Genomic DNA, 72089 nt, shown 5'->3' on the forward strand with positions numbered 1-72089 from the left:
GGCGAAGCTCTCAATTTACCAGTCGATCTACGTTCCTACCCTCACCTATGGTCATGAGCTGTGGGTAATGACCGAAAGAACAAGATCTAGTATACAGGTGGCTGAAATGAGTTTCCTCTGCAGGGTGGCCTCTAAGGCTCTCCCTAAGAGATAGGGTGAGGAGCTCGGTCATCCGGGAGGGGCTCAGAGTAGAGCCGCTGCTCCTCCGCATCGAGAGGAACCAGTTGAGGTGGTTTGGGAATCTGGTCAGGATGCCTCCTGGACTCCTCCCTGGTGAGGTGTTCCAGGCACGTCCCTCTGGGAGGAGACCCCGGGGAAGACCCAGGACACGCTGGAGGGATTATATCTCTCGGCTGGCCTGGGAACGCCTCGGGATCCCCCCCGCAGAGTTGGCAAATGTAGCTGGGGAGAGGGAAGTCTGGGCTTCCCTGCTTAGGCTGCTGCCCCCGCGACCCGACCCCGGATAAGCGGCAGAAGATGGATGGATGGATGGCAACAAAAATAACAAGAATTGCTGATTCTTCAGACAGTATTCTCCTAAGACAAGAGGCAGAACTGGATAAAGAAGGTATTAAAATATTCAGGTCCTCTTTGAGATTGACATGAATGGATAGGATGAGGAAGAATCGTATCAGAGCAGCAGCACAAATTAGATCATGGGTGCCAAAGTCTGGTCCTCGAGATCTACCATCCTGCCACTTTTAGGTTCCACCCGTATCCAACACACCTGAATCACAGAGCTGATTCTTTCTTCTGCATGTCATCCAGCTCTGCAGAGGCCTGGTAACAAGACATTCACTTCATTCAAGTGTGTTGGACAAGTGCTGTATCAAAGAGTTGCAGGATAGTAGAGCTCAAGGCGCCCTAGATGTTTCTTGAAATTCAGGAAGGCCAGACTAAAGACATTTAGGGTTTGTACGGTAGACAGATGCAGAGACAGGAATTACCAGGCAGGAGGCCCAGAGGAAGATCGGAGATGAAATTTTGAGGATGTAGTAAAAAAGGACATGAAGTTGGCCAGATGGAAGCTGGAAATTCACCAAGGTGACCCTTGAAGGCAACAACCAAAGATAAGACAGATTCTTTCAAGCAGAATTGCTCATTTAAATAAAAATATCAGAAATGAAAAGAACCTCTGGTAAAATAACGAGCAATTCATGACTTGCGTTGAGTCCTTGTTTAACTTCAGCAACTCGGTCTACTTTTAAAGATCTATGGCCACCTGCTGGACGCCAGTAATACAGAAGTTGCACAAAATGGTCCTCCAGCTACAGTCAACCATTAGGAAATACAGGTAAACAATGCCTTTACTTTGTAATGTCAAAAATCCTCAAATAAGGTGAATAAAACTTTTGGATTAGGAGCAGGATGTGTGGCACAAAAAACTCAAAGCTCGGACGAACTGAATAGTAGCAAAAACAAACTTGAAACAGCTTTAAATCTACATCATGTTACCTGCTTCACATCATAAACATCTGACAATGAAAGGAGGTTCTTATTCAGAGCAATGCAAAGGGCACAAGTGCACTACATGTAACTTCTAAACTCTAACTTTAAGGACCAAAGCACTTTACAGTGGTCTTCATACAGACGACAGGACGATTAGTATTTGATTTGTGACGGTGTCACAGATTTTATTACTGTAGTATCAAACATTTCACTCCCATTTCATCCACAACTGGTCAACTCGTTACACCTCAACTTATCAGAAAACTAGGACATGTTTTCACCCCCCAGTGAACAAACCCATTCATCTGCCCCATTCAATATACTGCTCCTAACTAATTACATTAAACAGGACTCATGTGCTCATTTATGAGCACATCTAAAATGCATGTGATGTGCTCATAAAGTAGTTCTGTTCACTCATCTCACACAGTAATAACACTTCTGCCATAAATATACGCCATCAACCCTGTCGCTAAATGCAGCTGTAGTAAAGTATGCAATCAGAACAGTTTTACAGCACAGCTGGGTTGTAAAATTTTATTTGGAGAAATCTGTACATGGAGGTTTTGGCCTTCAGTGTGTTCACATATATAAGCTTTATGGGGAAACAGACAGGTAGCTCACTGAAGATCATGACAAGTGCAATCCATTACTCAAAGCTGGACAGGAAGTTCAGTACGATTTGCTTCAATTTAGCATCTGATGCTTCGGAGATTTTACCGTCAGCCCTGAAACAGAAAGCAGAGCAAATCAAAACATGTTTATCAAAACAAAATACTTAACTAAAAAGTGCAAGGTGAAGAGGATTCTCCTCACTTGATTGCTGCCAGCAGGTCCTGTTGCTGGCTCAGAATGTGTTGCAGGAAAGCCTTCTCGAACTTTGTGATCTTGCTGGGCTCCATCTTGTCCAGGTGACCTCTAACACCAGCATAAATAACTGCTACCTGTTCCTCAATGGCCATGGGAGCTGGGAGAGAAAAGCAAAAACTTAGCAAATAAAAACTTAGAATTAACCAAAGAAATCTTTTGAATGATACTCACAGTACTGTCCCTGCTTCAGCAATTCAGTAAGCCTGACACCTCTGTTCAGGAGCTGCTGGGTGGCAGCATCCAGATCAGAACCGAACTGAGCGAAGGCAGCCACCTCACGATACTGAGCCAGCTCCAGCTTCATGGTACCAGCCACCTATGATGTTGAAAAGCAGAGCTATTAGAGTGACTGTAGCAACATTTCTGAATCTAGTTTTTGTACTGGAATGGAGATTAACAAGCATCAAAGCCAGCCATTACCTGCTTCATGGCTCTGGTCTGGGCAGCAGAACCCACTCTGCTCACAGACAGACCTACATTGATGGCTGGGCGAATACCTTTGTAGAACAGCTCAGTCTCCAAGAAGATCTACAGCAGGCAGAATGAGACAGTGAAACACTGTAACTACAATGTGTTATTGAACATGTCCCTACCAGCGACTGAAAGTCACACCTGTCCGTCTGTGATGGAGATGACGTTGGTGGGGATGTAGGCAGACACGTCGCCGGCCTGAGTCTCGATGACAGGCAGGGCAGTGAGGGAGCCGCCGCCAAAGTTGTCATTCATCTTGGCAGCTCTCTCCAGCAGACGGGAGTGCAGGTAGAACACATCACCTGGGTAAGCCTCACGACCGGGAGGACGACGCAGCAGCAGGGACATCTGACGGTAGGCAACAGCCTGGCAAGAGACAAAAAGTATTTCAAGAGTTTGAGAATAATCCTTTAGTTTCTTTAAGTCTACGCAGTGAAGCAGTTTTGGATTTCTATGGTAACCTAAAGGCCTTACCTGCTTGGACAGATCATCATAGATGATCAGGGCATGTTTGCCGTTGTCTCTGAAGTACTCTCCCATGGAGCAGCCAGAGTAAGGGGCCAGGTACTGCAGAGGAGCAGCATCAGAGGCGGTGGCAGAGACCACGATGGTGTACTTCATGGCATCAGCGTCAGTCAGCCTCTTCACCAGCTGAGCCACAGTGGATCTCTTCTGTCCGATGGCGACATAGATACAGTACAGCTTCTTCTTCTCGTCGGTTCCATCATTGAAACGCTTCTGGTTGATGATTGTGTCGATGGCAATGGCAGTTTTGCTGCAGGGAAATTTTTAAAGTATTTCAATGAGTTTTAGAAGCTTACTATAAAGTACAGTTCGACTCAAACTGACAACATTTAATTACCCAGTCTGCCTGTCACCAATGATAAGCTCACGCTGGCCTCGGCCAATGGGCACCAGACTGTCCACAGCCTTGATTCCAGTCTGCATGGGCTCCCTCACAGAAATACGTGGGATGATACCAGGGGCCTTCAGACCCACACGCCTGCGAGTCTTGGAACCCAGAGGACCCTGAAGAAGAAAACCAAGAAAAAAATTAAGTGATTTTTTTTTTGTTTTGTTTTAAGCTGTTCTACAAAAATTTACCTCAATACAGTATCTGACCTTGATTAGATATTACAGTAACAAATTATCTAATAGAAAAATTCAGCAGTAAAAATATATATGTATGTATTACAGACCATTAACATCCACTTTTATCTCAATTGCATAAACTTGACACTGTTTGAATTTAGCAAAACATTGGAAATAGACATGAACACAATTCCTCAACTTTATGTATAAAAGCCCCAAAAAAACCAAAACAAAAAAAAACACAGCTGAAACAAATACTCTACATAATTAGACAAATCACAGAAAAATAAATCAAAAGGGAAATAAATATCAAACTAAAATTGTTTATCGATTTTAATTTTTTTTTTTAAATGATCAAGATTTAACAGATAAGATTAAAAACAAATAAAACCAAAAAATAATACAAACCACAGAACACTAAAGAAAATAGTCTCATGTAGAGCTGAAAGCCAAGCAATTAAAATTGGTTTTAAGATGAGTTTTAAAAACGGACAATAAGGATGCTTGTCTAATTTGGAGTGGTAGTTTATTCCCAATTAAAGATTTTTAGCGTATGTTTGGAGCCACGTAAGTCCAGGAGCAGCAGGTCAGATGACCCGAGCTGAAGCCTCGGGGCGAGGAGTTCAGAGAGGAGAGGAGAGGCCAGACCGTTTAAACCACACACTTTTGCATTCCAAAGTCTCCAAAACAATACTGCCCTTAACAGCTCCCAGTCAGATTTCATATTTCAGAAGGTAAACAGTTAAGTATTTTCATTGAACTTAATGTTTTACAACCATCACTTCAAATTACCTTTCCATCAATGGCATTTCCCAGGGCATCCACCACACGGCCCAGCAGCTCCTCACCAACAGGAACATCCACAATGGCCCCAGTTCTCTTTACAATGTCACCCTCCTTGATCAGCTTGTCATTACCAAACACCACAACACCAACGTTGTCAGGCTCCAAGTTCAGAGACATGCCCTGAAGGATAAAATATCAAATTATTAGTTTTTTTTTTTTTTTTTTAAGGATAAACTCAAATATCAAGAGTGTATCAGAAAGTAACTTTGATGCAATGTTTAAACTATTAAGTTTGCATTTACTTTCAGACCAGAAGAGAACTCCACCATCTCTTCAGCCTGGACATTCCTCAGCCCGTACACTCTGGCAATACCGTCACCAATGGACAGCACACGTCCGGTCTCCTCCAGGTCAGCAGAGGTGTCAGCTCCCAAGATCTTTTCCTCCAGGATTGAAGAGACCTCAGCTGTGCCTGTAGAAGATATGTGGATTAAAAAACTATTTCAGTCTCAGAATAATTTAACAATAGATAAAAAAAAATTAAAAAAAAAAAAAAAAAAATTACTGTAATCCTCATCACCCACTTTTGGACAAAGCATAGCAAAAAAATATTTTCAAAAACATTTTGTGTATATATATATATTTTAAAAAAAAAAAAAAAAAGAAAGAATTATCATGAACCACATGAGACCAAAACTGGTTCATATACAGTCAAAGATTAATATTAGAAAAATTCATTTTCACAGAAAGGCTTAACATATTGGTGAATTATTCTGTCAAAGCTTTATTTTGGCACACAAGATCTGGTTAACCTTTAGAAACATGCAGAGAACTGATTAGAAATCTTTTATATGAAAACCGGTGTACATTGTGAAGGACAAAGTTAGTGTCATGTTGTGTTTGGCTCTTTCACCTGTCTTCTGCAGCCATGGTCTGTGAGTGTGGAGGTGGTTGACCCCAACACAGGCAGCTGGGATGGTCTTGGAAACCTAAGTTCAATGGCAGGCAGATATGATTAAACAATGTTTGCAAAATAAAACAAAAACATATTGCAGGTGCAGTCATGATTATGCACTTTGCATGTTGCATGGGTGTAAAACTGTGCAGCGGAATAGACATGCACTGTCGGGCTTTCTGACCTTCAAGCGTGGCTGAATGAGCCGCTAGCTCGCGGCTAGCATTAGCTTGTGTGCTAACTATAGACGCTACAGGACGAAGAACGCGGATTCACAAGGGCAACGTCGAAAATCATGTTTAACTCGATTATTTCCAAATGATCAAGTCGAATTATTACAATGGACAGATTGCTATAATTTTAAGCCGCGTTCATCTGCCGGTGATAATTTAGCAAGCGGCCTGTAGGGTTATCATTACCCTTCACACAAGGTTCGCAACTATCTAAATTAAACATCCTGGATCATGTGCATTAACTTCTAAATGCTTAATTTAAATACTTACAAATCCAGCCCTCCTGGGCAGGCTTCTGGCCAAAGCTGCTGCAACTCTCACGGATAACATTTTTCTCGGGTTGCTAATGACCTGTCCTCCACCAAGCTGCTCCGACCTGACTGCGAGTGAATGTAATGGCAGAAGGATTTCTTCTTCTGGTGTTAAGTTTCCTGCGTCAAAACTCACCTGCGCCCCCTACCGCCATACATTTACAATGACATGGTATACTGCAATTTTTCAAATTACATATTACGTGTTATACGTATTACACTTCCCTGGATGAATGTACACTACTCATGAAATATTAAACAAATATCCACTTTTAAGTGAAATGTACAGAGAACATAAAAGTTCATGTTACATTGATATGATACCATGAAAGTGAAATAGTAGTATTTAAGTGGAATTGTGGAATTGACTCCATTATCCCATGTAGTTTACTATAACAAAGCCAAAAACAATATTGGGTATATTACAATATTTCAATATCTTAATAAGTTGTCATGTGTTAGGCAAGTTTTAGTCTTTCTTATGATAGCACACTGTGAACAGTGTGATGAAGAGGGCTGTTTGAATACAAGCTGAAGATTTTTATTAATAGTTCAGACACTTTAAATTTTTTTAAAAATCAGCTTGTCAGAGAACATCACATCATGCAATAATTACTTAAACAATACGAATTGTACATGTTCATTAAAATATTTAACGATAATAAAATTAAGTTGATTTGTTAAGGTTACAGCTCATTTTAAGTAGTCTGACATCATACAGCAGAATATTCCTAAAATTTTGCAAGTGGAGTATGCAAACAAACATACAAAATATGGAAGGTGACTTTGAATATTCTGCTGTCTGGGAAAATACAGAAAGAATCCACTAAATAAAACAGAAAATCACTTACCTCCATACAAACAGAATTTAAGGCAGAGTTACTGTGTTGGAGAGCATTTTATTAGGGAATAACCCTTGTCTAATTTTTCCTTGTGGATTAATTTGTTGTAGTTGTCAGGTCTCCCAATAAATATTTCCCAGTCAATTATTTTCTGAATAACATTGCCTTTAATGTTACATGTAAATAATAATTTGTGAACAATATACTCTACTAAAAAAAGGGAACACTGAGGTAACACATTGTAGATCTGAATGAATGAAATATTTTTATTAAAAACTTTGTTCTTTCTATAGTTGAATGTGCAATGTGCAATCAATGAAAATTCAATGTATCAACCCATGGAGGTCTGGATTTGGAGTTATACTCAAAATTAAAGGAAAACACACTACAGGCTGATCTAACTTTGATGTATTCTCCTCAAAACAAGTCTAAATGAGGCTCAGAAGTGTGTGTGGCCTCCGCGTGGCTGTATGACCTCTCTACAATGCCTGAGCATGCTCCTGATGAGGCGGTGGATGTTCTCCTGAGGGATCTCCTCCCAGACCTGGACTAAAGCATCTGCCAACTCCTGGACAGTCTGTGGTGCAACCATAGACTGTAACTTGGTGTTGGTGGATGGATGGACATGATGTCCCAGATGTGATCAATTGGATTGGATCTTTTCCCTTTTATTTTGAGTATGATTATGAATCCAGATCTCCATGCATCAGTAACTAAAAGAACTGCTATTAAGAAGTTTAATGGTTTTCAATAATTAATCTAAATGAAGCAAAGGATGGCCCCAAAGACTAGCATTTTGTCTTATCAACATTTTGTCTTATCAAACTTCAAGTATCACTCTCTTACTCCTCCATCTTCTCTCCTCTATCTTGCTGGAACATACAGGACTGTTACAGCTGTTGTCTTTCAGCGAGCTGCTTTATCTGCACATTGTAAGGACATCTATAAAGAGATTACCTGTCTGTTGCAGTACGTATAACCTATAACAATTTTGAAAGGCAAAGAAGGTCACATATAACAGCAAACCCCCCTGATAATCATCAGCAGTGGTTTGGACAATAAAAAACTCAGAATCTGGATTTAGGTCACACCACTGGAAGACAGATTTCTGCAGAGGATAACTATGTGCTTCCTTTCTGAACTCCTTCAAAAGCCTATTATTTGGTTTTTCATCAAATATGTGTGACACTGATTTATGAAGTGACCATCTAAAAAGATGGTAAGCAAAAATTATTTTTGGTTGTCGCAGGAGATCTGAAGCAAATGCATTTACAGTAGCTCAGGACTAGAAAGCAAAATCTGCAATTTTCAGTATCTTGGTGCTACATGACCCAGTTAAGAATGATGTATACTTCTCTTCTGTAGAAAGACATGAGGTGAAATATGTCAATGACACATTGTTTTACGGATTCAAGATGAGAAAATTAAAAAATTTTGTGATTACAGTAAAAGTTGCCTTTTAACAAATGTGACTGAGAAAAAAATTTGAATAACAGATCTGAATAACATATTTATCATATTTTCAATGCTGGAACATAGAAAAATAATATGTCAATTGTTCCGGTCAACATACAGAAATAGTATGTGGAGTACGTGGGTTGCAATATATATTTATATACATATACATATACATATATATATATATATATATATATATATATATATATATATATATATATATATATATATATATAAAAATATATATACATACATATACATACACACACACACACACATGTATATACATATATACATATATTTAAAATGACAATCACTGGTGGATTCACGTCACTACTTTCTTTTTTCCTTTTAACACACAGGCTTTACATTACAAGTCTGTTTCTAACGCAAAACCATTAAAATCATAATGAATTGTCAGAGCAGGACAGCTTAACCTTGAGACACCTCTAGTTGTAGCGTGTAGCGCCGCAACATCGCCCTCTTTTGCTCCGGACAACGAACGACATGTCTGCTGCTCTCAGCGACAACCAGGCGAGTCAGACAGTCGCTTGGTTTGCATGTAGTGTTAGCCAGCAACAAGCAGCCGCCTGAATGTAGATCCGCATGGGCTTCAACTACTCCATCTCTCTAAATAACCCAGCGGAATCAGAAGGATCCCAGGATGGTGTTAGTGCATGTCGGATATCTGGTTCTTCCCGTATTCGGCTCAGTAAGAAACAGAGGTATAGTATAAAAATCCATACCAATCCTAAACATGTGCCCTGTTTATCTTAATATTCACTGCAGCTGTTGTCTAGCTAGCGCGAGCTTAGCCATCAGGGTTAGCTCCTGTTAGCTAGCATAAAATTAACGATCAATTTATTCGCGAAATCACTCAAACCAAGCTCATATTTTAACTTGCGTTGTATCAGATAAAGAAAACTCGCCAAATGTTGTAGTTTGCTTCTCGCAAATGTGCGAAATAAAAACAACAAATTCCGCTTGTATATACTAGCTAATTGGCTCGGTGGTCCCGGCTATGTCTTGGAACAGAAACATTTGTCACAAAGGATTTCACATGCTTAAAGCGCTCAAGTCTTAATGCCTCATGTCATAAACACATTCATGCATAAGCGATTGTGCTAGATGATAGTATTTAACAGTGCGTTGTAGTTAAACATTTTCCTTTAAATTACGTTTTTACAATTTGCATTTTTGTTTATATCTAAACTATCGTATTTGCACTGTTAAAATACCGCAAAATAGACGTAGCCTCGTCAGCCAGTCATCTTATCTGTGCCTGGATGATGTCATTTGAAGATCATCCGCCAGCGTTTCCACACTGCGATTTCACTCATCACTTTTAATGCCAATTGGTCATGTTACTAATCGATACGTGACCAACTGGTTTTAGCACGTGAATATCTAATCCATCAATCTGTGTCCTGTTTGTTTTATTTGCTATCTATCCAGCAGCTGTTTTGTGGTTAGCTGCAGAAACTGCAAAAATGCCGGAATATGCGGTCACAGTAAAATATTGATAAAGCTACAGTGTAACATTAATTTTATAACAGTGGCATCAGTGATTTCATTGTGCTTTTATTTCTGTTCTTATTTCCCTGTTTCATAGTATGGAGGCTGGCTCTACATTCTGCATTTATCAGATCTTTGTCGTCCCCCATTGTGTAGCTAATGATCATCTGCTGCTGTGTGGTGTGGCGTGGCCTCTGCCTGTTCTCTGCATTTAGCTGTATTGTGAATCCCTTCTTCATTTCCTCTTTCCATCAGAAGACGACATTGGTATTAAAAAGCACCCCCTACCCGAGATGTATTCAGCCATAGACTTTTCATGTTAAGCAGACTAAAACTATAGCTAACACCTTAGAACAGAGCACCTTTTTGTCTTTTTTTCTGTCAAATTGCTGTAGCACTGAGTAAACATTTTAGCTCCTTTCTAGATATCAGTTGAATGTCATTGTGTACCTCCCATCCAGTCTTGATAGACAACATGCTGTAAATTCCTGTAAAGTGGATACATTTTGCATGATCTCAGATACGGCACTGCATTGTTGAACACCAGAATTCGGCTCATCTTCCTTCTCTTCACACAAGGTGCAATGTACATTATCAAAGTAATAATTGAAAGCAAACAAGCATGCAAATTGGAACCACATGCATGCCATTTTACTGTAAAACTCAACATTTCAGCAAATGCTGTCTTATGACTAATTGAAATGACTTGAGGTACACTGCACCTGCACACAACAACCTGCCATAACTGTCTCCATTTTTGTGTAATCCTTTTGTTCCCTTTGCAAAATTCAAGCTTTGAATCACACTGAATTGTCAGGGCAAATTAAACTCTAAAAAAATGTAAAGCAGGAAAACATGCTCACTGGTGGTTCATCACTTCCCAATTTACCCCACTAACATAAGACCAAAATGCTATCCATTTCACAGGGATGCCTATTTTCCTGCACTGCTAAAGAGATCCTTTATTAGTAATAACGTCTTCATTGTTTGGTTGTGGTCTCTCTTTACCTTTTGTTCTGGTAATAGTACTTTCAGTGCATGGTCACATTTATGATTCATATTTTTTTGTTTATGTTTTTTCTACATTGACCAGTGAAAATCCAATGTAATCTTTCTGTAGTAAAGATGTACCCTTGCTGTACTGAAATCATGTGCTGTAGCCAACACGTCTGCTCATTGGATGCCGCTTTTGTTCTTTTTAACCCTATATGGAGCATGGTGGGCCTTGCCTTCAGTCTATGTTGTTTATTTTTATTGCATGGATTTATACTATTTATTACAAACAAGAAAAAAAACACAAATTCCACATATACTAATATTTTTCAATAAAGAATATAGTGTTTTTCCTAACCTTCAGTGTGCTTCTTGCTGATTTCCATTTATTGTCCTCCCTCTCCCTTGTCCCTACCTGCCCCCCACCCCACCCCACCCCACCCTCCCCTCCCCTCCACCCCCCCCACCCACCTCTCCTGCTGTGACAAAGATAGACGATTTCCACGCTTCCTCCATCACAGGGCCTGAATGAGTCTATCTGCTGTCATTCACGGTGATCGTTTTCACTGAGACGCTTGAAAACGCAGTCTGCTACTTGCAGTCCAGACCTGAGCCTTTAAATATGGCAGCGAGTTCACTTCTTGTCTGCCCGGTTACACTGACAAACTGTAAAGCTGGAAAACATGTCTGAAAGGCTATACTGCTCATACTGGATGTTCGGGGGGGGGAAAATGTTTTTTTTAAGCATACTTCTAGTAAATGCAATGTAGATTTAGCCTAAATCATCATGTTAAAAGTAAAAAAGAATCGCTGTCAAAGGAAAATACATGGTATATTTTTTAAGAACGACACATAAATGGTAAGACCTGGAAATAGCAGGTGACAATATGTCACATCCTGTTACCCAGTAAACCTACCCTGTCTTCATTTGGTAGATTTTTCTCAAATATTTCCAATTGCAACTAAGGTTATTGCAACATGCAAAAACACTGCAAAAAAACAAAACACCAACCCATTATATTAAAGCCATATTGATGCCAAAGCAAAAGTTAGCTCTCTTTTTTTTTTTTCCCCTTTTTTTTTCTTTTTCCTCTCTTCAGTCTCAACAGCAGTCTGTTCACTACTCTTGCCAAATAGCTGTGGTTGTTGAGAGTCCAAAAAAGTATTCAAGCTATTTCCTCTTAACTCCTGAATGTTCATATGAGTGAAGAACAGTGGAGCCAGACTGGATCAGAAAGACAAAAAGATCATAGATTTTAGTGAAGAACACATCTATTATTTAAATAGCTTCTATGGTTTAATGTTTTGGAGAAGGAATTTTATTTATTGAATACTTTAGTGATAGATTTATCACAAACAGTTTAATGTATTTCACAAATGGGTAATAATGGTTTATATCAGTTAATGTGCTGACCTGCTGTCAAATGCAGAATTTGTGAGAAGTGGGCTGCATTGAAGTTCTTGCCTCATACACTGGTAGAGCTCATCTGTTCTGTCCCTCTGTCTGAAGACCAGGAAACGATCCAGGTGTCGGAAACATTTAAAGCTCACGATATGCGTGCAGCAGCAAAAATGGTTGTCATTTTCATGGTACTTGTGGTAACCATCATTTTCCCACCCCCCCACAGAAGTATTTGTCACCATAGGTAAGAGGTAGGGCTTCATTAACATGCTATATCACATGCACAGTTACACCACATTTCAGCCACTATTAATTCCAGCTATTTTCTCCCCTCAGATTCCTGACAAGTTCTCCTTATCTTCTCACAGGATCCCATTTCAACCGGCAACAACAACAACAGCAGCAGCAGCACAGCCATGCTACCTCTTGCCGGCACTTCCAGTTAGGTCCTCAGGCCCCGCTGCCCATGGACTTCCCCATGCCCCATCCAGGGCAGCCACAGTCAGGCATTAACCCCCACCTGGCCCCTCCTGGCCACCAGCATGGCCCTCCACTCCACCCGCCCCTCAACCCCCTACCTGCTCCCCAGTTCCAGGATATCCCTGCCCCTCCCTTCCTACCTCAGGCATTACACCAGCAATACCTCCTCCAGCAGCAGATCCTTGAGGCCCAGCACCGACACATCCTGCCACCCTCCAGGTAACTACACAGACTTAAAGTTCAGAATGATGAAAGACAAATATATCTTAGGATTAATTATGGTGGCAATCTGAGGAGCTTTTGGCTAAATGATTGACAAACTCTTTATTTTCAGATTTTTTTCAAATGTTTGTCTTAGTAGACGCACCCCAGAAAGGGTTCCTCACCAGCCCCACAGACTGCGGCCCAACTATGAGTTTGCTCCTCCTCTTCATGTCCCCCCTCAGCCTGTGGTGCAGCAACCTCGCTACCTGGCTGAGGGCACAGACTGGTAAGCAGTACAACATGAAACTGTTGAAGAAGCCAAGACTTTTTTTTTTACCTTTTGGGAAGGTAAATTGTTAGAACTTTAATTACTTCAGAGGATCAATTAATTTACTCAGAATAATTAAATACCTGTCCCTTTTTTTGCCGTGTCATTCCACACCAAATAAATTTTAGGGCTGTTCATATGTAAGACCAGAGGAAATGGTTTCAAGTTACAGAGTTTAGGAGTTAGGCCTAAACTTTTAGTCGAGTCTATAAACTTTCCATGCACCTCCAAGGAAGGGAACCAGTTTCCTGTGACTTTCCAGTAACCTGCAAAATTCTGTCTTGTGTCGTGTTGGCTGATCTTGTATTTCACTCTCTTCTCAGGGATTTAAGCGTTGATGCTGGGCTGCCCCCTCACCAGTATCACATCCACCCGCTGCCGCAGCACTATCAGCACTACTTGACCTCCCCTAGGATGCACCACTTCCCTAGAAACAATGCCTCAACACAAGTGGTGAGCTCCCTCTGCCTCTGTACAATCAATCATGTTTGCCTCCATAAACTCCTGGAGATTCTCTTTTTGGTGTCTGAGATTAGTCCAGCCAGCAAAAAGGAGATGACCCCCATGATCCCGTTGGTGTGTCTTGATTTCTGCTGCATAGCTGACGTCAGCCTCTTTTATCTGTCATCTCCTAGGTTGTCCATGAGATCAGAAACTACCCATATCCCCAGTTGCACTTGTTGGCTCTGCAGAGTCTCAACCCCTCCCGCCACGCATCCGCCGTGAGAGAAAGCTACGAGGTCTGTTACCTCTTTTCAGCACACGCACACACACACACACACCAATCTTCACTAATTTATCATTGTTTTCTCCATGAGCGGCACTCAGTTTAGGCTGTGTGTGTGTACCGTAATTGATTCCTTTCTCATTTCCAATTATTCTGGGTTCCAGATGCTTCAGATGGTCCAGCTGCCTTTAATCTACTGACATTTGTTTCTGTTTGATCAGGATGCATTTGTTTTCTAAGATGCTCTTTTACGTTACTTGAATCACCACTTTAGTTTCATTGTATATTTTAACTATGTATCTTTGTTTTGTTTATATCTGTGGGGAGAAAAAATACAACGTTCTCTTGAAAAATGTAATTAAATAACATAAATATATGCTTTCTGCGTAGGAGCTTCTGCAACTTGAGGACAGACTGGGCAGTGTCAGCCGTGGAGCAGTCCAAACCACCATCGAGAGATTCACTTTCCCCCACAAGTACAAAAAGGTAGGACTGGAGGTTCTTTATATGCTCGCTGGGTTAAAAAATCATTTGGTACAGACGAACCAAATAAATAGACGGGGCTGGAAAAATGGGCAGTCCTGCTGGGTCAGGAGGATCAAAGAGTGAAGATGAGAGTGGAGGAAAAAAGTCATGACTCTTTCTGCAGTTCAAAGGTCAAACTCATTTCTGTTAGCGGATTAATGAGAGGAGGCTGTGGTGTTCACAGCTGAAGCCGGGGGATGACTCATCCTGCTGTCTGCAGATATGAGTGTGGAATGAATTTAAAGAAATGTCTACGCTGAATATGACCCAAATTCACTAGGAAGAGTGTCGGGATATTTGATGCATTTTTCTCTGGGAAGTATGATTAGGTGACTTTTTTTTTTTTTAATATCCAGTCTGAGCTGACTCAGAAACACCTGCGGCGTAAACACAGCATCCTTTGAAAATATAAGTCTGTTTGCTGTTTATTTCTACAGAGAATACCCCAGGACCTGAAGATATGTCTGGATGACGAGGAGCTGGACACCGATGAAAAGTGCACCATTTGTCTGTCAATGCTTGAAGATGGAGAGGATGTCAGGTACAGTTATTTACTTTTCCTCCTTTCCTTAATAAGAAATGAAAGGGCCGCTGTGCTGATTTAAGTGAAGGCTGCAGATTGTCACCCTCTTAAAATAATAGCTTAAGTCAATTTTTAAAAATTTTTTTTTTTTTTTGCAAACACAAAAAACTCAATTAGATGTCAACTTGGAAATTGGAAATATGGCTTAGGCCCTCATCTTAAGAAGCTGAGTTTCTCAGACACTAGTGTTTCCTCAAGAAATGTACCAGCAACTGTTGGATGCATTACTGGGAAATTAATCTCCCCCACAGAATAAACTGTCACAACTTTCCACTTCTCCTTTTACGTAGCTCCGTCAAGTCCAACGATGTTTTCTTAACTGTGGTTTGTGACTAAAAACCCACCAAGCTAAATATATTTCCATCTGGCTTAGTTGTTCTTTGTGATACTCTTGAAGAAACATTCTACCTGCTTCACATCAGCATGTTTTGATGCAGGCGTCTTTATCTTTCTTCCCTGGTGAGGTTTTAATTTAGCTTTATAAATATTGGAGCATGTCTCATTTGTCCAAAATAATTATTCTTCAACTAAGCAGTGGAGGAACCTCAGAGAAACAGCGTCACATTTCCCTAATACATATTTATTCACATCAGGAGTTTTTCTGAGCAGTTTTTAACCACTAATTCGTTCTACCACCCTAGCTAAAAGTGGCTCTGTAATTTCTTCCAGCACCCTGTCTTGAAAATACTGCCTGAATGCATCATCAGCATTTCATTCCATCTTTTGTTTCCAATGTGTGTCAAGTAGTGTGTTGTGATCAGTCCGTGTGGCAAAGCGATGGTTATTCAGCTCTTTTAAAGACAAAAAGTCCAATATCATCAGTAGATAATATCTGTCTGTTGATATACCTTGATAATTTTTAAACTGAGTAGATAAAAATTCTCTATTTATTGCTTATGCATTGCTCTATGGCTGGAATTCATCATTCACTGCAATGTGGGCATGGTTTCAGTGTCTATATTCATCTAATAAAAACAACTGTTGACAGAACATGCCTTTAGTCCTGTTCAGGCAAAAACACAGATTGGATTATTTGATAGAAGTGGACAGCTTTTATTTGATTTAATTCGCGTAAGACACGCAAATTCTTCATATGATGCACAGATGTGCATTTTTTTTTTTTTTTTACCAGGAGTCAGTTTCTTTTTTGGTGAGATCAGATAAGTTGTGAAACGAAATTTGATCCCAAGAGATCACTTGAGATGCATTCTGGTGTCAAGTGTGAGCCTCAGCCTGACAACTGGAGAAGAGGTCTGAATACGGGCTATGACATGACCCATAAATCACATGCACGATGAATGTCTGTTGTCCGGATGTAACTAAACCAGGCAGCAAAATTAGTTTCTTTCAGCTGTTTTAAAAGCTCTTGGGTCAGTATACAAATGTAATTTGTTGGCCTTTGTCAGAGATAAAATGCCAGTCTGCTAAACTTTATTAAGACAAAAATGGAAGGGGAAAAAAAAAAGACACATTCAGATTGTTTGTTCTGGTTGGACTTGACTCATTATACGAGACGACTTGGCATTGCCAGAGCTGCAACATCCTCTCCTTTTTGATTTTTAACAATTATAAATGGATGCAAATCACAGTGCTTTGACTTCTAACCAATCAGAGTAACAAAATGCGTGACATCATGCTAACCAACATGCTTCAGTGGCAAACAAAATGTGATGTAAGCATATTAGGCAGAGGACATATGTTTGGACAGGAGGGATGCCAGCTGCAGGGATGCTGCAAAAAAAAAAAAAATTACTCTGAATTGTCATGTTCCCAGTCAACTTATGACGGAGAAATGCAGTGAAATGTAATATTGAAGCAGCTGCATGCAGCCAAAATTAGTATTTTAGTTCCTGTCAGTTTACTCATTGTTTAACTTTAAGCCAAGCATGGACACAAGAAAACATATTCATTATTAAAACTGCTTGTCATGGAAGAGGTGCAGACATTGAAGCTTAAAACTTTAAGAAATTCACATTTTAAAGCTAAATGTCTGGTACTGATCTGTCAGATGTAAAAAACAGATTATTGTGTTCTAATCCTGTGTGTTAATGTGTTCAACACCACTCAAAGCACTTCAAATAGCATGAAAACTTCACTTTAAAGAAAAACATTAAAAACATTAAAGTTTCTTTCCTCATGTGAGCTTGCAATGGTGAGGCCTTTGCATTTGTTTTAAAATTCTGTCTCTTCTGTGTCTTTAGGAGACTACCCTGCATGCACCTCTTTCACCAAGCGTGTGTGGACCAGTGGCTGGCCACCAGCAGGAAATGCCCCATCTGCAGAGTGGACATTGAGACCCAGCTCACTCCCGACAGTTGATAGCTCCTTGCTACTCCTGCGGTTTTGGATCTGGTCTCTTTAATTTCCATTGCCTCCCTCTTCCGGGGACGCTCTGCCAAACGCTCCTTTCTCCCTCTGCATCAGTCAAAGAGCCTGCCTTCTGAGACAGCTGTGACAGAGGGATCAACAAAAGCACACTCACCTACAACACAACGAGGGACGGGGGTTGATGCACAGATAGGTGGCTGGACTGAAGGTCAGCTGAATGGACTTTGCCGGAAGTAAACGGTAGGAGCCAACACGTGTGGACAGATGTGCTGAGGCTTCACACGATTCTGTCAGATTGTGTGTCCTTGCGTACATTTCTCCATACAGCCGCCAAGATAGAGGACACTCTGACTACCAACCTCCCCAGCTCAGTGTGGTGTATTAAGGCCATTTCTCTGCCACTATACCCAAACCACTTTTCCCTAGGCCTGTGAAAATTCTTTAAGCTGCACTCTGCCCAAGCCCTCAGCACATCTGTACAGAACATTATCAAATGAATAGCATGAGGTTGTGTGGTGTGGACTCTTGTAGCTGAACGCTTGTGGTGTAATGGAGTTATAGTACAGAATAAGTATTTACAGAGTAACAGTGTTGTGTAGCAAGCAAAAGCCTTTTGAGAAATATGTTTGTGAAAAATAAATCTACAGAGAGGGGGGGAATACAGTGGAGTATTCAGTGAGTTAAATCATAAGCAACAACAGAGAGAGAGAGGTAGTCATGTAAAAAGGCCAAAAAATCCCTCTTTCTTGACTAACGTGGTCTTTGGATTTCCAGTTAGTAGATGCCATCAAAGTTGATGCTAAACCCGCTAACTGCAGGCATGGCTTCCAGTGACGTGTGTAGTGTTGTAGTGGGGCCTCTATAAACTAGAGCAGAGGCCTCAGACGTGCATGCTGTATGGCAGGCTTGGGCTGTGTTGTTAATATTGTGGAGCAGTAGAAAACAGGGACTGTGTCTGTGCATGTGAAACATATATTATGACTCTGATGATCCCACTCATTCATAGAGGAGGACAAGAATGCACCGAATTAGCCCACACCCTTTCCCTCTCATCCCGAGTAGACCAAAGTTGCCCTCAGACACTGATCTCAGACCAGCGTCGCATCCGTCTCGCAGTAGTTGCGGATGAGGTTAGGATTTAAAGCGCTGCAAGCTGATCCGTGTTTAATGGCAACTCCTCTGTGGCCTCGGTCATGGCATGTTCATGATCGCGAAAGGCCGGCATGGGCTTTAGGATGGCAGTGCCTGAGTCTTGCTATCAGAGTGACATTTGTATTACCTATTACCAGAACCTTATTGCCTATCGAACAAGCACACGTGATTTCTATATACATTGAATTGCCTCTGTTGTGTATCAGCTCCGTTCATTTGGATCTAAGTTGCTCCCACTGTTTGATAAAACTGACTGTGTCTGGTGTTACAGGGAAAATACAAACTAGTTTGCCTGTGATATGTGCTAGAATGTGTTTGATTGTCTCCACCTCCTCTCTCCCATGGTACTAGTGTATGGTATTGCTAGAACAACTGTGATATGTGCAGTGATAGAAGCTGTGTCTCTATATCATGCATGAACCATGTTGGCATAGTTCACTTGAAGGAGGGTGAAAGGGAGAAAAAGCCATCCATTTGAAAAATACCAAACAACTGTTCTTAACATTAATTTTATTTCAATTGTCCTTTTCTGCCATTTCTTTCTTTCTTTTGTTCCTTTTCTTTTTAATTACCTGTATGTTAATTCTTTTGCTCACATGCCAATTTGGACATGGTACTAATATGCCGAGTCCTTGTCCATTTTAACCATCGTGAAGAAGAAGAAGTTGCAATGCTGCAAAAACATATTTATTGTTGTTATAATGTAGCCTGTGTTTTGTAAATGCACTATAATATGGAGTTGCCTGATTTTTTTCTCTTTTTTTTTTTTTGGTGGTGTGGGTACTTCTCGTCCTAGATTTTGTGTTCTTATTCAGTTACAAGTATTTTCATGCTTCCTTGTGTATTATTGGAGGGTAACTTGACTGTTTGTGTTGCTTTTCTTTCTTTTTTTTTTCTTTTTGTATGAAACCTCCATCCAAAAAAACTACATATGGATGAAAATGGAGGTTTGCTAGTTCACATAGAATGCTGTGATTAAAGATGCCTTAAGTATTTAACAATCATTATTTATTACTAACTGTAGCTAGCTAGCTATTGTGGTGGAATATTTAATGTCTATCTCATAACTTTGCAATTTAATCAATATATTTATTTAAAATAACACAAAATATAAAAAAAAAAAATACCTCATTATGCATTGGTCGGTGGGGATGCTTTTGCATGCCGTCTGTGTTTTCTTTTTCAAAGGAGAAAAATAGAAACTTGTTGATAAAGTGACAAGGGGTGTTCCCCAACACATTTTCTGGCCAGCATGGTGCTGTTGATCTAGATTACATTCCATTCATGTCATCTCCTGATTTTATTTCTGAATGTTTTATCTCTTAAATATCACGTCTGCTTTTATCCAGGGCAGATTTCAGGGTACAACCCTGTTCGTCTTAGCTTGCTTATCTCATATATCGCTTTACGTGTCAATAATCAGTTATATCTGTTACAATTATTCACACTTTTTTTTTTCCTTCATTTTACTGTGACCATATTCACGGTTTTCCATTATATCAGGATGCTTAGTGTTTATTATTTTAGGACCTACATAACAAGTTGTCTTACCTGTTCTTACATATTGCTGGCAGTTGCTTTGTGTGGGATTTTGGGGTGTATCTAACATGCTAACTTGAGCCATTGATCTTTTGAGCAAACTTCTGGTGTACTGTGGTTTTACAATATAGATGTTTCACACCTGGGTATGATAAGCTAACTCTGTTTCGGTGTGCATTTCTTATTAATACTCTACTAACCCTGCAAATTATTCTTACATGATTTGGATTGGACTGAAGCAGACTGGTCTTAGTTTTTTTTTTTTTTTTTTTTTTTAAATTTCATTTCGTGCTCTCACTGGCCTTACCCCATGCCCTCCACAGTGTACCCTGTAACTCCAGAGTGAACTGGACAGTAGCCATAGTATTAACTCAAGCTGATGAACCGGAATGAACAGTAGAACTTAAAGCACAAGCTTTTTAATGCATGTCCTTCTCAGGTTTTCCTATGTGTATGTGGGAGTAGCTCTGTAGATGTGTTTAATCTGATGCTGTACCTTCTTGAATATTTCAGATGTTTCTTTGCTGCTGAAAAAAATGTTGATTATTAACCTGCCAGTGAAAAAGGGAAGTGGCCATCTTTGTACAACACACTGCTGTTTTGCTGTAACCGCGCAATGTTTTATGATCTTGAGTATTTTATAGAAAAGTAGAAGTATGTATCAATAATATGAAAGCAATAGCTAAATCATAATGAAGAATAACATGATCAGTGAATATTGTGGAAAATCTTTAGATTCACTCTGGGTGGATTTTGTACTGTATTTATTACTAATGATGATGCAAAAAGTTGCATAGCTTAACCCAAACTGTTCTGTCTCTTTTTTATTTATTGTCTTGTATATGATCTTTTTGTATGTGTTTTTCAAATAAACTGCCTAAAATGCTGAGAGCTAATCAAGCGGTGGTGTTACTAGGTGTCTTGTTATTAAAAGTAACTGATGAAGCCATTTTAAAAGGGTCTTTGACTGTTTAAAATGCATACCTGTACTATGACCAAAACTGGATGATGCATTTAGTATGGATATATTTGTGTCAGTGTATTTGTAGTTGGGTTGCCTGTCACCTGACAGGGAGAAGGTTGTAAACCTTGATGGGACCATTCTGTATGGGGTTGCATCTTCTCCCAATGCATTCATAGACTTTATATGGGTGCTTCCACTTCATCCCACAGTCTAAAAACATGCTTGTTTAGTTAACTGGTGGCTAAATTCTCCAAAGAGAGTGGATGAGAATGGCTGTTCATCTTTTTGCATTAGTCCCTACAATGGACTCGTGATTTTTCCAGGGTGTACACTGCCTCTTGTCTAATTGGAGATGGGACAGGCTGTAGACAATTGATTGACTTTCTGCTTAAAATAATCATCCTGTTCAGCTTATTCGCTGGTCTAAATTCTCTGAATTGGAGTTTTTGGCACAGCTTCAGCTGCTTCCAAGCTGTACGTAAAATAAAAAAAAAAAAAGTTTAGGTATAAAAACATCTCCAACAGATGTCTATAAAACTGTTTTATTGTTAGACAGATGCACTTCAGAATTTGGCTTTTGTTATTCATAAACAAGACAAACAGCATGAGATACTTAGCACTATTAAAATGTTTGGATTATGTTTATAATGATGAAGTCGGAAATTGAAAACACATTGGTCAAACAATGAAATTTTATAGAACAGCGGATATTTTCCAAGAGTTTTGACTTCTGCATGTATGTAAAAAAATCAAAACAAAAGGGATTCTCTAGTTGTAATGGTTGTAAAGCAAACACCTGACAGCAATAAACCTTTTGCAAACTACTTTCCTTTTCAGTCCACATACAAACCGTGCAAAATTACATAATACACTTTAGACACTCAGCTTGGTCTCGCGGCAACATGTCACGGTACCATTTGGTAATAACTCAGGTCTGCATTGCATCAGGATGTGATGAACTGACTGCTGATTTTCTCCAAAGCAATTCAAGTAAAAACATGTTGTTTGTTATAAATAAACTGCTGACACAGAAAAGCAATTAACCTATCCAAGCCAGCCAGCCAGTTATGTATCAAAACTCTACATGGTACATTTACATGAAATGATGAGGGGAGACCCTTAAACTTGGCACAAACCTAAGAAAAACTACTGGTTTTATCCCTTTAATGCAAGAAAAATTCAGTTCTATTTCCAGTTTTTCCCCAACAAAACATGATGTTAAAAACAAACTGTAGAATGATCTTTCACTCTTCCATTCATTCTCCTAATATCTGGGGTAAAGCACCTGCTGAATCTGTTTCTCAGCCTTAAAAGTATCCAGCCACTTTCCACATGGAAAGATGGTTGTGACTGAGTTGGCTGTATTGGTCACCTCTACACACTCTAAATACCACCCACAGTTGCTGCTGGCGCCGTCATGCTCCATTTTGACCCTCAGCAGCTCTCCGAGGTCCAGCATCTCCAGCACGAAGCGGTCCGTTTGCCCTCGCTCAAAAAGGTTGCGAAACCTCTGCCGCAGATCTCGCTTCCCTGAGTCGCCGTTGACACCGTAGAGGGTGATGAAAACATTTGCATCTGTGCCGCCCCCTTTAACATCCCCAGTGATGACGATGATTTCGTACTTGACAGGGACCAGGTTGCGAACTTTGCTCGCAAAGCTCTCAATGGATTTATAGCACTCAAATGTCAGGAACTGGTCCTTTTTGGCTGCCAGGGGGATTTGTGCATCACAGTGGAAGAAATACCTAAACAGAAGGGTTTAGAGGCATCAGCATGACATTGCACATAAGATAGTGGTTGTGTGAGGTTCCACTTACTTGTTTCCCAGCTCCTTTTCTGTTACCACCACTTCCATAATGTGCCAGAAGGCTTCGTTCTTCACCTTTTTCCCATCTTTGGTTATATGGCCAAGGCAGATGCCAGCAATTTCACCCAGATGCTTGGATGAGAACTCAAACGTGTCAGTGGCACCACTGTGAAAACAAAGGAAAAAATGTGTAAATTACAAGGGTTTGTGCAGAGTTTGATTTGGAGAATTAAACAGAAATCCAGCAGCCTGCTTAAGACATTTTGTGCCTCATGAGATTGACCCTCCTGAGAGCAGCAAAGGAGAACAGAAAGATAAAAGAAAGAAAAGAAAGAAAATACAAAAATAGAAGAGATTATGTAAGGCGATATAATGTAGGTTTAACATGAGCCGAGGTCCCTGAACGCCACCTGAAGACCCACCATAAGAACTTCTTCTTCTTGTTTTCCAGAACAAACTCCTTGGAACGGGCTTTCCTTCCCTCCAACACAATCCAGGCATTTTCCGTGGTGGAGGCGTCATCTGTATTCGCAGTTGTTGTAGCGATTTCATATTCTGTAGCGATGCAGAGACATTGTCAGACTGTAATCATTCTACATCTGGCAAATGGTTTGTAATTGGCTGCAAGTTATTAATGTCCAACATTTACAGTGCCTGTAATTATGTCACCACACTTTTATTTTTACTAACTGGTTTTGTCACTGAGGTCTACAGAGTCGTTGTTGGCACAAGCCAGCTCCCTCATAATATGTCTGTCATCTTCATTTTTAGCCAGCCAGCGGTCACACGGGAACCTAAACGTCTGGTCCATGGCTTCATCTTTCACGTCAATGTACTCCAGGTGCCAGCCAGGAGCGGGGCCTGTTTACAGCCAAAGCAACAAAGTCTGTATGAGTTTTTTTGTTACTGGATTTGTCACAGACCACTTCAATGTTCATACAGCAAAAATGAGCTGAAATAACTCATTTCAAAATGTAGAATAAGTTTTGATGTCTCAGATATGTGCATCTTTAGTATAAATACAATTTTTTGTTGCTGATTTGTGCAAGAAAAAGAGAAAACATTCATCCACTTGCTGCCCCTCAGCTCTCTTCTGCTCCTCACCTTTGTTGTCATGCCACACTCTGACTTTAGACAGCTCTCCCAGACTCAGCATATCAGGAAATCTGAACACGTCTTTCATTTTTCGCTCAAACTTGTTCCTGTTGGTGCTCTCCTTCAGAGCTAGCGTTCCAGTGTCTCCGTACTCCCCGAACACGATCAAAAATACGTTGGCATCAGTGCCAGCACCTGGAAAATTACGTGGATTATTTTTCTGACTTCAGTCAGACTACAAACACAGAGCTGTGGTAAATTTATGCAACCCACCTCCGACATCGCTGGTCTGGACTTGGATTATGTAGGTTGTTTTTTCCACCATCTCCTCCTCATCCACCACAGCTGCCAGTTCACATACTTTTGTCCTCTTTGGCCCTTTCGTCTTGGACAGCCAATTCTCATAGGTGAACAGATACTCTTCCTCTGTGGTCAAGTTCCGCATGAGGATCTAAAAGCATTTATTAAACCTTTGGCCAATCAGCATTACGATTCAAATAACTACATATAAAAGAGTAATAGTTGTTGTTTAGTGGCAGCACAAAAGTGAACAGAAACAGACCAACAATAGGAATGGCATTGGCTCAGCCCTTTGGGAAAAATATAGCTGCAATCCTGATCATGATTTCCAAGCTTGTACATTTTCTGTATAAGAGATATGAATTATCACAGAAAGAAAAAAAAAGAACTGCCTTTTGCAGATTACCAAAATATCCACTTTACATTACATAATAAGTTTTAAAAGAGTCATTTTCAAACCTAAAAAGTACATTTTAAATAAAAAAATGCAGAAAAAGCCAGTGTTCTTGTGCCTGTTTAGATCCTGTTTTATTTTTATTACAAAGCTCCATCAATGCTTTTATCAAACTTAGGTTGTCAGTTGTATCCAGTTTTCTAACCTGTTTGCTGAATTTTTCTTTTGCCAGAATATTTTTAAACATCCCTCATTAGATACTGGAATCTGACATGTTGAGGGAAATCTTCCCTTATTAGACAGAGACCCTACAACCTATTAAAGCATGTTACCTTATCCAGAAACCAGTCAGGGCGACTCCCACTGCCATCAATCCAGACTCTGATCTTCTTCAAAGGGGCGATGTCATCTATCTCCAGGGTAAATGTGTCTTCTTGGTCTCTTTCAAACCTGGATGGACAACATACATATAAATTCAGCGTTTGAAAACACAGACGCAATATTGTTATGATGATGATGAAACTGGTTGAAAGTTTTGGAAGAAACTTGGTTTCTTCCTTACTGAGAATTAAAGCAACTGCACTCTCATGTAATAATATTAAATATGAAGCTTCAGTGATCAACTCCTTGGCTATGTTTGGTTTGAAATGTAGACACAGTGAGTAATTTGTCTGAATACATAGCTTACGATTTGTTGGGTTTAAGCAATTAAAGATTTGTCATTGAGCAAATAATCCAGAGCAGGAAACTAAACTGTTTTTCAAGATAAAAGAAAATTGCACTTTGGCTGTTGTGTAAATCAATTTAAAGACGGAGTATGTAAGATTTTCAATATTTAAAAAAAAAATTTACTAAAAAATAACTACAATCATAATTAGATTTTTTTTTTTTAAAACATGTAGGTTCCAGTCTGTCCATATTTGATATGTTATTAAATTACAAGTTTAATTAATGATAAAGACCCTTCTTAAATGTTTTCCTACCAGTAAAAAAAAAAGTGCTTTTTGTCATTTGTCATTAATTAAACTTGTAATTTAATAACGCATCAAATATGAACAGACTGGAACCTACATGTTCAAAAAACTTTCTAATTATGATTGTAGTTATTTTATTAGTTAATTTATTTTGAAAATATTGAAAATCTTACATACTCCACCTTTAATAGTTTATAATTTACATCAGTGAGCTTTAAAATTCTGTCATGCAAACTATTTTCCGTATTTCTTTATTGAGAGGTTAAAGTTACAGTACTATATAAGAGTAATGTAATGCAACTGCTGGCAGACTAACCTATCCCCGTTTTTAGGTAGCAGCGTTTCCTCTGTGCACCCATTGGCTCCGTACACGGTCAGGAAAATGTTGGTGTCAGTCCCTGCATACTGATTATCTCCAGTTACAACTGTGACTGAATAAATAACCTGAAAAGTGCAGCAGAGGACTTTTACAGGAGAGACTGACTATTTTCATGTAATGCATCAAAAATGATTATTTTCCAAGACATGTTCTACGTGCAGTGACTCACTTTGCGATTAATGTTGATGGTGCTAGAGTCCAGCACATTGAACAGTCGGGTAGTCAGACCATCTCCCCTGTCTTTGGCCAGCCAGCACTTGCATGGGAAGATGTACTTGATACCTTTTGTTGGCACGGCAACCGACAGCTCATCCACCAACCAACAGCTCTCTGGTGTGACACCGTTATGGCCAAGCTATAACGAGCAAAGTGAGGGGAGAAGAGACAGAGACAAAGAGAAAGGAAGAGCGGGGAACTGATACACCATTTTATTGGGTCTGCATAACACAAGACATAGCTAGAGTTAATTTTTAACTGAGCTAGAAATGGCTTTGTTTGAATTTTTAACATCAGAGTATCTGAGTAGGCAGCAGAGAGGAGACAGTTGCACAGATTTAGCTGCAGACAATCCCAGATTCTCACTTCCACTCTCTTGATCTCTCCCACGTCAGTTCCATAGCACAAAAAATGCTCTGTGGTGGCAGATGCGAAGGATTTCTTTCCCTCAGGCAGGTCCAGCCACATTCGGTCTGTTTCAGCATCGTTAGGGCCGAGGATGATGACAAAAGCCCTGGCTGTAGTGCTGGCATCACGGTCGATCCCCGTGGACAGCGCGAAGTGATACGGGATGACTGCATGAGAGAGAAGAACTGGCTGAGGATGTCTTTCCTTTGATTTAACGTTTAGTTTGAAATACTTCTCATTGCCTGTCTCAAGGTTGAAAATGGTTTCTTGACATCTTTTTAAAGCTAGACAGAAAGTTTGATTTCCAGCCCCTCAAAATACCAAAATATCTTTATGCATCACATTAGTTTAAACCCCATTGTACCTGCAGACTATTTATTTGACCTGTTTAAACATAGAAGTCTCTCAGCTAACAAATTATCTTTGACATCTAACACTTAAAATGACCTGCAAGATGTGTGAATGTAGCATGTACAGTTAAGTGCTTTGAGTGGTCAGACGAATACAGCAGTAAATACAATCCACTAACCATTAACAATTTAACGTGATTCCAGACCAGCCCAGTAAGAGCTGCTACAACACAAGACGTTCCACTTTAGGCGCATTTATTGCAAGCAACATTGCAAGGATCAACATGAAGGTATAATGTTGAGCAGAGATCCCTCCCTCCAATAATAATAATAATAATAATAATAATAATAATAATAATAATAATAATAATAATAATAATAATAATAATAATAATAATCAAACCAATTGGGAAATTAGGTTTGCATTTTAGTGTATTTACTGGAGAGGCCTGCCATACTTCAGCACCTGGGGAGTTGGGGGCTTAAGGGCCTTCCTTGGCGATCTAGAATATAAATCAAATAAAATACAATAAAATGAGAGCATAATTTACCCCAGAAGATTGTTCTCTCATCTAATTTCATTCAATCTATGGGACATCATGAGATGAGAAAATGTATGAACATTGCAGCAAATATTGTTGGAGGTCTGCTGACCTGGGAGTTATTTTCCACTTTCCACTAGCTATTGCGGATATTTATGAATGCATGCAGTATCAAGATCAACAAAACAAGGAACTTTATCTGCAAGTTTCTAAGTGAGCCAGTTCGACTGCCTGATTGCCTCATCGTACCCTGTCCACTATGTTTGGACAGACACTCCCCGCATTCCCTTCCTCTTACTTCCTGCCCTTAGAGTGCATTTCCAGCAGAAAGTCTCCTTCTGTGACACATGGATGAACATCAACTGCAGAAACAGCCTTTTGTATGAAAACTACTGCATAAAATCCCCATAAACATCTCATATCTAAGCATCTAAGCATTGAGCTAAATAATGGAGGTGCCTCATTCCTGCTATTGTCTCATGGGGAAGTTCTGCAGTCCAAGCAAAAAAACAAAACAGCACTATACAATTTTAGAACATCTGTGCTAAAACATGAATGAGTAAAGCACTAACTCCTACCAGAGGCCAGGCTTGTATTTCCTGAATATAGACTCATTCATTGTGTTTCACTGTGTTGCACTGTATGCAACTCTTAATCTGAATCATTGTTTAGATGTGTGCACAGACACATTTGGGAGAAGTCTCTTGACTTTTATGAGCAGGAAATGTTGCCATTTCATTATATATATATATATATATATATATATATAGTAGTATTTGAATCATGATAATCCGTGAAGGAAAGCTGAGAGTTTGGTTCCAAATAGACCATCTAACAATAAAAAAATTAAAAACTATACCAAAAGATTTCTCTCTACAGTGATTTGTTAGTTCCCATCCCAGCTTAAAAAAAAAAAAAAAAAAAGTAAGGATATTAGCACGTTTACCGATATCTGAGATATTAATTTTGTCCAGCTCTTAATTTTAGATACCAATATCAACAAATATGATATTTTTGGAGTTGTACCAAACAAGCAAAAATATCTGAAAAACCATACATGGCATCTCTTATATTTTGTATTTTTGAGTTAGAGGACACTAAGCTGAGGAGTTTGATATATAAAATGTGTATGTTTTGTAAAAATTATGTCATTAACAAAGTAAAAACCGATACCGATAATTTTCAATATTGCATTTTAATATCAATATCGGCCGATATCATTTGTATGTCGATAATATTGGCCATCTTTACAAAGCATTGTTTCCAAACTTTCTGTATAACTGAACAATTAACTTGTGATGGACTGGTAACCTGCCCAGGTTGTACCATGCCTTTCGCCTGCTAATTGCTAGAATAGGCTCCAGCTTCCTTTGGACCCCTTGAATTGGACTTACCGGTACAGAAAACGAGTGAATGAATGGATGAACAATAGCCAGACATCTCTACAACATTAAGCTGTTATTGGTCTACTCAAGGAGTCACCTTGATGATGTTTCTGTTATTTTTCATGTTGAGGATCTAGTCAAACTGCAACATGGGAAGTCATGTTTGTGATCTTACTTGGACCTTCTTCCACTGCAGCTGCCTTTTTCTTCTTTTTCTTCTTGTTGGCATTTCTGTCCAGTCCTACTTTGCTCTGGGCCATCTTCTTGAAATATGGATCAGTGTTCCTTTCACCCTCATACCCCTGAGTCAGACACAATACACAAATTTCTACAGTATCAGCAGATGATAGGAGGGCAAATACAAGCATCAGGGTAATACGGCACTTTCGCTAATCACAAGGTAAGCAAACCTTGACATAGAAGGTCCTCTTGATTTGTTTGTCTTCTTTTGTTTTTGACAACCAGCGTTCACACAGAAACATGTAAACTTCCTCTGTGTCCACATCCAGCACCTCCACCTGGTCCAGGTACCAATTGGCTCCCACCATGGAGTTGTCATGGCGAATATGAATCTTAAATACCTGTCCTAAGTCCACAGCCTCAATGGTGAACTTGTCCACCTAAAAGCCAAGACAGTCAAACTGATCTAGTTATCTTCAAATGTTTAAAGTGCTGTGACTCAATGTGTCCCAACTTTCCTCACATACTTCTCCTCTCTCAAATTTGTTTCTGTTGTTCTCTGATTTGGCAAGTTTGCGCTCTCCTGTGTCTCCCAGGTCGCCGTAGATAGTGAGAAAAACGTTGGCATCAGTCCCAGCTCCGTACATATCACCTGTCCGCACAGACACCTTGTACATGTGCGCTGTAATCGAGATGAAACTTGGCTGTAATCAAGTGGATGAACTGTAAATTTAAGATTATTTAGATCCCTAGTAGTGAAGTGATATTTCCTGAAATAAAAGCCATTCACATCCAACACAGATATTAGGGAAGAAAAGGTAGGGAACTATCATTTGCTGACTGCTCTCTTTTCTTGCTGTTATCTGGTATCTCTGGAAATGTTTTGCATCTATGCATCTTCTGCCTACACATCCAGCAACTGTAAAGTTTTTGTCTAGCTCTAGTTGTTGGAATAATCTTTTTGTTTTATCTGCTAAATTTGCCGCTCTTGCCAACCAGCTAGTCCCTAAACGTACCTCCTCTTAAATATTGAGAACTTTTGGGTTTCAGAAGTGTTCTTACTTAAAACAGGTTTCCGCTGCAGCCTGGGCAATGAGTTGAATTTCATTATAGCTCTATAGTGCAGGTGTATTGTACATACCCCCCAATAGCATTGAATAAAATACAGTAGTATGTCAAATTTGTTGTTTTACTGCAGAGTTACACTCCCCCATCTGAAACCAGAGTAAAACCTACTCTCCAGAGCATCCTCCACCTCAGTTTCGGTAGTCTTCAGCGTCCCATCCCTGAGGAGTTTCTGTGTGATGATGCTGGAGGGCACCAGCTCCCGCACCGTCTCCCCGTCATCTTCAGACTTGGCGAGCCAGCATTCACATGGGAAAATGGTTGTCTCTGAACCCTGCCATTGATCACAAACAAACATTCCCATCTGGATTTGTCTAACATGAACATAAAGTATCTGTTTGACAGGTGTGTGTGCCAGAATGTGTAACATAACTAACTGGTAAGTAGCGAGTCAACAGGAAAAGAAACTTTTTGATGATGTCCGATGCAGGTCTTTGACTACCTTTCCTTTCCGTAGCTGTCGCCTTATCTCCACTCTGTCGAGGTGCCATCCTGGGTTGGTGCCCCTGTTGTCATGACCAATCCGGATTTTCTCTATAACATCACCAATGTCTTCCAGCTGTGATGAAGCAGCTAATTGTTTACAGACTTGCAGCCACGGTTAAAAATAGTCTACATTTTAAACCCACATGCTCACCTCCACAATAAACATGTCCTCAGCTCCTCTCTCAAAGTACAGCCGTCGCTCTCGCTTGTTGACACACAGGTGTTTCTGCTGAGTGTACATTCCCTTCGTTCCGTACAAGACTATAAACACGTCGGCGTCTGTTCCCGCAGCAAACACATCACTGGTGAATATTTTGATCTCATAAGGCACAACTGAAAAACAGATGTTTGATGCCATGTCAGCTTGGGAACAGAAATATACATTTTAACACCCGTTTTTCACAATTCAAGGGGTGTAAAGATTAAATTTTAAGCAAATGAAGAATTTAGACTTCATAATTTGTGAGTCTGAATAAGACCACTTGTGATGACAGAGAAGATTCAGTATATTTTACTAAAATGCTTTAAGAAGTGAATGGTTTGGGCCTGTAAACTCACAGGGGGTGTAAAATTCAGTCTGTAACTCAGCAGGATAGAGGTCTCTCACAATTGCACCATCATCCTCTCCTTTATCCAGCCATCGGCCACACGGGAAGCGCATCCTCTGACCCTGAGAGGGGGCATCGATCTCAACCCAGTCCAAAAACCACCCAGCGGAACCTCCTGTTTCCAGATATAACATTTTTGCATGAAAAACTTTAAATCATGTATCTCTTATGTACATTTCTGCCTTTTTCTTTGTCACCTGAGTTGTCATGTCCAATTCGAAGCTTCTCCAGGTCGCCCAAATCGACAGCCTCCACAGTGAACTCATTGATCATTCCCTGTTCAAACTTGTTTTTGTAATTTTTACAAGCCTTCAGGTTGATGATCCCTGTCAGTGAAATTCAAATGATCATTTAGAAACGAACATACACGCTTTAGAAGCCATTATAAGACTAGGATGTGATGAACTATCGCACCTGTGTCGTCATTTTCCCCAAAAAGGATGGCAAAGATGTTGGCGTCAGTTCCAGCATACTTCTTGTCTCCAGTTTTTATTTTAAGAGTATATGTAGTTGACATGGCTATAAGACAAATACAAAAGTGCACGTAAGTATATGTGCTCATATTAATTAAAACAGGATATTCTTTTTTATCGCCAACTTTGTTACATTTCTGCTCAAGCCCCAGCGTGGCGCTTGTCCCCTCCTCATCCTCATCCTGCCTCATAAACGCCTCGTCCACAGGAACCAGCTCTCTCGCTATCTGCCCATCATCTTCATCCACTGCAAGCCAGCGGTTACAGGGGAAGTAGTATCTATACACACCAAGAGATAAGATAAAGTAATCCCACTAAAACTCTTCTTTGTTAAAGTTTACGAAGAGATCTTTTGTTCTTCTGTAATCACATAACTGATCAAAAACCATGAAAATGTCTCTCACTTACGTTATGTCCTCCTTCGTGTCGACTATTTCAACACGGTCCAGGTACCAGGAGGAGTAAGGGTTACTGTTGTCATGGCGGATTCTGAGCTTCTTCAAAGGACCCAAATCAACAGCGGTCACTATGAAAACGTCTTCCTGCAAAATACAGCAACCAGAGAGACTCTCTTCCTCAATATGTTCTGAAAGTTTTTACCAAACGTCTTCACTCAGAACCATATTGAGGCTTTTTATCCAGTCTACATTACACTTAAAAGCAGTTTTGTGAAATGTAAGCGAAACAGTTCATTCCAATCCTACAGTTCAGTGATAATGGTGAAAATGACATTAACTGTAACATATCAGACTGACAATCTTTTGTTTTGTCTGTTTAGAAACATGCTTAAATTCTTTCCAGAAACAGATTTTTAGATTTGAGATACATAAATTTCTCTTTCCTAAAGTATTGCTTTGCTCCATCATTTTAAACACTGTAAACATTTGAGAACTGAAGTCATTACAGCCTTGACAGTGAAACGTTTCCTCCTTCCTGCATATAGCTTGAACTGTTATGTGGTCTGCTTTTATCCAGTTTAAACATTATCTGTGATGCTATCTCTCAGTTAGGTTTTTCTTCATCTTATTATTTTACTTGCCTTTGTTGTCCCCCCTGTTCTGTGTTTAGTCAGTGCCCGTATGCTCTGTATTGCTCTGACTTCATTTCTCATGTATTCTGTTCTTTTTAATCCTCTGTTATAGTCTTGTTGACTTTCTCTGTTTCCTGCTATTGACCATAGATGTCCTCAGTTATCTTTGTCTTGCCTCTTGATGAGTATAATACCAATTGTTTCTGGTTACTCATCACCTGTCTGTCCCCATTCAGCTAATCCCCCCCTATAAGCTCCTTGGATTTCATTGTACATCCTCAGATCATTGTTGCATCCGTATGTAAGTTAGTCCTGTGTTTCCTCACTGCTTAATCTCCTGTTTGTTTGATGTCTGGTTTCCATACATTAGCAGAGCCTTTGGATTTAATTAATCATTCTCCTTGCCTCCTGCAAAGTCCTACATTTAGATTTTCAATCCACTGCACTCTCCATGATGAGCAGCTTAAGATTTTGTTGCCTGATTTTTATAACGTTTTGCTTCACAGTGCACGGATTCTGAACTAGCAGCTCAGTTTAGCCTTTGAACGTTTGCACTACAGAGTCAAATTGTTGTAATAAAGTCAGAATATGGCTTTATATTGTCTTGCTACAATAAAGAAGGTTGTAAGAGGCAGCCTAGGTAGCATTTTGCTCAAACAGCTATACATATATAGAGGCCTAAACTTATCCACGTGTTGTACTTTTGGTCTGTGAGCTCATAGCATGTCAGATTTTTGTTTTAAAAACCCCCCAAATGTTTCAGTTTGTCATAAAGTGCCTTTAATTGTACAAAAAAAAAAAAAAAGATTTTTTTCCCTTTGATGTGTGAGTTGTTGTACCTTTAGGAGTAATTTAATTATGTGAGCCAGAATTTTGTGTTCCTAAGGAGTAAAGTAGAGATGAATAATTCACAGGTACTGATAAAGAAATGAGTAAAAGTAGGACGGGTTCCGTGACACTGAAGACTCCTAAGAGCTCATTTCTGTCACAGTTGACTTGTTGCAGGAGAACTTGTAATTCTACCAGAATACATTCCCACCCACACCTCAGTGCAAGGCTTGTGTTGCCTAAAAGCGTTTGGAACTCTGAGTAATCAATGCTTAATTTTCAGCAAGTACCCTTCAAGGAAAATAAATATTTAGAAAAGCCACTGAACATTTATGAGCATGGTAAAAAAGAGTGTACAAATGCTCCAAGTGTAAAATAATCATGCAATTTTAGAAGCTTGTTTATAAGTCTTTAAGTCATCATACCTGCCCTCGATCATATTTGTTGAGGTTGTCGGAATTCCTCAGATAGCGCTCTCCGGTGTCTCCATTTTCCCCATAAATGTTGATGTAGACCTTGGCATCTGCCCCAGCTCCCAGCACATCACCAGTAAAGACACAGACTTCATAGGTGTTGACTGTCAGACAAGCAAAGGATGAGTTAGTAAAACCTCTTGAACCTGCTGCATATTAGCCAGGAAACTGAGTCAAATCAATCCATGCAAACAATAAAAAAAAAAAAAGTAAAAATTAAATTAATAAAATAAAGTAATATATATATATATATATATATATATATATATATATATATATATATATATATATATATATATATATATATATATATATATATATATATATATATATATATGAAGGGATCCTTTATACATATGTGTAATACTTAACTGCTGAAGATACAATATACAATTCTGTTCACTAATAAAATTCTGTATTTAGCAGCAGAATAGCAGCTAATATGATAATTTCATTTACTTTGTTTATAATGCACTGATTAAAAACACTTAGCATGACATTTTATTTCAAATAAAGTCAGATTTTCCTTTTTGTTTTTCTTTCTTGAACCTTTTTTTCTGTGCACAAAACACAATGAATATAACTGTGGATAATTTAATTTTCTTGACTCACTGAAGACAAAAGGCAGCAGCTGTACTCAAAATGCTTGCAGCAAAAACAGGGTAATGAATACATACAATAATGAGTACAATATTGTTGGATACTTTTAAACCGCTTCCAACTTAAATAGATGGATTATATGTAAGCACAGTATTGGTTCTCCTGACAGTCTACACAAAGATGGCAGAAGTCTAAAACTTCAGAACTGTGAAACTCTATTTCTAGACGTGTCAGATTCCCAGTGTGTACACTTTGCTTTCAGCCAGCACCTGCATGTTTCTTTTCCTGTGAATTCCTCATACAAGTTCAACCCAGTAGAAATCAGTGCAGAGGCGTTTGACTTCATTAGTGACATTTAAATTACTACATGGAAAAGTATGCAAGGATGGGAAAAGCTTAAATAATAATGGCACAAGAGAAGCCAGTCAAAATCTTGAAAGTACAATGAGTGCTTGAAGAATTTTAACTTTAACCCTTTCATGCATAGTGGCCATGTGGTGGACACCTATTTACAAGCTTTTTTTCTTGCATATTTATGAATAAAAATGGCATTTTTGCTGAAAAACCACTTCAATGGATGTTAGTGAGTCATCCAATATGTTTCCACTCACTGGAGAATAAGTAAATATATGATATTATTGAACATAATGTAATTACGCAAGTTTCCAGATAAATAGGAAAGGAAAATCATAAAGCTATCGCTTATAGAAGATTTACATCATATAATTATGATTGCATATTATTTCAAATATTTCAAAGAATGTAATAAAATAAATAATAAATCCTGATAAATTCTAAATATCACTAATTAACAAAAAAGTATCATTTCATGTGTCTGTAGAGTTAAAATACTGTATTTAAAAAATGTTACAATGTTTTTTATTAATCATGCACTAAGGGTTAATGTGCAGCGATATGAGTAAAAGTTTTAGAGAGAGTTTATAATAAATAGTAGCTCCAATAAGCTGTGAGTGTTACAAAAGTTTGTTTAGTTATCTATTTTTATTTACTGGGCAGTACACTCAATATTATGGTTTTTTTTTAATCTGTCACAACGTTGGTTCTTCACTGGTATAATCAGCCTCAATGAACATATCTAAAGCTTGCCCATCATATGTTCAACATATCTCCTTCTGACATTTAAAGTGAATTTGATTAATTTTGTACCTTCAAGATCCTCTTCACCCTCAGGCAGCAGCTCCACCACCAGCTCACCGTCCTCCTCTCCCCCTGCCAGCCAGCGCGAACAGGGGAAATGATATGTCAGCGCCACTTCCTGCATCTCCTCTCCTCCGTCCTCCTCATCATCCTCATCTTTCTTCTTTTTCTTCTTCTTTTTCTTGTCATCTTTTTTCTTCTCTTTGGGAACCAAAGCCAGGATAAGATGTTTGACATCCACCGTCTCCAGGAACCAGCCAGCTCCTATCCCAGAACCATCGTGACCAATGCGTATTTTGAAGATCTTCCCAACATCTTTGGCCTCAATCTGTTAAACATTTTAAAGAGTTTTTTTTTTCTTTAACTCAAAATGTTACATATTTTTCTAGGCAGTCAGGATAAACTGTTGAGTTGCTGTCTGGAGTCACTGAAACCAGACAATCTAGATTTGATACCTTAAATATTTCTGTGGTGTTTCGCTTGTAGTTGTTGGATCTGCTTTCAAGTATGATGACCTCTGTCTTCCCTTTTTCCCCATAGATCTGGATGAAGACTCTGGCATTGGTGCCAGCGAATGCCACATCTCCAGTTACTACCGTTATCTCGTAGTTAATCTCTGGAAAATGCAAATTGAAGAAAGTCAAAGAGGCAAATGCCATTGTTTACATACCTTTCCATTCTTTCAACTTACCAGCTCCTTGGTTTGCTAGGACCTCATATCATATTGTCTGTTTCATTTTGTCTTTGTATAACAAGCTTAAATTTATCGGCAGGTTTGTTAGGAGTTCTCTTATTCTAGTTTTGATTCAAGACCTGGTTCCTTCTGCCAGCTGCAGTGCCTTTTGTTTCTTTAAATGAATCTTTTCTATGTCCTTCTGCCTTGCAGCCCTGAATTTGGGATCTTTCTTTTAGTTTTTGGTTCATGACAACATAAAATTTTTTCTGCAATAATATGTTTGTGTGTAATTAGGTGAAAAAGTTACAACAAACTACTGTTCATTTAAAAGTAACTTGCACAACGTTTCAAAAGAGCAGTTTCAAGGTTTCAACTAAAGCATTGAGGCCAAATGAGAAGATTCTTTATGTGAAAGTTTTAAAGGGTTACACTGTGATTTAAATTATATTTAACTCTTTTAAATTATTTGTGAGAGATTTCGTGTTTAAAAGACCCCACAAGTTTGTAGAGCACTATTGTACTTCAATAAGTAGTATAAAAACAATATTAGGAAAGCTGCAGATAGATAAATCCCTCAGAGAACTGGTCCTAACACACTCTTATTAAAACAATAACAACACAAAAAAAACAGCTTCTTTAATCATATTCCAGTTTAGTACCTTTTTCACATTTCTTTATGATGCAATCCTTCCCTCTGATCAATGAACTGGTGGTTTTAATTGGTCTTACTGTGTTGATTTGAGCTGTTCTTATGTCATGTTTGTACATACGTCTATTTTTCATTCAGATCTGTTTTGTGTTTGTTTTTGGTTTTTGTATAGTTTCACATGGCTTTTAGTTTTCTGTTGTGTGCAGCACTTTGTTTCCGCTGTGTTTTTTTTAAAAGTGCTTTATAAATGAAGTTGGTCCGCCTGACAAAAACGTAAGTCTCTAAATAGTTGAAGATCTTAAAAAGAAACAAGAATGCATTTTATGTCAAGTCAACTCTTAAGGAATCACTCTCCAGACCATCCTCTTTCTAAATGTGATAATTTGATTCATATTTCAGATTAGATTGGCAGGAAATGACAAGTTTTGGGATGCTATGAGGAATATTGTGAAAATGCTGACATTCATGGACATGATACTGATGGATGAAAGAAAAATTGTACAAAAAAGTTCATGTAAAATTATTAGATAGAATTTTTCGTGAGCACTTTATTGTTAGTTCTGTTCGACTTTAATTTATCTACTTGGAAACAAATTAAGGTTTATTAACTAAAATGACGCTGTGCTCTACAGAAGCGTTCATTTTTCTGTGTATCTTTGGCTTCATTAAAGGATCTGTTGATGTGAGTGTCCCTTACGTTGCTCCATGTCCAGGATCTCGCTTGGGTAAAGCTCCACCTCTGTCTTTCCATCAGCTTCATCCTTGCACAGCCAGCGGTGACTTGGGAACATGTAATTCTTTCCATGGACTGGAATCATAATCTGAACACTATCCAAAAACCAACCAGCCCGCATGCCCTCGTTGGTGTGACCAATCAACAGTCGGTTGATCTGTTGGAAAGTTAATGTTTAGTTACCATCTACCACCAGATACTGGTAAAAACAGGTTAAATAATAATAATAAAAAAGTATTAAATAAAAGAAAAACAGGGTGTAACTTGAATATACTAACATAATTCTCAAATACCTGTCCAATATCAAAAGTCTCCACAGCGAAGATATCGACACGGCCTGTCTCAAAGTAGTTCCCCAGGTTATTGGCAGAGACTACCAGCATCGTCTTAGAGGTGTCGCCTTTCTCTCCGTAGAGCTTGACAAATACATTGGAGTTGGAGCTGCTCCCTGGGATGCTTCCTGTCTTCACCATAACGTAGTAGTTGATATCTAACACGCAAACAGACCCAATGTAAACACAAGACTGATATTTGTTTACTAAATGTCTCCCTGGGCAACTTCAAATGAGATTGGACCGCATCTTTAGAGCATCTGAAGATCACTTGTGCTGTGAATAGGTGCTGTATAAATAAAATGAATTAAAAGAAATATGGCTCTTTAACTCACTGTAAAGACGCTGTCCATCCGAGAAAGGCACTAATTCTCGAACAATCTGTCCATCATCCTCGTTGCGGTCCAACCACCTGCAGAGCACATTCAGGCAATGATCTGCCATCTCATCACTCACTTCCACAGTAGTAACAGCCACTTAGTATGCACTCTCACAACACCTGCTTGTTCGTCTAACTATCCAATCAACTATTCATGTGGTTGCATGAAATGATGCATGTAGAAGGTCAGGTGGAGCTTTAGTTAATGTTGTATAAAATGAGAACAGTGACTTTTGACCAGGACAGAGCTGCTGATGTCATATAGACGTTTGTCCTTCTGAAACTGCTGGGATCATAACATACAACATTATAGAGTTTTCTAAGAATACCACCAGAAATACCAAGAATCAAATGAGCTGTGGTCAGAAACAGCTGTGTTGAGGACATAAATCAGAAGAAAAAGATCAGGTTTAAGTAGTCAGAAAACAACAGGTCCAACTTTAATGCAGCAAGGCTTCAACAGCAAAGTGTTGTTTTTTTAAAAATTTTTTTATGAAACATTCGCACCAAATCTGGACAAACTGAAAAAAATAGTTGGACGTGATGACTGAAACTCATGAAGTTCATCCACAGTATCAAAAATGTTTATGTTAGATGTTAAATGTTACCAGAGACTCAGTTAGTTTCAAGAGAATGAGGAGGTTTTGTTTAAATGGCAACCTGTAAGAGTAATGTTGTTACTAACGTACCTGTTACAGGGGAACTCTACAGCGTGGGCCTCAGCCTGGCCTTCCTTTCTTACAACTACTTTATCAAGAAACCAGCCACAGCCTCCACCTTTCCCATCATGTCCAATCCTCACCCTGCGTATCTGGCCCAAGGCTACTGCCTCGATTATAAACTCATCCAACTGGAACCACAAAACAACAACAACAAGGTACGCGTGGAAAACATGTAAATGAGAAGTCATGCACACATTTTTACTTGATCATCAGATTGCAGTACTGTGACTTAAAATCACTTTATGCCATTGAAGCTACAGCTACAGTATGACAACATATTTTAGTTTATGAATACTACATTTCCTTAAAATAACTTTGATAATGGTTCATTTATGATCAAAGCCTGGAAAGAAATATTATTATTATGTTACTATTCAAGGCCACAAACTAAACAGTAATGATAAGTGACAGCTCCAGTGTGTACCAGTAAATGATGATTTTTCATAGATAAAAGTTGAATGTACCCACATTTCCCTTCTCGAACTTGTTGATGTTGTTTTTGCAGTTGACCAGCTGCCGCTCTCCGGTTTCCCCCTGATCTCCCATTAGATTTAGAAATACTGACGCATCTGTGCCACTGCCACCAACATTTCCTGTACAGACTGTCACTCTGTATTTGAGAACTGCAGAACAGAATACCATCATTAATAATAATGTACACTCTTATTTAAATTTGACAAAGCAGATTTTGATTTTAACTTGGAGAATGTGTGTCACTACGAACATACGTGGCAGCGGCTCAGCGATCAAGTCTCCGCCGGCTGGAAGTTCCCTCACAACTTCATTGTCGTCTTCGTTAATGTCCAGCCATCTCTCACATGGAAATGTGTACTTCTCCTTCGTCAATGACTTCATTATGGTAACCTGCAGGAATTAAGACAAACATCTTTTGTCTCATGTCATAAGTCTGAACAATAAATTAATTAAAATACTAAAGATGGAATGAAACTACTCTATATCCTCATGTTTATTATCTCTTTATAGAGATATGATAATATTTATATTTAAGATTAAATCAAGATATACTTAAAGACCATTAAATGACTTTCTGCAGCTGAGGATATCACAAATCCCACTTCTGGGAAAGTGGGGTGCTGTTTTGCTGAAATAGTCACAGACTTCTTGGGAAAAAAAACTTTCTGTCACTTTCATTGTAAATATGTTTCTCTGAAATTCAAATATTCTCATACCAATGGTACCCTCACACACTTCCAAGTCACTCATTCCACAGGTATTGACACACCCTCATTCTGTCACATTGTTTGCTTTTGCACTTTTGGATGCAAAAAACGTGGAGGGTCCTTTCATGTTTGGCACACAGGAACACATGGTGCACAGATTTTTTTCCAAAAAGTTAAACATGAACTCATCCAACCACAAAGCATGTGTCCACTGTGCTTCTATCCATGTGAAATGAGTTTGTGTTCAGAGAACTGATATATAACTACTTCCATGCGTAATGCAGTCTCTGGTTGCAGTGCTGCATTGTTGGCTAACAATAGGTTGGCATCACTTAACAAAAAGAAAACCCTCCCAGGTTGTTTCTCATGCAGTGCCACCTGAGGACTTAAAGATTACACATGTCTCATACTGATTTCTGTTCTTAGTGTTTATTTTAATGAAAATTCCTCAAATGACCTGAATTTTTTAAAACAACAATAATATACAGCATAGATATAGTCCTTTGTAATTCTGCATAAATATTTTTCTTGATTGTAAAGTAGTGGATAATTCTTTTACAGGCTTTCACACAAAGTAGAGCTTCTTAATGATTGTTCCTTGTAAGAACTGAGAGTTTGGGAAATGCTGTTCTACAGGTCCATACATGCTTTATTACATACTTAATAGGTTAGTCCATTTCAAACATTGTCAAACACTACCATCCTCCTACTTCTGTATGCCTTTAATGTTCCCATGGATATTAAGTCAGTTAATCCACTAGTGGACAGTGTTAAGTTCAGAGTTCACTTTTGTGTTCTGACATCAAATTTAGACACTGGTTGGAGGCAGTAATGCACCACTGTATGGTGGTTTGCAACTGCCTGACATGCCCAACACACTCACAAAGCCTTTGTTCAACAGCTGCTATGACTGTAGTGACCCATCAAAGTTAAAATATTGCCAGCATGGCCTTAGTCTTCTGATTCTTCTTTTTCTTCCTCAACTTCTTATTCTTCTTTGTTTTGTTCCCTTTGCCCATCACACGTCGACTACACTGCTCCACTGTGTAGTTGCCTCTGTGATTTCTGGTGATACTGTTCTGTTCGCCGTGTCGCAAAGCTCCCGAAAATGGACCAAATTACTCTTGTAAACAAAGTAGGAGACAGAAAAACCTGACTGCGTATCCAACTTTTGCATCGAGCACAAGTAGGCACTCATACCCAACCCTGGCACCCTCACTGATCAATCTGCTGATTGTAAAATCTTAAAGCAACTTGTTTGTGCTTCTCCATCCAGGTCCTGAGGACCCAGTGCCCTGCATGTTATTGAGATGTTCCTCCTCTAAAACGCCTGAGTCAGATTATTGAACTTCCTCATCAAATTCTTTGCAGCCTGTTAATGAGCCCTTTATCTATTTTAATTATTATCTATTTTATATTATTTACTATTAATAGTTAAATAAAAGTAAAAATGAATAATAAGTGAAAGAATAAATTAATGAACAAGCAAACAGGAAACAAACAACTGACCAAATAAATGTATAAATAAATAAGTAAACTTAAAATAGACAACCCAAAGAATTAACATTTGGTTGTATTTGAGAAAATGTTCTTTCCAGTTTTTTTTTTTAAATTTTGTCTCATTGTTGACCCCTTTACAACACACATACATGTTACGGGAACTTATTTCAGTTTTGTGGGATTAAAAACACAAATAGTTGTTTTTCCTAATTTATGAACATAAATGTAACAAACAATTCTGCTTTAAGTCATATTACACCTTGCGATTTGAGATTTCACCTTGCTGAGATGCCATCCGGCAAAAGGATTTCTCTTCTCATGCCAAATACGGAGTTTGGTCAATTTGCCCAAATCAGGCAGCTCAACCTGAGAGATGATTAAAAGACAAAATAAGCTTCTTAATCAGATTTTTTTTAATATATCAAAAACATATTTCACTCACAGACAGAATACTTACTATAAACTTGTCTATCTGTCCCTGTTCAAAATTGTCTGTTTTGTTGTCCAGCCTGATCTCATCTGATTTGCCCTTGTCTCCGTACACCTGGAAGGAGATATCTGCATCGGTTCCTGCATTAGGAAGGTCTGAAGTCCAGATCCACAAGGACCATGGGTGCTCTGAGGAGATCAAAAATTAATTATTGAAAAAGACTAACTTATGTATGATTCACAGTAAACAATCTTGTACATGCCTTTGCTATTGTGACTGCAAGGCGGTTAGTTATTCAGCCTACTGCCAGGGGAAAATGATATCGGGGTTCTTTACACTTTGGAAGCAGTCAAGTTTGCAGAAGTTTGCAGCAAGTCATTTTATACTAGTTTTGCTCCATGAAGGTGTCAGTGGAGCCGGTGAGATGAGATTTTTGCTTGTTAAAATGTACTCTCAGGGCAAAAACTTGTACTGAAATGATTGCTGTAGACAGCTCCTAACTGGGAGAATTCTGTGAATGTGAATGGACATGAAGTTGATGCAGTGATGGAAAACAGAAAAGGTATATGTTGCTCTATATATGTGTGGACCAAAGAAAGCCAAACTGGCCCTAATGTTTACAAGCAAAGGAGACTAAAGTCAGATTGACTGCTCTTTATAATAAATATTCACATTTCAATTTTTTATTTTTTGGAAACATAAAAGAGAGCATGACAGTATGATGCTTTCAAATGATAATAATGAAGATTTAACTCACTCTTCTGTCTCTTCTGTCTGAGTGAGACCATCTCATACAGCTCTCTTTCTATCAGCCCGTCTCCCTCCTTCTCATCCAACCATTTACTGCATGGGAAGGTCTGTTCTATCCCTGTGAACGTGCAGTACACCACAACCTGCGGAAAGCATTGGTTCAGCTCAGCTGATTCATGGTAAATTACCAGACTGTGGAATCCGTATTTGCTTGTGAGTGTCAGTGTACCTTGTCGCAATACCACCCAGAACCGACTCCATCATTGTCGTGTCCAATAGTGACTCTGCTGAGAGGGCTTAAGAGTGCAGCAATCTCAACATTAAAGATGTCTGTCAAACCACGCTCAAACTTCCCTCCTTCCAGAAACACCTGCAGGACATAAACAGCTTAAATAAATGAGGAAGGAGAGTTCAAACATAAATCCATGTGAGGAATTCTGTCTGTACTGTGAAATGGTCTTCTCGAGTCATCCCTCATTTGTTTTATACATTACCAGGAACACAGTAAATTAGTCCCTTAGACAGGATTTCATGTAGTTTCTCTTAGCAACCTTCAGGCATAGTTCTCTGGGCTTCTTCATGGACATGTAAAAGCTCTTCTCTGGATGGTGGCTCCCATTTGTTCTGTTCTCTGTCGAAATGACTTCATACTGCTTCAGCAGTGTTGAGGTTCATGTTCTGGATTCATTCTCCTGATTCCCACTGATTTTCACTTCAGGTGCTGTTCAACTGCTGTATAATGTATGTTAGGTCTGTAACTATTTCATTTGTCCTCAACTTGCCTAGTGCCCAAAAAATAAAGCATGAGCACACTGTTATCATGCTGCGATATGGCAGGTTTTCAGCTAATAGCTCTTTTAAATTGGCATACAAATGCATACCCTATGTCTGTCAAAGTATGTTGTAATTTGCATTTAATTGCATTTATCTGACAAACGATTAGATAATTGAGGTATCAGTTTGTATGAATATATTACTACTCGAGCAAACACTTCAGTCAAAGCAAATCAAACCAGACCAAACCAAAGCATTCAAGTGAAATGATTTTACTTTGACTCATATGAATAAAGTCTTTTCAGTGTTTCTATTTTTTATTGTCGCCTACCTTGCCACTGTTCCTCATGCCCTTGGTGCCGTGCATCACTATGTGTATTTTAGAGTTGGTCCCTGCACCTCGGACATTCCCTGTCACAACCTGGACGTTGTACACAATACCTGATGGATACAGTTACATGTTAGGCTATCAGAGACAAAGCCAGCGAGTCACCATGCTTCATTGCACCGGCTTCAGAGGTGCTGAGCAGGAACAAGATCTCCTAGATCTAAACATTACTAGTCTGATTCAAGAATGAATGATTACAGCTTTCTGGAAGCCCGAATGAAACAGCTTTTTATTTTTACATGACATTTTTTCCAAAAAATCCAATTTTAAATGTTCATCCTTACCTGTGGGCTGACTTCCTCCCACCAAAATGTCTCTCTGGATCTTTCCATCATCCTCATCAATGGCAAACCAACGACTGACAGGAAATTCATACACTATTTTGTTCCCCATGTCATCCAGAATCACCTGCATGAAAAAAGACAGAATAATACGACATAATACATTTCATGTAACACTATTCTTTATCTTTTACGCTTACAATTTCATACTCAGTTCAGGTCACAACATTCCCCGTTTAGCTCCTTCTTGTAAGTTACAGTTCAAAGATAATGAAAAATAACAAGCTGAGCCAATCCTCAATCTAACTGACTGAGAAATGTAGAAAAGCCATTCAGCATTCATGTTGCAGCTCTTCTCCTCTTGTGGGTTTTTGGAAGTGCAGTGGATCTGATCCACCTTTGCTTTATATATGTTTTAAAGCATCTAAGGTCCTCACCTTGCTCTCCACAGACTGTTTTTTTGCAGGGTCATTTGTTGCTTTTAAAAATTGCATATTTATTGTAGTATTACGTGTTGCATGAACATGATATCACAGTTTTGCCTCTCTATTTATTTACATTTTGATGTTTCTGCTGATAAATCTCCCCTTTTGCATGATAATTAGCTTTTACTGTACAATCAATCTGTAATATAAAACTGTTGCTTTCAATGTTGATCTTGCTTTTATTTTAATTCTGTAGTTTTCTTGGTCTTGGAAATCTTTGTCTCTCAATGACTAACATTTCTGGATCTTCTCATCATCCTCATCAAAGTCAAACCAACATTGATGGCACCAAGTTTATTCACATTATCTCTCAGTCTGTAGCTGTTTTCTGTGGACTGATGACAAGTCGAGGCTTTTTAAACTATAAACTTGCTCAGTTTTGTTGGATTTTGCTGAATGTTGTCTTTGCTGTCTATTTACAACATTGTATTATGGATAAAAGTATGGGAGAAGTCAAGGACTCTGACCTGAATTATAATTTAATGAGAAAAGATACTGCTTTTGAACTGTGGTTAAAAAGAGTAATTAAAAAAAAACTTTCCCAGACAATTAAAAGCATTTTACTGAAGAGCACCTGGACCTGGATACATGCCAACAGGTCCAGGAGTCCGACTGAGTTACAGAAAACACCTGAGTTAAATTTAAAGGGTTGTTCAACTACATATTAGTCTTTGAGTCTCATCATGATTCTTTTCTTTTCTTTTTTAATTCAATTGAACCACAATTTAAATGCAATGTTAGGGTTTTCATTTATTTTTTATTTTTTAATTCTTATTCCTTGATTTTTTTTTTTTTTTTTGTCAGTTTCATCTGATTTCACCTCTTGCTCTATAGTTGATAAATACTTCTTTGTTATGAACCAACCAGCTCTCTCAGGTTATCAGTGTTAAACTTTGTATTCTCAGAGTCAGAACTAAATATGGAAGCAGTGTTCAGCTTTTATGTCACACACATGCACAACAAACTCCCAGAAAACTTCGGTTCTGCTGAAACTTTTTATCTCAGGGTTAAAAACCGTTTCCATTATCCCCATTTATCAAACTAACTGTTATTTCATTACACTGCAACTTCTACGTCTTGCATTTTATCTGATATTAATTTAAAGTTGTTTTTTTTTTTTGCTTTACTCAGTTTATTTTAATTTCTTTAAAAAAAATTTTTTAAATATAGTTTTTATTACTTCATCTACACCTCACTTGAATGATTTTAATATTCTACGTAAAACACTTCAATATATACAAAAAAACCTTTTCTTGACTTAAAAAGTAGTTTCACGGATAAAGCCAACTGTCTCGCTGATTCCTTAAGATCTGCAACACCAAAATATGCTATGACCATGACTTTATCCTCTCAACTATATTGCAAATACATTTTGATGGATAAAAATGTAATTATTTGTTTTCATTTGTAAGCAGAGATGTAAGACAGAAATTACACCCTGGAGATGGATTCAAACATGTCCTCTTTTACCAACCCTGCTAAATGAACTCCTCCAGACTTAAAAGGAAACGTCAATGCAATTACATAACTGGCATAAAAGATTAAATTAAGTAAATCCTTTTATCTATATCTATATCTATATCTATATCTATATCTATCTGTTTTTCTAAATAAGATATTTTTTATGTATTTCTTGGTGGTTTACTTTCTTTAGCATAAAAATATTTCTCAGGATAATACTCCGTATTTTCACTAGAAGGCAGCAGAAACTACTTGTAAAATACAAACTGGTTGTCACCACTGAACTCTGGTGTCAGTCGGTGCAGCGGTGGCAAATCAACTGACTCATCTGTCTATTTGTTGAAAGGCTATCCCTTAATGAGAGATGGTTTCCCTTTACACAGAGGGTAGAATGACGACATGTGTGTCCTGTATGTGTCAATGGGCTGGCTCTATTTGAATGAAGTCATAGCTGAGAGCTGCTTACTGCTGTATGTGTTGGGAGAGCGATGGCAGCAGTCTCGCATGAGAAGACTGACGGGAAATGAGGGCATCAGATGTCTTAAGTACTACTGAAGAGTTAGAACTAAGCTGAATAAGGTGAGGCATGAGTCACTTTGAAACATAAAAATTCACATGATGAAACAAATGAAAGTTCAAGTCATTCTGTGTTGTCTGTCTTAAAAAAGGAATAATTCCTTAACTAAAGACATGATTATCATGTATTTTTTCTTACCTTATCAACAAACCATCCCGCTGAGGAGCCTTTGTTATTGTGGCCAATTGTGATCTTCCTGACTTTTCCCAGATTTGGTGCCTCAATGGTGAACTTGTCTTCTGAGCCTTTTTCAAAGTTATTTTTGTCACTGTCAAGTCGCCTCTCCCCTGGAATATGAATCATGTCAAAAAGCCAATCAGTCAATGTCTTTACTATCTAAACTGAAAGTCATCAAATCTGATATCCACTTTTTGAAAAAGGTAACTTGCCTGAATCTCCAAACTCGCCAAATATGTTGATGAAGACGTCTGCGTCTGTTCCACTGCCTTTTATATCTGCCGTAAAAACGCTTACTATGTATTTATTATCTGGAAATTAGTAGCAAAATGATCATGATCAGCTTCAAAATGTATTTTAATGCGATAATTTTTAGTTTATTTTTTGCATTATTTGGTCAACCTTATTTGAACAATCAATAAAAGAGTTATGCAGATGCTGTAGGGCTGGTGAATTCATACATTTGGGCATGTCCATGGGGTCCATGGTGCCAAGAAGGTCTCTGACAAAAAGACCGTCTCCCTCCACTTTACTGAGCCAGTTATTACAAGCAAAATAGAACCTCAAGTGAGGCCTTATCACATCCGTCACCACCACTCTGTCCAGGAACCAGCTGGAGCTCATGCCAGTGTTGTCATGCTCAATCCTGTGTAAATACAAGCAATCCGGACATTACATCTTTATTTGCCTTAATTCAGAGTTAAAATAACAGTGGGATTTTTAATGTGTGTGTACTGAATTACATTTTCCATGTGACAAAGCCAAATGAACGGGGGTATTTGTCTGGAGTCTACCGTACCTTAACTTTTTTAAAGGTCCAACGTTATGAGTTCTTATTCTGAACACATCAGTTTTGTCTCTTTCAAATGCCGTGCGACTCCTGGAATCACAAAAAAGAAAAAAAAAAAAAGCCTCATTTTTACCTCTTTGTCTTATCAAATGTGTCACAACAAAGCAAGTGTAAAGCAGTCAGTCATGCAAGGCTTAGATAAATATAATGACAAAAGATCTCACATCTACCCCTAATCTGATCAGCTTATCTAAATCTTTGCAAACTGTTGAAAAATCATGCAGCCACACATGTCATGCAAACTTAAGAATATCAAAAACACAGCAAGCTGTCTGCACTCTGAGGAGTCTTTCTTCAGATTATACCTACTTTTTTTCTGTGCTGTAACAAGAGAAAATGTAAACAAGAGAGTTCAGTTAAATCCGTTGAGTCTGCATTTTATTTCCTCACATAATTTCAAGTATCATAATCTCACATCTCAATTGAAAAGATTTTTAGATGGGACTTACTTGCTGGCCAGGTGAACTTTGGGTGTGATGCCATAGTCTCCAAAAAGAGTAACAAACACATTGGCATCAGTACCTGCTCCTCTCTCATCCCCAGTGATGGTCACCACCTCATATACTAAAGGGTTTAATCAAAGTACAGGAATATGTGTTACAAATGTATGGTAGTGCTGCAGATTATAGTATAAGGCTGCTCATAAGATCTTTTTAACTCAAGGTCCTGCACACACTGCAACTCAGATATCCTCAGCTGCAGTTACATTGTATCTGCAATTCACTTTGAGGGAGACTTAATTTTAATACTGAAAATGAATGTTAGTACAGTACTGTCACAACACACAGAAAGGTAAAGGTCTCATTTATGAATTAAAAAATACAGTAGTCAGAAATGTACAATGGAAGGTACAGAAACTGTCTTTGATATTATTTAGAAGAAGATCATTTTAAGAGTACAGTATAACCACTGACTTTAACCCTTTAAAGCCCAACCTGAAAACCATTGGGCAGATTTTTTTTTTAATCTGAAGGGCTTATTGGCCCTTGGACAATATATATATATATATATATATATATATATATATATATATATAGTATTTTTATTATTAATTCCCATGTGATAGGTCAAAATGATTGTAGTCTAATCCTCTTTCAGGTGTCCATCGGGGGCAGGATGATCTAGCATATACAACTGCATTTTTAGCAAAAATTTCTGCCAGTAATTGTGATGCAAAATGTCTCAGAAACTGCATGTATCAAATATGATATGTTTGGCTTCATACGGTTAAAGAGTTCATAACTCTACCTTTAATAAGCATCAGTAAATAAGCAGTAGTTTACTGAAGACAGTAAAAGGTCAAGAAGAGTGTTGTGCTCTGTTTTGAAGTTGGGTTGTTGAACAGGTTTGCAGTTTAGGATATTTAGGACCATTATAAAATAAGATTCTGATGACAAAAAGATTGTGTAAATGAGAAGAATAGAAATTGAAATTGTCTTTCCAACCCTTAATACTCTATAACCTCATAAGCACTGTTGGATCACTGAAAGGGAAACCCAGGTATCCCAGGTTTTCACTGAAGCCTTTCTTTGTGGTGAATGCTTTGCTTCAGAGAGAAACCTCATGCCGGATTGGGCCCTAAACGGCATCTTTTGGTCGATGTCTTACATGCATACATCTTGTTTGAGGCACAGTCTGTATATCTTACAGTGTTTAGATTCAGGTTTGCCCTGTATTTTATATGTTGCCCAGTATGTTATGTGTTGCATCCGATTGGTGATGTTTAGCTTAGACACATGGCAGATTACATGGCTGTTACAGGACATGTTATATGTTATGAGAGATGTTGGGATATTTATGAATAAATAAGGTTTGAAACACATAAGGTATCAATGATGATGAAAAACCTTTTCAACTGTTTGCTGTCCCTGATTCATTACATAAAGTAGATGAGTAAATTTACTTCCATTATAAACTCTGGTTCATTTTCAATATTCCTCTAATTTGCAGCATGTCTTTACCTCTAATCACCTCCAAGCTACAGCATTGTCATTTCTTGTGGTCAGTTTTGTTCTCAGATGAAAAAACGTGATCTGTATGATTTAACATTGGGATGTCTTACAACTGACAATGAGCCCAAAGCAGCAGCTTTTATGGTCAGTGACAGGCACGAAACCATCACTGTGTAAAGATTATTGAGTGACAGGTGTCATATAGCAGGAGGCAAATGATCACATACATACAATACTTGGATACCGCTGCATCTGTCAGTGTAATGTTACCATGAACATTAAGCTAATGCATGGACACGACTGATGCAGCCATTCAAACTCTGATAACTGCAGCAAGGGATTCACCTCTCTTCTGGGTATTAAATGTCTTGGCTGAGAGAAAACTTACTGAATAATCCATGGATTTTTTAAATAACATATTGTTTCCATAACTATAGATCTGTACTTACCTTTCTTTTTGTGGTATTTGTCCTCATGGTTCTCCACTTTCTCTGGCTCATAGTTGCGAAGTTCATTCTCGTATATTTCAACATAATTTTCAATCTTCCTCTTCTTGCCTTTTGACTTCTTGGTGTCTTCATCACTATCTCCCCTAACAGAACTTTTCTTTTTCTTTTCTTTCTTTTTCTTCTTCCCTTCCTCGTCATCTCCATTGCCCTCTTTTTTGCTCTTATCCTTTGATCCCATCTTGTCTTTGACTGACAACTTCTTTGAGCCTTTCTTGGTCGCCTCAATCACATCAGGGAGTGTTTCTCTTTTCTTTTTACCCTTGGACTCATTGGTGTTATCTTCACAGCTCAACTCATCCTTGCTCTCCTCTTTGTCTTTTCCCTTCTTATGCTTGGTCTTTTCTTTCTCTCGTTCCTTTTTTTTCGTGGTCCTCACATCTGGTTCTGATGTGTCAGAGTTGTTTCCTTCTTCATCACTGTCCTTAAACTTTTTCTTCAATCTTCCAGGATCTTTTGAATCGCTCACCCGCTTACTCTTTTTCTTGGGCTTTGGCTCCTGATCCTCCGAGTCTTCGTCATCCGAGTCTTTGGTTTCTTCCTCTGCTCGCTGACTTCTTTTTTTCTTTTTCACAGGCATCTTTAATTTATTTACTACCTTGTAACCGTAACCGATTCCAGTGTGTTCCGGTGAAACTTGATTAAACTGACCTGTAGCTGCCCAGTGGTGACCAGAAGGCAGTAGAGGTCAGAGTTTACAGACTGCTGTGTGGTAGATGCTGCGGGAAACCCCACTCTGCTGCTTAACAGTGATGAACTATGCAGCCACCTGATCTGATAAGGAAACCCTAACTGTGAATGCTGAGGTGTTAAAGCAAGTCCCTGTAAACAAAAAGCAGAAAAAGGTATCCTCATTTATAAAACACAAACTACTAATTGTCTCAATTTTACTTGTTTTGGTTGTTTTGCAAATAATATATATTCTCTATGAAGAGACCAAAGTATAGACTTTCATGCTGTTTGGCTCCTGAAGATTTTTATGCAGTCATCTAAATTTCTAAATTAATTTCTAAATATTGTGATGAAATAAGCAGTGTGCTAAAAAGAAAACAAACAAACAACAACAACAAAAAAACCTCTATGTTCCACACTACTGAACGTATTAGCCTATTATATATGTATATTACGTAAAGAAACTTCAGAGGTATACTGGAGTAGGGGTAGATTTCTCTGCTACAAAGTGCACACAGATGCACAGATATAAATTCCCTCTTATGCTACACTCATAAAAATGTCTAATTTTTTGAAAAGACAATTTTGATAGCTTCAAAATCTATGCTGTTTTATGGATTTTTTTTTAAAGGCCATTTGTATCTTTGTATGTTATTCAGTGGTCCCATCTTAGATTTCAGCTTTACAGAAAAAGCATTTCACAAGTATCTCCTTTGTGCTGAGAACAATAGTATTTTTATGCTACTTTGATAATATTGATAGGACAAGAAGAAAAAGAAGAAGAGGAGAAATGAACAAAGTGGAACTACAGAAGAAATGACCATTTATAGTTAAGTTTCTTGGACCACTTTCATACAAACTATTTCAGATAAATAAAAATAAAAAGATAAGTGCGCAAATGATAAAAAAAAATCCCTGCTTCCTTTGGTTTGCTACATAGAGTGTATTTGCATCCAGCAGAGGGAGACATCTGCTTATGTTTCCTAAGTACAAAGTGAATTGTTTGCATCCATATAACCATTCTGCCAGAGATGAACATGGTCACATTACTCTGACAGTGAAGACACATATCATTATATTTTGAAATAGATTAATTTTTACCTATTTATTTCTGCCATTGCACTTGTCACTTTGTCACTGGTGGTGAAACAGTGACATTTTTTTGTCTGGATTCTCTGATGATGTTATATTCCTGTACAATGACAATGAATTATATGTGTAAACCATAATCTTTTTATTTACAGTCAATGGTGTAAACTATGTGCATGTGGGTAGATAATGTCCCGTCCTTTGCTGTGATCAAACAGAATTGCTTTTTGGGGCATAAATCAAGTTTTCAGAAATCAATTTTTTTCTAAATTGTCACACATTTGGTTGAAACCTGGACTTCTGTGTAACAACAAACAAATTACAGATGTATTCTAACAAGTTGTACGTGTCACTGAACAGTATTTTACACATGAAATGGTAACATTAAATGAAAAGCTAAAACATTTTATGCATACTTATAGTGTACAAAGTAACAGATAATACACTGGAAGCAACAGCTGATGCAAATAAATACCAATTAACTGCAAACTGATTTTTAAAGAATTTATATAAACAAAGAGTGGAAATGGAAATGGCTATCCACTGCTGCTTACTGGTGACAGAACAAAGTCTACATCCTGTAGTTTTCTCTGTCTGGCTGAATGATTTTTGTCCTCAGACTTAGCAATGTTTCCTTTGGCTTACAGCAGACGTTTTGACTGACATGATGCGCTACTGCACAATGAATCCTTGGACGATTTTCATAGTTCTTATCCTCATCATCCACGTTCTATTTCCCACCCCCTCCTCCTCCTCTTTTCCTTTTTCCGTCCAAAGTGTTCCTACATTGCAAACTGGAATGGCTTACTTTCAGTGCTTTATGGTTAATGTTTGGGCCGATGAGTGGAAATGTTAGCATTTCATTAAAGCCAGTAATGTTTTAACTTGTCATCGCAGCCTGATCTAAAAAGTGAAAAGTGTTTACATAGCTTTACAAGGTTCCATTTGCACTTTTAGTCATTTCACGGGACTTATTTTATAATGAATTTAATTCTTTTTTCTCTTTTTGCTGCTCAACTTCACGGCCTCAGCGTAAACATAGACATTGACCTTTGAACTGTTTCTGCAGAAACAAGTTGACTGCAAGAAAGGATTGAAAGGAATCACCAAAGCCATTAGGATAAACAGCCTTTGAATAACATATGAAAACCTGCCAGATTAATAAAAAATAACCAGACAAAAATAAGTTTGGGTTATGAAATCTTTTGTAAAAAGAGCTGCAAATGCACAGTGTAATGTTACCTTTCATGTGCATAAAGCTGTTAGTTAAGAGTATGCTTGTAAGATACTTATCAGCAATATCAGCAATTCATGCAGGAAAATGACTCCTTTCAAGAAGTTCAAGATGCTTATCCTTACAATATAAACAAACTGACCAAAGTAAATCAATAGAGTTTTTAAGTTCTTTCAGATTCGTCAAGAGTGAAGGAAGCAGTTTAGACAACAGAGGAGCAGACCGGTTGTCATGGCTGTCCTCAGAGGTTAGATATGCGGTTCATGGAGTTCATGTGCAGTATTTATCTGCATATTCTTTGAACATAGATTCAAAGCGTTTGAATCTCAAAGCTCATTATCGCTGTCATTTGATTACAGGATACTGACCCAACTCCAATTATATTTGTCCTTTCGGATTTGGTTCACTGGTAAAACAAAAGCTAAATAATTAGTTATTTTGTTGGTTGCATTAAAGAATTGGACCAAATTTAAGCAAGTTTGCTCACAAACGTGCATTTTCTCTATTTTGTATGTGTGTTTTTGAGTATGTATCTGTTTGTTATGCAAGCAGGGTTCATTCAAATCCTTGTAATTAAAAAAAAAGATCCAGTCATTTCTCTGTTCACTCAAGCACAAAAAATAAAGTGTTTCACATCAGAAACTGCTTGATAAATTCTTGATTAAAAAAAAAAGTGGGGAAGTTCTGATTTAAATTAACTCTATAACTAAAATGACAAAGTTGATAAGAATGACCTCTCATATTGAAGCAACCTAGCATGTCTGCAGGTTATGGGAGGCAACAGCAGCACCACAAGGAAGCTGAACACATGCTAAGGCTAATTATGAAATTATGACGCTAATTATGAAATCAATGTAATCACAACATAACACATATCATGACATCTGAGGTGAGTGGTAACATAAAAAGGGGCCAGAATTAGCATAAAAAGATGCTAAAAGGATAATTCAGAATCAAAATAAGTAGTTTCATAGAGAAATTACTCTTTGGTAAAATCCAAAACAAAACAGCACTGTTGCAAACAAACAGACAGACTAGTCAGCATCAGTATCTACACCTCAAGTGCTGCTTGCTATGAACTTCAGATAGTTGCTACTTATATCCAATAAGTCATGTTGGATTTTAACTCATCTATTAAATAATTTAAATAGTAAGAGTTAAGTTAAAATCCTCCCTAATGAATAATTAAGATACACTTGACTTCTGGGTTTTAAAAGATGAAAAATAAAAACAACAAACTCCGATATCTACTCCTTGATCCATCATCAGCTCTTGGAAATGATCGGACTGATTTACTTCTGAGATAAAAGCATGATGAAGAAACAATGTAAAAACTCCAGTGGGAGTCTGAGAAAACTCCTGTACGATACTGACTTCAGATACTTTCATAGTATAATGAGCTTAATTGCTTTCCCAAAGTACAAATGTTTATTTTCTAGCCTGTCCAGAAAGAACTTTGTGATAACATAGCAGTGCCTCTGAGACACACAAGACACTCCGCAAAGACTCTTAAAACAAACACACTGGAGGGTCTGACGGTTCACGTAGGATGCTCTGAAGGAAATGAGGAGGAAATAGATTGTCACAGGAGGATACGTGAGGAGTGCAGACACTGTCATGTTTCGCGGCCAAACGCTTCAGACTCCATGACTGTGGTCGGATTATGCAATGAAGGGCAAATCAGATCGCATTAAAAACTAAATATATTTGTTTGAAGAGCAAAGTGGTTTGTGCTTCTCACAGCAACTTGTGAGTGATGGTTATGCAACAGCGAAAGAGGTCACCAGTTTTGTTGATAATATCATTACTGTAGCAAATAAGTGACTTAATGACGTAAGTGTGGCCCTCAGGGAGAACCCGTGTTTAGTTTAGGGCATCAAGTTGGCAAGCAGAAACTTCCATTTGAGCAGATTTTTCTTGGCCTGGCTCTTCATCTTCAACGGTTTACAGCACATATAAAGCTTACAAAGATATGATATCATCCTCACACTGGAAGCTAAAGTACAACACACACATATATATATATATATATATATATATATATATATATATGTGTGTGTGTGTGTGTGTGTGTGTGTGTGTTTGTATATACACAGTGGCCTTGAAAATCAGATGATTAAAATGGAAATTACTTTGCTAATGGTATTTGGAAGCATTATAATTTATTTGCATTGATAACTTTGAAAAAAAAATTGCATTGATGCCACTAGATTTTTCATAATATCTACTTGTCAACTAGCAAATCAGGTGTAGCTATACTATTAAATTAACCCAAGTTCATCTCATCTTCTTTATTTTTCTTTCACCATCTGCTATTCTCTGCCATTCTTTTTTATTTTTATGTCACAGTATTTATCCAAACAACCACAACAAAACATCTAACCAGGGAACTAATGCATAATGGGAGAGCATTGCTGCAATGCTCCCATTTCTGTTGTCACATCTTTGTATTACATTATATGAACTTTATATGAATTTCTTGGTGGATAGAAACTTCACTGCATCACTGTTGTGCAAAATGTAAAAGACATACTGCTGCGTAGAACAGGACCAATAATGCATCGAGGAGGTCGGTAAGCAGGTTGGCCTGCTGGGTGTATGTTATGTTAAAAGAATTTAGATAATCAGTTTTAATCCAGACACAGTATATTTTAGAGTCTATTTCAATATCAGTGTCAACAAAATGCATGTTCAAGTGTCACCGAAAACATTTGGGAAATGGTTAATTTTACTGTCAAAATAATGAAGTGATTTATTAGCTAATCAACATTTTCAGCTTTCTGACACAGTTCAGCCTTTTCACACATCCAGAGCTGAAGTTTATATTTGCCTATGTAATGTAACTGCTTCTTGTATTTAATAAACAGGCTAATTTTATTCCCAAGTCTTGTCACCAGAGGAAACTGTTGTTGTTGTTTTTTTTACATTTCACAGTATCCAGCTAATGTGAGTAAATTAACCAGTTATTGCGTTGCCTTTGTGGAAGATAAAAAAAAGATTTACTTTTTTTAAAACTAATTTTATGTAAAATATTTTAAAACGTAAAATTATTTATTTCACAAGCATAAAAAATAAACTATTGACTTGATCCTATGATGGTATCAATGTAGTGTCATTCTTGCTCAGAGCATTGAGGAAAATGGGGCAAAGTTTGTAGCTTGACCAGTATGAGCATCAGTGTTTAACCAGTTACCCCATAAAGATCCAACCCATGAAAAAAATCAGATAATTTTCTTTTTTTTTTTTAAATATCAGGTCTATATTTGTCCTTTTAACAAAATGTCAGATAAAAAGTACCAACAACTTTAAGGATATTTACTATTATTACAATGTGATAGTTTATTTTTTTTAGTATATTTTTCTGCTTTTTTGTGTCCATTAATGAGCAGAAGACAGAAATCAGACTGTGTGCCGCAGGATTTTAAGCAAAGTTTGTTCCATAAAGTGACATCAGATGTCTCAGAAACCGTATGAATCATATATGTCACGCTGGCTTCTTATGGGTTAAAACAACATTACAGCCTTTGAAGTTGAGCAGAAAGTTACATAAGCTTTGGTATCAGTTTCCAACTTCTATTTAATCAACATCTTTCATCTATGACTATGAGTTTCCCGTTATTTAGCCTTTAATTAAACTTTGAAAAATGTTAGCAACTCATGAGGAGTATTTTTAAAAAGCAAGATTTGGTTTATTGGAAGACAGGTTTCAGTTTCTAAAAAGGTCCAGTTGTTTCCTGAGAACAAAATCAACAGAGAATATTTTGATTATCCTCAAAGATTTGTTGATGTCTCTGAACTTTTATTTAAGTTTATGCCCAAAGCCATTAGTAAAGAAATGATAACTAAACAGATAAGATGTTTCAGTACATGCAAATGATATTTTCTGAAAGTGTAGTACTGTACTTTGTCAATATTTTGTACTTTATGTACTCAGTACTTAATGTTTCAGCTCCACATCTGCATTTCTTCATTTCACAACATTTTTGGTGCCTGTTATGTTTGCTGAAAAGTACCCTTCAAAGTAACATCTGATACAGTTTGTGTAAATAAGTTCTTGTTCTCTGTCTCCAGCTGTATGGTAAAGCACTTACACCCATGTTGGTCCGTGCCACCAGCAACGACACTGGAAATGAAGACTGCGTCTCATTGTTTTGATGAGCAAAAAGTTCAAGTCAAGCATGACAAGAGTCTGAAACCTGAGCTTTGCAGGCAACACCGCCTTCCAACTCACACTCACAAAAACAAGCAAAAAGACATGTACCCTGCACTTACTGTGATTAATAGCCTGTATAATGGTCAGTGTTTTCAAAGTAATTTCTCCATTAAGTGCAGAAAACTTCACCATTCCCACTGATTTTTTTTGGCCCTTTTGAAGTCAATGATTTCACAAAGTTCTCCAGAGGGATGTGAAAGAGCCGATTTATAACTATTCCTGGATGCTTATCTTGCCAGCCTAAATGACCCCTGCACTAAATCATGTTTCTGCACAATATTATGGATTTCAGCAGAGGTTCCCACGTGAGCTATGAGCTCAGACGCACAAGCTGACATTAAATGGGCGTAATTTAACCCTTAAGGTGCCAAGGTCACCAAATTGCAACAAGCACCAGGGCATTTATTCAGAAAGAGAGCTTTTACCTCTTTTAACTTTCTGCTTCTAGATAGCAGACACATGAATAGGCTCTCAACGATCACCTAGCCGATTGCTAAAGGCTCATTAACATGTCTGCCACCTAGCAGTAATTTTACTTACATTATAAGCTCTGGTTCAAATCAAAATCAGCATTTTTTCCTCATTTACAGCATTTTTAAAATGTTTAAAACTCTGGTGCCTAAAGGGTTAAATAGTCCAAACTGCAACAGCTGCAACGTCACCCATGTAAAACCAAGCACTTGGTGGAACCTATGACTAAAGCTGACATGTTTTCGCCATGAATCACAGAATCAAAAAAAAAAAACCATGCTCTGAAGATACAACTCAAACTCCAGTCAGTCAAAATCATCAACAAGGAAATCGTGTCCTACCATTGGTCACTTAGGGATGATGCATTAGTATATGATCATGTACATTTGCTAAACTCTAACATATCTATTGCACTAATGAAGGGTCCATTTAAATAAAGAAGGGACCCACTTTATGTCAAAAATGATTTATGACCCCCTGTCATCCAATGAGAAGCTGCCACGTCACAAGTGGGCGTGGCTTAACGATCCGGAAGCCCCTCCCCTTTGTGATCCAATGAGAAGCTGCCACGTCACAAGTGGGCGTGGCTTAACGATCCGGAAGCCCCTCCCCTTTGTGATCCAATGAGAAGCTGCCACGTCACGAGTGGGCGTATCTTAATGAACCGGAAGTCCCGCCCCCTCAGTGATCCAATCAGCGTGTGCCACGTCATAAGTAGGCGTATCTTAATGAACCGGAAGTCCCTCCCCCTCTGTGACCCAATCAGCGTGTGCCACGTAATAAGTGGGCGTAACTTGGGTGAGGGGCGGTCCCTGGACCACGTGATGTCCGGAAGTGACGTATGTCCGTACGTCATCTCCCTCCTCCCAGGCGTGGCTCTAAAAGTGACGTCATCCGTGGGCGGTCCCTGGACCACGTGATGTCCGGAAGTGACGTCATCCGGTGGCGGTCCCTGGACCACGTGATGTCCGGAAATGACGTATGTCCGTACGTCATACCTGGGCGGCATGTCCGGACATGTCTTCTGGACGTACGGCATGCCTGGACGGTGTGCCTGGACATGCCCGGACATGTCTTCTGGACGTACGTCATGCCTGGGCGGTGTGCCTGGACATGTTAGGGGCATGTCCGAACGAGTCTAGAGGTATAAAGAGGGGTCCCGGGGGGGGGGAAAAAAAAAAAAAAGAAAATTAAAAAAACGTCTAAGAGAAAGAGTAATAAAATAAGGTAAAGAAAGTTTTGGGAAAAAAAAAAAAAAAATCCCTTACCTTCTCCATATGCGTGTCACTCTGATGCAATCAGTATTTCTTCAGCGATGAGACGTGGTTTTTCGCCTTTGAGTCTTTTGGGTCTACTGGAAAAGAGCAAACTTATCATGGGAAATGCAAAAAGTAGTATAAACAGAGTTTACTGGGTGGGAAGAGTGAAAAAAGTTTTTTTGCTGGCTGCAAAAATCCTCTCTGAGTCTGTTTGTGTTTACACCCCCACTCTTCTACTGGCCCGTGTGACAAGCACCCCCTCTTGTCTGCAGCAGGCTTTTTACGACCCTCTGTTGGTGTGTTTTCAGTGACTTTCGCGTTGATAAACTATTGGAAAAAAGAAGAAGAATTAAACTATTATGATAAATGCAAAAAGAGAAGTAAAAAAATAGAAGTGTTAGCAAAAAAAAAAAGTGCTAATAAATGGATGGGAAAAGAAAAAACGTTTTTTTGCTCCAGCAGTCTGCAAAATCCTTTTTCCCCTCGGTGGTGGGACATGTGTTCTCTTGTTGGTCTGAAAGAAGAGCAAAAAAAAAGCTAACTTATTATGATATTTGTAGAGTTTTAACTGATAAAACGAGTACCTTTTTTCTACACACGTCTATCTGCTGCTCATGCGTTTTGAGTCTGTTTTTTACTGAAGGAAGAGAAAAAAAGTTCCTTTAACTGTCCCTGTTTAAATCCTCTAACACCTGGGTTAACTTGCAGAGAAGTGGCAACAAGTTGTTAGCTGAGATAATACAAACAGAACATTCTTTCTGTCTCAAAGTAAGCTTTTATTGCTTAATGACCCCCCCGTAGCCGGGAAAAAAGTTTTAAAAATCAGACACCTGGTCCATGTTTAAGAGAAAGGGTTTTTTAACCTATGGATGCTCATATATTTAACAGAAACGTGTGGTAAACATACATAACTTACAGAGAAGTGTCAGCAAGCTGTTAGCTGAGATAATACAAACAAAACATTCTCTCTCTCGCCAAGTAAGCTTTTATTGCTTAATGACCCCCCCCCCCCCCCCCCCCCCGTAGCCGGAAGAAAAAATGTGATGTTTAAGAGAAAGGGTTTTTTAACCTATGGATGCTCATATATTTAACAGAAACGTGTGGTAAACATACATAACTTACAGAGAAGTGTCAGCAAGCTGTTAGCTGAGATAATACAAACAAAACATTCTCTGTGTCAAAAATGAGTTTTTATTGCTTAATGACCCCGTAACGGTCAAGAAACCTGTCAACAACGGTTGCTTCTTATCTGAAAGTTAAGTTAACCACACGTACTTTGGTTCAGTTGACAATGTTGGGTCAGTTTTGTCCTGCAGGTTTTGCTCTGGCCTTATTCTCAAGTACTTTTTGCCTTTGTCCGAAAGCCAACTTCAGTACATCAACTTTCCCGCCGATCTGAACGAGCTGAAAATAGTTCGCATTCCTGTAGTTGTGACAAGTGTCATCGCAGGTACTTCTCACATGGTTTCATAAAGTTATCAATGTTATACAAAGTTTGTGAGGTGTTTAGTTTACCTGATTCCATATTTTCTACTCGCAAGTCTTCTCAGCACAATGTGTGTACCTTTTAAATGTAATCTGTGGTCCTGTTCACAGAACAATGCTGACGGCCGACACGCTGCATAACAGTAGCATAGAATGACGTTGTTAGCAGACTGATGTCGTAACATTTTAACAGAGAAGTTTTTATATTAGCTAATATTAGTCACTGTGAGGCGCTTCATTCTGTTCACACAGAATTAAGGAATTAAAAAAAGAACTGTTTATGTTGTTCCAGAGAATTTGCTTCGTCAGTTGGACTTTTTAGGACAATTAACGTCTTTATCAGGCTGGGGAAGAGTCTTTCTTGTATTTTAAAAACAGATAAGAAGAAAATTAAAGAAATTTCTCAATTATCTTCTCCACTTATACCGTCTCCATTTTTGATTGTTGCTATTGGAACAAGCAAATCTTTCTGTCTCACACTGATTGAACAGCTATCAGTGATGAAACTATTAGCCTTTGGTTTACAGGTTATAACACCTGGGTTGTGGTTTGATTTCATCAGGTGTTAAGTGTGGAGCCCTCCAGGAACATTGCAATACAAACACTTTTGTACGTAATGGTATCCGCTCTCCTGTCCCTGGCTGTTGGTAAGACTTGGTTTTATCACAAAACCTGTAAATAGACACGTTATTAAGGCAGCTATCAATCATATTTAGTTTGCTGTTTGCTTCATGTTGTAGGACTAGTTTTAGTGGCTGTCTTGTAGGTAACTATGATCAAATCAAAGATACTTTAATTAAAACCGTGTCAGTCTTATGATCCGTTCTTCTGCTGAAACATTTTAAACCTGGAATCTTTGCAAACTACTTCAGGTGAGAGGAGTTTTCCATGCTTTAGTAAAACAGCTTTGCTATATATGATAGTTGGATAGAAAGTAACCTGCAGGCTTTTCTTTGTGTCGAGGATGAAAAGTACCCAAGCGGTGGTGGTGCAACTTGTTTGGCTTCAAAATATTAGATAATATTTAGGTACATGCAAAAGACTGTGGACTCATTCTTACCCACCATTAATTATTACTATTACTGGTCAAGCAGGGACAGATATGCTCCATCATAGTTCAGTTTTTTCTTTAAATTACTTGAAGTTTCTCTTGTTGTTTTATCATCATCTCCTATCAGTACTTTTACTAATTTGTCAAAAAACTGCCAAGTTTTATGTAGCCGCGCCGCTGTGATAACTCTGGCCTCTGAGATGAGGGATGTTCCAGCACCAGGAGATGGAGAAACTCCCGGGATGACAACGGTAAATATAGTCTCTTCCTCTCTGTATCGAGTTTGCTAATATTATTTGTGAAGTGTAGAAGTGTGAGGAAAATACGACAGTCACTGTGTATCTCGGAAAAAAGAAGCCGGTGGACGGTTATGTTCAAGGATCCAACGTTCTGGACCTGCATCTTGCTTGCTCCTTAATACTGAAGTAAAAAAAATATATATATATCCTTTTACTCCACATTGTGAAAGTTTAGAAAAAGCAGACGATTTTATTTGGTAACTATTTTTACTCAAATAATTAAAAAAAAGAGTTAATATTTTATCCCTGTAAATTTCTGGGGTTTTTCAAAGGCTACCGAGCTGCACCTGAATTCTTACTGGGAACGACACTTTCTCAGCAGTTGCATGAGCTTTGATAAACTCTATATGCACGTACTTTCTATTCCAGCTACCTTCCAGTCGGAGCGGTGTTCCTGATTGCAGCCACGTGCTGGAGGTCAGCGACTGGGATTCCGTCAGAAAACTGGGACACTTTGCAGGAGCTGTGTTGCTCAGGTAGGTTTTACCACCAGGACCAGAATCCCACTCCTCCTGCAGCAGGACATACTATGCACACGCACTCTGGTTAAAGTTACAAGACAAGAACTCAGACATGCTCACACATTGGCTCCAATTACAATCATTTGTCAATCTAACAAGCTTTTTTTTCTTTGCGCTGTGGAAGCCGGACTATCAGAAGAAAACCTTTCATCATGTAGCAAAACAGAAATCATTTTCATGAGAGAAACATGATTCATTATGATTCATATCTATATCTGCTTTTTTTTTTTGTTTTTATTCCTGGACTTCCGGATTGCTTACGACAGCTAGGGCCTGAAAAAAGTGCATTGTAGCACAAATATATCTCCATCCGCCGTGCCAAGAAGCTTGGAATGGAAAATAGTGAAGAAAAGCTGAAAGAAAGCAAGAAATTACTTCAGAAGAAAATTATCATTCCAACTCAATAAAAGTTGTTTTCACAAAGAAAATTATATTTTCACAGTGTTAAAATTTTTTGATTAACGTAAATTAGATAAACTACAAATTAGATGTATTAATTACATCTAGTAAAGTGATATAACATAAACCCCTTTTTAGCTGCACGGACAAAAGAATCCTTCATTCAATCAAGTTATGAAACGGAAATGAAGCCATATCTGTTATGCATTTTGGAGAAGATGCACTGGACTTAGACACACATTTTCCCATTTACCACAAAAAAAAAAGAACCTCATATCTAAATATTACAAATGTCGAGATCACAAAAAACTATTTACAAAACCAGCCAATGTGTAAACATAAGATATGAAAACATGATAAAAACAAGTGGTACTGAGTTGCATGGCGGTGGTGATGGGTGTTCCAACGCGGTGTGGTGAGAGTCAGACCCCTGGCTGGTGGTGTGGAGCCGGATCTCCTCCGGGGAAAGGCCCAGGTCACTTTCAGACATGCTTATTGGACAAAGAGAACAACATAGTTTGAATGATCCGAGACAAACTGTTAAAAAAGAAGCGTGTTTCATTTCTCAGTGACAAACAAACAGGTAAGTACAAGTTTCCTCATTCTGGATTTTACAATATTGATATCAGATCTACATTTACAAACCTTAATCCGATTATAAATCTTATACATGAAACCTAAAAATGCCACATTTAGAATTAGTTTAGCATTTCCTCTTAGTATATTTTTGTAGCTCAGAGAAAATCCAAAACGGCTTCATGTATTTTTCATCCAGGTGAGCGCTCTACTCTGCCCAACCCGACAGTTACTATCATCACAAGTAAACTGCAACAAGCAGAACCTCGCTATGCTAACTGAAACCAGACAAAAGAAAAAAATTATAACTGGTGTGTCATCTTATTGTGTAAACAATTGAAAAAATATAAAAATAAGTACACATACTTATTGGGCAGTAGACTTTGCTAAAAAACATTTAAAGGGGTGTCATCAGTTAAAAAGTACGTTATGTTGATGAGAAGGACGTGAGACAGTATTCTTGTTGGATCAATGCACCTGTTATTTGTAGCATGACTGAGATAAACCGGTGCGTTTTGTAGAGAAAAATTGATGTGTTTATTGTTATTTAACACTTGATCCAGATGACGACACAGCGGTTTAAAGCGTGGCTGATTTTGTTTCGCTCCATTTTCTTAAAATGAACATAATGCAACATCTTTATTTAGTCACATAATTAAATCACATAACATACAACACATTTATTTGATACAAACATAACATTGTTGTGTAGTGACTGAAAGGTACTTTTTCCCTAAAAAGGATATTATTCATCAGTTTGGGCAACAATTTCGGCTTTGTTTCTAAATCAGTCTTAGTTGCAACATGTATGTGCCTGAATTGCTCAACATCTTACTGGGTTTTTGAAACACAATTGCTGCTTTACAACATTTGCACTGCTGCTCAGAAATGGGAAATTAGAAGTTGAAATTGCAATATAAAAAGATGGATAAAACATTTCTCATAAACAAATTGTAATCATCAACATTTATCTATTTAGCTTCACTGGTAACACCTCAAAGATTCAAGACAGTTTTGATGCTTCGCTCCACTGAGGGGCAACATCCACCAACGGGCAGGAAGAAGCAACCGCTTCTCTAAAATGAATGAATAACTTCTTAAACGATATTACTGATCATCTTACTGTATTTGGAATATTAATTTTCAGCCAGGAAAAGTGAGCCAATTTACAAACTGGTGAGAATAGGAACTCCCAAAAAAATGTAAGTTTTAAAAGTGGATCTTGCAAACTGTACTTGGGAAGACGGGGATGTTGAGGTTGGGAATTTGGTCTTTGATGCATTTTTGTTCACATTCACCGAGCTATATAAGAAGCATTGCCCTGTTAGAAAAAACTGTCAGACTGAGGAAAAATATAAGAGGGGAACCTTGGATGACCAAGAATCTACAAAAGGCCGGCAAAAAGAAAAAGAAATGTTACACAAGAAATATTTACAAATGCAAACCAATGAAAGTGAAAATATATAAGCAGTATTACAATGTTCTGACTTCTGTTATGAGAAGTAAAATGAAGGAGCACTAGAATGCATTATTTAAGAAACTTGGACTTTTATCAGTGATTTTATTCAGAAGAAGAGCAGCAACAAAGAATTTCCTATTTTTTAAACAAGTCTGGTGACACAGTGCACAATAGTGCTAAAGAGTTCAACTATTATTCTGTAGGTGTTAATCACGATATGGCCAAAACAATTCCAACATGTGATACTAATTTGAATAAGTTTACTTATACGATCAGGGATAATGAAACTTCAATCTTCCTTTGAGGGAATAATGAGAAAGATATAATAGTTCTAAATAGTTATAATAGTTCAGCACAGGCTGAAGCTAATGTAAGCCTGTCCTATTGAATAAATTAAGTTACCTTTCAACATGTATAAATATTACAAAAATAGAAAAACAAGAAAAGAGACAAGATAAAAATAAACAACCTGAAAACACGTTATCAATAAACAGTCAAATGGAAGAGTGATGAAGCCGACTCATAAGTTGTATAATTCACAAATAACTCTCGTAGCCCTCAAAAATCACCAGGAGAACCTTCTTTCTTTTTGAAAACCAAAAATGTACCACTGGTTCTTAAACTTAGTCAGCATCAGTCCAAAATGAAATCCCAACAACAGATATACAGCTCTTTTTCATTTATTTTTTGGCCTTTGTTACCGTGAATTTGCAAGTGTCTCAATTCATATTTAGTCTCAGAATTGTATACTTGCTGGGAGTGACTTTGTCTTAGCTTTACACGAAATTTTTATTCTTTTGAAATACACCAAATAATTGAATTTTAAAACATGTAATTTCATAAACAGTGGATGACTATGTGCATCTGCCTTGTTAATCCCTATAACTCATTTTTGTAAAAAGAATGATTGCATTTAAAGTTGTTTTATATGTCCAGACTTCCACACAGTAAGATATATCAGGAAGACTGAGTGAACAATAAATATTATATAAAGCTTTACAGCTTCATTTATTTCTTGATTTGTACAAGATTGCTATCATCTTAGAAATCTTTCCTTTGATATAATAAACATGTAGTTTACCTATTCATTTAAAATCAGTAACTACCCTCAAAAATTTATTCTAATTTACACTTTCAATGTTACGTATTTTAAATTTAATCTCCTTATTCATTTAATTTCCATTTCCAAAAACCATGAATTTGTAAATTATTTCCAGAACTGTACATGTTTGTATCATCTGCAAATATAATGAAGTTCAACAGACTTGTAACATTACAAATATCATTATTATCAAGTAAGAAAAGATTTGGACCGATTACAGAACCCTGAAGTTCGCCACAAGTCTACACATTGTCTGCTTTCCAAGTATCTCCTCAACCAAAAAGAAAATCATTAGGTCAATACGACGATCAATGGTATCAAACGACTTCTGCATATCAATAAAAATATCAGCAGCATGCTTATCATTTACATTTGCTTTTGTTATTTTCTTCTTCTATCTCCATAACCACATAAGTGCTTGTTCTGTTTCTCCTGAACCCGTGCTGCAAAGAGCCAGTTGTTTAACACATAAACTTTCCAGTATTTTTGGTCTGGTCTATAGTTCTGGCCTATAATTGTCATGACAATATTTGTCTCCATTTTTAAATATCGGTATTACCATTGTCGTTTTCATATTATTTGGAAAGATACCCTTTTGAAAGGACAGGTTGAAATTATGAGTAAGAGGTTTTACAGTAACATTAATAACTTCTTGATTATAAGCATATCAATTAAGTTAATGTCTGTTGAGGTATTATTTTTTAATTTTGAGACTATTATATCTTTCTCATTATTCCCTCAAAGGAAGATTGAAGTTTCATTATCCCTGATCGTATAAGTAAACTTATTCAAATTAGTATCACATGTTGGAATTGTTTTGGCCATATCGTGATTAACACCTACAGAATAATAGTTGAACTCTTTAGCACTATTGTGCACTGTGTCACCAGACTTGTTTAAAAAATAGGAAATTCTTTGTTGCTGCTCTTCTTCTGAATAAAATCACTGATAAAAGTCCAAGTTTCTTAAATAATGCATTCTAGTGCTCCTTCATTTTACTTCTCATAACAGAAGTCAGAACATTGTAATACTGCTTATATATTTTCACTTTCATTGGTTTGCATTTGTAAATATTTCTTGTGTAACATTTCTTTTTCTTTTTGCCGGCCTTTTGTAGATTCTTGGTCATCCAAGGTTCCCCTCTTATATTTTTCCTCAGTCTGACAGTTTTTTCTAACAGGGCAATGCTTCTTATATAGCTCGGTGAATGTGAACAAAAATGCATCAAAGACCAAATTCCCAACCTCAACATCCCCGTCTTCCCAAGTACAGTTTGCAAGATCCACTTTTAAAACTTACATTTTTTTGGGAGTTCCTATTCTCACCAGTTTGTAAATTGGCTCACTTTTCCTGGCTGAAAATTAATATTCCAAATACAGTAAGATGATCAGTAATATCGTTTAAGAAGTTATTCATTCATTTTAGAGAAGCGGTTGCTTCTTCCTGCCCGTTGGTGGATGTTGCCCCTCAGTGGAGCGAAGCATCAAAACTGTCTTGAATCTTTGAGGTGTTACCAGTGAAGCTAAATAGATAAATGTTGATGATTACAATTTGTTTATGAGAAATGTTTTATCCATCTTTTTATATTGCAATTTCAACTTCTAATTTCCCATTTCTGAGCAGCAGTGCAAATGTTGTAAAGCAGCAATTGTGTTTCAAAAACCCAGTAAGATGTTGAGCAATTCAGGCACATACATGTTGCAACTAAGACTGATTTAGAAACAAAGCCGAAATTGTTGCCCAAACTGATGAATAATATCCTTTTTAGGGAAAAAGTACCTTTCAGTCACTACACAACAATGTTATGTTTGTATCAAATAAATGTGTTGTATGTTATGTGATTTAATTATGTGACTAAATAAAGATGTTGCATTATGTTCATTTTAAGAAAATGGAGCGAAACAAAATCAGCCACGCTTTAAACCGCTGTGTCGTCATCTGGATCAAGTGTTAAATAACAATAAACACATCAATTTTTCTCTACAAAACGCACCGGTTTATCTCAGTCATGCTACAAATAACAGGTGCATTGATCCAACAAGAATACTGTCTCACGTCCTTCTCATCAACATAACGTACTTTTTAACTGATGACACCCCTTTAAATGTTTTTTAGCAAAGTCTACTGCCCAATAAGTATGTGTACTTATTTTTATATTTTTTCAATTGTTTACACAATAAGATGACACACCAGTTATAATTTTTTTCTTTTGTCTGGTTTCAGTTAGCATAGCGAGGTTCTGCTTGTTGCAGTTTACTTGTGATGATAGTAACTGTCGGGTTGGGCAGAGTAGAGCGCTCACCTGGATGAAAAATACATGAAGCCGTTTTGGATTTTCTCTGAGCTACAAAAATATACTAAGAGGAAATGCTAAACTAATTCTAAATGTGGCATTTTTAGGTTTCATGTATAAGATTTATAATCGGATTAAGGTTTGTAAATGTAGATCTGATATCAATATTGTAAAATCCAGAATGAGGAAACTTGTACTTACCTGTTTGTTTGTCACTGAGAAATGAAACACGCTTCTTTTTTAACAGTTTGTCTCGGATCATTCAAACTATGTTGTTCTCTTTGTCCAATAAGCATGTCTGAAAGTGACCTGGGCCTTTCCCCGGAGGAGATCCGGCTCCACACCACCAGCCAGGGGTCTGACTCTCACCACACCGCGTTGGAACACCCATCACCACCGCCATGCAACTCAGTACCACTTGTTTTTATCATGTTTTCATATCTTATGTTTACACATTGGCTGGTTTTGTAAATAGTTTTTTGTGATCTCGACATTTGTAATATTTAGATATGAGGTTCTTTTTTTTTTGTGGTAAATGGGAAAATGTGTGTCTAAGTCCAGTGCATCTTCTCCAAAATGCATAACAGATATGGCTTCATTTCCGTTTCATAACTTGATTGAATGAAGGATTCTTTTGTCCGTGCAGCTAAAAAGGGGTTTATGTTATATCACTTTACTAGATGTAATTAATACATCTAATTTGTAGTTTATCTAATTTACGTTAATCAAAAAATTTTAACACTGTGAAAATATAATTTTCTTTGTGAAAACAACTTTTATTGAGTTGGAATGATAATTTTCTTCTGAAGTAATTTCTTGCTTTCTTTCAGCTTTTCTTCACTATTTTCCATTCCAAGCTTCTTGGCACGGCGGATGGAGATATATTTGTGCTACAATGCACTTTTTTCAGGCCCTAGCTGTCGTAAGCAATCCGGAAGTCCAGGAATAAAAACAAAAAAAAAAAGCAGATATAGATATGAATCATAATGAATCATGTTTCTCTCATGAAAATGATTTCTGTTTTGCTACATGATGAAAGGTTTTCTTCTGATAGTCCGGCTTCCACAGCGCAAAGAAAAAAAAGCTTGTTAGATTGACAAATGATTGTAATTGGAGCCAATGTGTGAGCATGTCTGAGTTCTTGTCTTGTAACTTTAACCAGAGTGCGTGTGCATAGTATGTCCTGCTGCAGGAGGAGTGGGATTCTGGTCCTGGTGGTAAAACCTACCTGAGCAACACAGCTCCTGCAAAGTGTCCCAGTTTTCTGACGGAATCCCAGTCGCTGACCTCCAGCACGTGGCTGCAATCAGGAACACCGCTCCGACTGGAAGGTAGCTGGAATAGAAAGTACGTGCATATAGAGTTTATCAAAGCTCATGCAACTGCTGAGAAAGTGTCGTTCCCAGTAAGAATTCAGGTGCAGCTCGGTAGCCTTTGAAAAACCCCAGAAATTTACAGGGATAAAATATTAACTCTTTTTTTTAATTATTTGAGTAAAAATAGTTACCAAATAAAATCGTCTGCTTTTTCTAAACTTTCACAATGTGGAGTAAAAGGATATATATATATTTTTTTTACTTCAGTATTAAGGAGCAAGCAAGATGCAGGTCCAGAACGTTGGATCCTTGAACATAACCGTCCACCGGCTTCTTTTTTCCGAGATACACAGTGACTGTCGTATTTTCCTCACACTTCTACACTTCACAAATAATATTAGCAAACTCGATACAGAGAGGAAGAGACTATATTTACCGTTGTCATCCCGGGAGTTTCTCCATCTCCTGGTGCTGGAACATCCCTCATCTCAGAGGCCAGAGTTATCACAGCGGCGCGGCTACATAAAACTTGGCAGTTTTTTGACAAATTAGTAAAAGTACTGATAGGAGATGATGATAAAACAACAAGAGAAACTTCAAGTAATTTAAAGAAAAAACTGAACTATGATGGAGCATATCTGTCCCTGCTTGACCAGTAATAGTAATAATTAATGGTGGGTAAGAATGAGTCCACAGTCTTTTGCATGTACCTAAATATTATCTAATATTTTGAAGCCAAACAAGTTGCACCACCACCGCTTGGGTACTTTTCATCCTCGACACAAAGAAAAGCCTGCAGGTTACTTTCTATCCAACTATCATATATAGCAAAGCTGTTTTACTAAAGCATGGAAAACTCCTCTCACCTGAAGTAGTTTGCAAAGATTCCAGGTTTAAAATGTTTCAGCAGAAGAACGGATCATAAGACTGACACGGTTTTAATTAAAGTATCTTTGATTTGATCATAGTTACCTACAAGACAGCCACTAAAACTAGTCCTACAACATGAAGCAAACAGCAAACTAAATATGATTGATAGCTGCCTTAATAACGTGTCTATTTACAGGTTTTGTGATAAAACCAAGTCTTACCAACAGCCAGGGACAGGAGAGCGGATACCATTACGTACAAAAGTGTTTGTATTGCAATGTTCCTGGAGGGCTCCACACTTAACACCTGATGAAATCAAACCACAACCCAGGTGTTATAACCTGTAAACCAAAGGCTAATAGTTTCATCACTGATAGCTGTTCAATCAGTGTGAGACAGAAAGATTTGCTTGTTCCAATAGCAACAATCAAAAATGGAGACGGTATAAGTGGAGAAGATAATTGAGAAATTTCTTTAATTTTCTTCTTATCTGTTTTTAAAATACAAGAAAGACTCTTCCCCAGCCTGATAAAGACGTTAATTGTCCTAAAAAGTCCAACTGACGAAGCAAATTCTCTGGAACAACATAAACAGTTCTTTTTTTAATTCCTTAATTCTGTGTGAACAGAATGAAGCGCCTCACAGTGACTAATATTAGCTAATATAAAAACTTCTCTGTTAAAATGTTACGACATCAGTCTGCTAACAACGTCATTCTATGCTACTGTTATGCAGCGTGTCGGCCGTCAGCATTGTTCTGTGAACAGGACCACAGATTACATTTAAAAGGTACACACATTGTGCTGAGAAGACTTGCGAGTAGAAAATATGGAATCAGGTAAACTAAACACCTCACAAACTTTGTATAACATTGATAACTTTATGAAACCATGTGAGAAGTACCTGCGATGACACTTGTCACAACTACAGGAATGCGAACTATTTTCAGCTCGTTCAGA

The 72089-nt window shown here is 38.0% G+C and overlaps 3 protein-coding genes across 3 annotated transcripts; 1 reads left to right on the forward strand and 2 right to left on the reverse strand.

The window, feature by feature from the left end:
• Positions 1-1972: 1972 nt before the first annotated feature.
• LOC306763773 (ATP synthase subunit alpha, mitochondrial-like) lies at positions 1973-6263 on the reverse strand. The gene is made up of 11 exons (XM_079250671.1): positions 6127-6263; positions 5582-5657; positions 4971-5140; positions 4675-4848; positions 3653-3819; positions 3265-3565; positions 2932-3156; positions 2740-2847; positions 2491-2635; positions 2266-2416; positions 1973-2177 (listed from the first exon to the last, which is right to left on the reverse strand). Exons 1-11 carry the CDS (start codon positions 6184-6186, stop codon positions 2099-2101), a joined length of 1656 nt encoding a protein of 551 aa, XP_079106797.1. The 5' UTR covers positions 6187-6263; the 3' UTR covers positions 1973-2098.
• A 5385-nt stretch (positions 6264-11648) lies between these two features.
• On the forward strand, positions 11649-21115 carry ark2cb (arkadia (RNF111) C-terminal like ring finger ubiquitin ligase 2Cb). The gene is given in 9 exon segments (XM_079251382.1): positions 11649-12589; positions 12591-12621; positions 12746-13076; positions 13219-13347; positions 13713-13842; positions 14025-14129; positions 14507-14602; positions 15079-15182; positions 17426-21115. Coding segments are annotated over 9 exon segments (1104 nt in total). The 5' UTR covers positions 11649-12529; the 3' UTR covers positions 17544-21115.
• A 1356-nt stretch (positions 21116-22471) lies between these two features.
• loxhd1b (lipoxygenase homology PLAT domains 1b) lies at positions 22472-51401 on the reverse strand (the record flags this gene model as incomplete). Its single annotated transcript, XM_079251540.1, has 43 exons — positions 22472-22952; positions 23025-23180; positions 23437-23569; positions 23705-23875; positions 24119-24304; positions 24383-24560; positions 25136-25253; positions 26094-26221; positions 26326-26511; positions 26739-26947; positions 29233-29359; positions 29468-29677; positions 29765-29919; positions 30474-30636; positions 30805-30921; positions 31000-31181; positions 31407-31571; positions 31654-31782; positions 31871-31975; positions 32063-32208; positions 32338-32471; positions 34213-34364; positions 36028-36346; positions 36474-36634; positions 38041-38233; positions 38370-38566; positions 38744-38820; positions 39477-39637; positions 39978-40132; positions 40238-40373; positions 42470-42556; positions 42648-42808; positions 43378-43513; positions 43600-43740; positions 44476-44585; positions 44817-44940; positions 47475-47623; positions 47726-47824; positions 47975-48159; positions 48313-48393; positions 48673-48684; positions 48813-48927; positions 50765-51401. The coding sequence occupies 43 exons, from the start codon at positions 51399-51401 to the stop codon at positions 22472-22474; spliced, it is 7167 nt and encodes a 2388-aa protein (XP_079107666.1).
• Positions 51402-72089: the final 20688 nt, after the last annotated feature.

The sequence above is a fragment of the Telmatherina bonti genome (assembly GCF_933228915.1).
Source record: "Telmatherina bonti genome assembly, chromosome: 13".
Classification (NCBI taxonomy): Eukaryota; Metazoa; Chordata; class Actinopteri; order Atheriniformes; family Telmatherinidae; genus Telmatherina; species Telmatherina bonti.

Excerpts from the sequence above, each read along its gene's own strand:
- LOC306763773 (XM_079250671.1), bottom strand. The coding sequence starts at position 6,186 with ATGTTATCCGTGAGAGTTGCAGCAGCTTTGGCCAGAAGCCTGCCCAGG. Across the intron at positions 5,141-5,581 it reads ACCATGGCTGCAGAAGACAG|GCACAGCTGAGGTCTCTTCA; the intron begins GTGAAAGAGCCA and ends TATCTTCTACAG. Across the intron at positions 3,157-3,264 it reads ATGATGATCTGTCCAAGCAG|GCTGTTGCCTACCGTCAGAT; the intron begins GTAAGGCCTTTA and ends GTCTCTTGCCAG.